The sequence below is a fragment of the Nymphaea colorata genome, chromosome 1 (genome assembly GCF_008831285.2).
Source record: "Nymphaea colorata isolate Beijing-Zhang1983 chromosome 1, ASM883128v2, whole genome shotgun sequence".
Classification (NCBI taxonomy): Eukaryota; Viridiplantae; Streptophyta; class Magnoliopsida; order Nymphaeales; family Nymphaeaceae; genus Nymphaea; species Nymphaea colorata.
Window position 1 is genome coordinate 26,767,752 of NC_045138.2, and position 59,903 is coordinate 26,827,654.

Sequence of the window (59,903 nt, forward strand, 5' to 3'; positions counted from 1 at the left end):
GCCTGCACCTCTGCTGCAAGAGATTCAGCTGTGAATGGTACCTAATGATCAACCACATCATTTGAACAGCCATAATCAGAATTTAAAGCAAGGCCTTTAGAGAGAATTACAAGCTTATACTCACAGGTTTACCACCAGCAAACACTTCAAAAAGCTTGTCAACATCCTCCAAAGTAGTAGTTTCGTCAAACGATACGGTTATCTGAAACAACAAATTTACATCCCTCGTAAATCCAGACCACCAGTTTTGGAGTGAGGACATCGCTTTCTTATGGCTTGGAAAATAAAGGCAAGGTCTAGAACTGCTTACAGTGTTCTTGTCAACCACCCTTAAATTCATCTCATGCTTGATGGCAGCTTCTGAGATTGCATGCGAATCAGCACATTTGACCTTGACAGTGTCAAAGAATGGGAGCTCAGGAGGAGTCACAGTTCCAAGTTTCTTTAGACCAAACGCAAAAGTCCCAGCAAGGCCATGGACACGCTCAGCAATGGCTTTTAGCCCTTCAGGTCCATGATAAACTGCATACATTGCAGCCATATTTGCAAGTAATGCCTGGGGAAAAAGAGGAAAATTAAGAAGGATTCTCCAATATATAAAACACTCCAGATAGCATTGTTTAGGCTCACAGACTGATAGGATATACCAACTTACGTTGGAACCAGGGTAACTTTTTAAATTAGATTATGGATCGCAAGCTAATACTACAGGATCTCAAGCTTTGGATATTTAATGTCTCCAAATAACTAAACCTGACTCCAACTTCAAATTTAATATGGAAAAAGATCTATCAAGTAAACAGACTCAGAACAAAAACGTTCTGTAAGAATGGTCATTTTGTGGCCTGATGCGAGATGCGGTTAATCGCTTACTACACTATTTTTGAGTATCAAGCAACAATAATTGGTGATCATAAGCCTAGGAGAAAAGATCCATAAACCAAAGCAGCAGCAGCAGCAGCAGATTGAGAACATCACCCTTCACATAAGTCGTTTGAGAATTACAAAAGCCTATGGAATAATTTATCCATCAAAGATCTAAACTAGATTACGTCCATACCCGAATCCAAGTTATGAGAAATCCAAAGAATTCGGGAATAAACTCATTGATCGAAGATCTAAACTATAGCCAAATTTTAGGCAGACCGGAACCCCTGTGATGAGAAACACACAGATTTCTGGAGTATACATACCCGTCGAAGATCTAAACTGCAACCAAGTTCCATGCACGCATGAATCCGAGTTATGAAAGATCAAAAATTTCTAGACAAAAGCTAAAGATCTAAGCTATAATAACCAAATTAGGAAGAAACCTGAGCGGTGCAAATATTGCTTGTGGCCTTGTCGCGCCTAATATGTTGCTCCCTTGTCTGCATTGCCATCCGCAGGGCCTGCTTCCCCGTCGAATCAACACTCACTCCGATGATCCTCCCAGGCATCATCCGCTTGTACTCTTGTGACGTTGCCAAGAACGCAGCATGAGGACCACCATAGCCCATGGGAACACCAAATCTTTGAGCCGATCCGACGACGATGTCGGCCCCCAGCTCGCCTGGAGGCGTAAGCATTGTCAAGGCCAGCAGATCCGACGCCATGACCACCTTCACGCCACTGGCGTGCGCCTTCTCGATGAAAGCTGAGTAATCGATGATCTCTCCCTCTGTTCCAGGGTACTGAACCAGCACCCCGCAGACATCCCCAGATGCATAACTGATATCCTTGAGATCGGAAACGACCACCTCGAGATCGAAGCCGCCGGCTCGGGTCTTGCAGATGTCGATGGTCTGCGGGTGGCAATTCGAAGCGATGACGAACGTCTTTTTCTTCCCCTTCTGGATGCTGTTGCACATGGACATGGCTTCCGCCGCGGCGGTGCCCTCGTCGAGGAGGGAGGCGTTCGACATGGGGAGCCCGGTGAGATCGGTAATCATGGTCTGGAAATTCAGCAAGGACTCAAGCCTCCCTTGCGCGATTTCGGCCTGGTAAGGAGTGTACTGCGTGTACCACCCTGGATTTTCCATGATATTCCTCAGAATCACGGCCGGCACAAAGGTGTTGTAGTATCCCATCCCGATGAACGACTTGAAGATCTTGTTCTTGGAGGCGAGCTCCTGCATGTGGGCGATCATCTGGCTCTCCGTGAGCCCCTCGTCGAACTTGGAGAACTTCATAGGCTCGATCCGAATCGATTTCGGGACGGTGGCGTCGATGAGGGCGTCGACGGAGTCGAAGCCGACGGAAGAGGCCATCTTCGACTGCTCGTCCAGCGTGGCGGAGTTGTGACGGCGGGGGAAGGTGTCGGACGGCTTCAGAGCCTCGACGGAGACGGAGCGGCGACCAGAGAAGGAAGAGCACGGGGAGTTTGTGGTGTAGTTGGGATTGAAGAGGCGGGTAGAGGGTGAGGTGAAGGAGGAGAGGTACCTAGCTTGGTGGTGTTGGGTTGCATGATGTTGGCGGTTGGCCAGGAGGCGCCGGAGGATTGCCCGGTGGGCGAGCTTCCTGGCACGTTCCATGGTGGCCGGTGGTGGGTGTCGGGGAGGGGAGGAGGAGGGAGGGGAGCTCCTCCAAGATGGGAGAGCTGATGGTGGTGGTGATCTGGGAGTTTGGAAATGGTGGGGAGGGAACGGAGAGTTTTAAAATAACCCCATCGAAAACTTGTGCCCATCGTTAGCTCGCAGATTTGGTGGTGATGGAGAGAGGGAGAGAGGGAGATTGAGATTTGATGGTCTGTATTCCATCGCGGAAGAGAATCACCGTTTTGGCCTCCGCCATTGTCTCGTCTTTCTTTTCTGCACTTCCCCTTTCCATTTTTCTCATTATTAATTTCTATAATGGAATCTTGCGTCGGACCGTGATCGGATGCTCGCGTTCCATGGACAGGACGACAAGAACGTCTTGTTCTCTGCGCCTCTAAACAATTGTGCCAAGTGTCCATCGTTTGATGAAGCTAAGCACAGACAACGTGTTTGTTAACGACCAGACATGTTAGATAAAGGAATAGAATAGCTAAAATCTATATCATTTTTTTTCTCATTATATATATATATATATATATATGTCACGTGCATATGGACATTTATTTTTGTGCAATTGGGTTGAATTATTAAATAAAAGTTTTTTTTCAATAAAAAAAAACAGAGCCCACGTGGATCTTTTTGTCCGAATGTGACGCAAATGCGTCAAGCAAAAACACAATAAATAACTATTTTTTTTCGGGTCGAAAAATTTGTTGTGGCCGGTGAGCTTCGTATCTCCTGTTCAACCGGACTATTTTTCTTTCTTTTTTTTTTAATATCTTTGTCCGAATCTAAACCGATTTTGAATCCAAATATTTAATAGAAAAAAAAAACAATTTGAAATGGATTTGTGGTAGAATTTGGTCTGACTGAGGACTTGATTTTTTCAAGAGGCGGAGTCAAGGGGGGCTTGCATGGATCCGGCCTTACCTCAAATTTTTTTAAATAAAAAAATTTACATGAAAATCTTAGATTTTATTTATTTTATATAAAATTTTTTAAAAATGATATTTTAGCCTTTATCAAAATTTAAAATTTTTTTTACTCTATCCTTAAATCAAACCCCTTTGAATGTACATAAACTTTTACATATTAACTATTGAATGAACTGCGAATATGAAAAGGACGTCGGCTGCCTACATTCTGCCATGGTTTGTCGCATTCCGGTTGGTAGGTTGGGGAAAATTTTATTGATCCACGGCATATTCTTATCCAGGTTTTTTACATAAAAATAAGATAAAATAAGATAAAAGTGAAAAATTATTGAAGAAAAGTAAAAAATATTCTCCCTCGAAGGACGCCAAAATTAAGCACAACAACTATGAAAATCAAACCGACAACTAAGCTTTATTGTCCGACCACCCACCAACTGTTCTGCGCCCTTTAAATTATTAGCTAGTGTTGGCGAAATTGGTCCAAAGTTGCCCCATTTTTTTAGTCACTCATGCATACGGTAGCTATTTTGTAATTATAATTAATTTATTTTTTATAATGTTTAATACATTTTCTAACTTTATTCCCATTTTTTTAAAAAAAATCAAGCTTTGAAACTTTTGAGATTCACAAACGGGTCAGATTCTCCCGGCTTTCTTTGTAGATGTGATGTTTCTGGACACATTTAAATCGATATTTTTCAATGGTTTATAATAAAGTCGAGTTGGCACAAGTCCTTGGAGTGAGGCACATTTTTAAAAGCGACCTCACATTGGGGCATTAAATATGAGTAAATAGCAAGAAAACAATTTTATTAGGTGCAAAAGGGTAAATAAGCGAGTCTTTGAAGGGCACTAGCCAAAACAAGACAAGGGGGGAAGAGGGAAGTGCAGAATTATAAGGTTGGGTCAGAGTCCCAACAATGAGATGACTAAGCAAAAGAGAAAATTATGTGAAGCCATAAATATTGGGCAAATTTCTTTGAACCCCAGCTGGCCAATAAAGAAAGAGCATGTGGATGTGGGGGAGGGAAGATAAGACTCTTGGGTGGTCACAAGCATCTTCTTCTTCTCTTTCTATCTCTAGATAGAATTTTCTCATGGCACAAATTTTTTTAGAAGGATTTTTTTTTTTTTGGGGACATCTTCTTCTTCTCTTTCTATCTCTAGATAGAATTTTCTCATGGCACAAATTTTTTCAGAAAGAATATAGTTTTTTTTTGAGGGAATGCTGGTGGATGAGGAAAATGCTTTGGTTAGCTCCCAAGAAGGAAGGGGTTGGCTGCATTCCCATTCACACCCAGCTTATCCCCAATTTCACCCCTTCTTCTTGCCTCACAACCTTACATACCAAATCTAGAGAGAGAAAGCAACCAAGTCACTTGTTTTGTCAGGATCTCCCACTGTTGGTGCCTTATCATTTTTTTCTTACAAATGCAATGGATCCTTTCATGTACCTACTTGTCACTTCAGATCTTAACAGTTCACAAACTCAACAAGTGATCTCTCTCTCTCTAAGTGATGGGTAGCGAAAATGGTTTGGTTGGGTGACATGTTGTAGCCATGTTCTCAATTCGACTCGAAAAAGTGCTATTCTGCTATTCTGACAATATTAAAGATTACTATTGATCTTGAGATTATATGTCATATTATGAGGCCAAGTGAACCGGTTCATGTCTATATTATTTCTCTTTTTCTCTCTCTCTTTATATATATATATATATATATATATATATATATATATATATATATATATAGTTTATGAGTAAACTCATTTAAGTCACTCAAACCTGGTTTGGCTAAACAAAATTTGATGATTAAACGTTCTTTTGACGTTAATGCTTTCTTTTTTGTTATATTCTGATTTTTTATTGACATGTCGATACAGAATGTTCAAGTGTGCAATTTTTTAAAGTTTTCCTGTCATGAGCACACATATAACTATATGTACAGTTGCAATTATATTATAAGATTTCCAAAACTCATATAATATTTTGGGACATTCATTAGGTAACCCTGATGACCAAATAAGCCTCTTTTCTTTGGATGGCATGCTGCTGTGACTTGGAACTTTTCTAACTTTGAAAATCTGTATGTCAAATTCTGCTTAGTTCAATAAAAACCAATAGAGCAAAAACCAGTTTTTAGCAAAATCCAGTTTTGATGTAATCTAGAAATGCTTGAAATTGTGTTTTGCCGAAAAAATCTCCATCCAAGTCACTCCCGATTTTTTTTTTTCACATTCGCAAATTATTCTCTTATATATGCAGGTTGCAAAGTGTAAGATAAAAATGACAAAATATCTCGAGATTTTCGCTCGCAAAAATCTCTTTTCCCGATAAAGAGATTTGTGACTATAGTTCGAACAGACTAACCATTCTCCAGTCACTAACTTTCAAGGGCTACGAAAAATCTAGCATTCTAGTGTTTTCTGCGGAAAGATATATCCAACGTTTGCTTGCTTCCTGTAGTTACATATGTTAAGAACATGTCCAGAATAAAAGAAAAAAAGTTTATATCATGACATATATTCGAATGAGACCCGTCTAAAATTTTGATAATAATAATAATAACAATACAAGTTTCACTCTTTTTATGGATCCAGATCCACACTTTATATATATATATACAAATGAAACATTAGATCTCCAACATTGGTTTGTGAGATATACATATTACATATTCTTCAAGAACAAGCGAATAATAGCATTGAAATGGTATTCTAACAATATAGAATATACTTGAGATTTGAATAATTTTATAGGAAGCTTTGACACAATCTTGGAAAACATATATTATTTTTGCTTTTATTTAATCAATAATTAGATATCTGCCGATACGAGGCTGTATCGGCCGATATCTAAAAGGCATCCCGATACGATCTTGACAACCATAGTCCTAACCCCCCTCATGAGTCATGACTTGTCCTTGACCCATGTTTTTATTTTTCCAATTGACTGAAGTGACATTTTTGTTTTTTCTTTTCACCCCCTCTGATGAATCAGAGGCAAATAATAAAAAAAAAGGCACATGGTTTCATGTAATAATTTAAACTTTTTTTTTTTGGCACCTTTCGAATTCCTACCAACCCCAATCCCCAAAAGGTGTTTGCGGGCGCATGAGTGAAGTGACTCCAAAGGCAAAAAAGGCCACACTTTTCAAAGTGTTCCAAGGAATCTATGCGCTCTCTTTTTTTCAAAAAAGTTGTCGACCAAACTATCCGAAGTTTTTTTTTTATTTAAATAAATAATTTAAGTACTTTAAATTAATTTTAAAAATCAATTATTTTACATTTAGTAATTTAACTAGTTGAATGAGTGGAAAGAAACTGTCTAGAGTTACATTAGGATTTGAATGAACTTATATTTATTTTTTTTAACTTGAAAATAACGGTTATATCTTTATTTTACAGTTCAAAAAAAATAACAACAATCAAAGTGAATGACCAAACAAAAACAAATATAGTTGTTTTGTTTGGTTTTCTTTTGGTTTTAGGTCCAGCGTTAGGCCACTTGTTTGTACTGAAGCGGCGGCTACTCTAAATCAGGCGGTTCTGTTCTGGCTTTTCTGCGGCCGCCGGCGTTCTGATTTAACTTTTTACTTTACTGTGGGTGTCAAGTTTCAACAGATGGGTGAAGCATTATTGGGGACCGTCGCATGTGGTCTCTTTCATCCATCATCCCTACGCGTTGGGGAAATCTGATCGTTCCCCAAATCAGGATGTAACATCAATCACCGTAGGTTAATCTCGTCTTCTCATTTTCAATTCGAGCAGGAAAGGCGTACACGACGATCAATGCTGATGTTGGTCATCATCCATCACAAACCAGGCACTGGAGATTTCAGTTTTATCTAAGATTTATGAGTTTTAACGAAGCATATGATGTGCCTATGTTTACTGAAAAGACAGTGAAAGCCTGCTTCCCTTGATTTAATTGTCCATGTTCATAGCGGCATCCCCAACAGTGTTTACCCTGAAGAGATCGCCCTTTTAAGTATATTGATCGATCCTTGGGGTTGAGGATGCACTTTCTGATTGTTGCAGTCTCTTCATTCTACAGTTTCTTTCTGGGCAGACCCTTTTCTTTTGGTCTTATGGAGTGGAGTATTCTGCAACTGCCCAAATTGATGCATTATCTGCAGAGACGAATATGCTTTGCATCAGATTTACAAGGCTTGTTGGGTAGCAGAATTTGATACTTGTGCCCCCACTTTTTTTATACATATGTTGATATTCTCCGCTTCATGGAAACCCAATTGCAGAGCAGGACATGGTTAATTATTTGTCTGACTGTTGATTACAATGAACCATTAAAGAGAAAAACTTCGGTCAACATCATGTGAAAACTCAGATTGCAGAAAATCAAGGCCATTTTATCGTATAAAGATTTTTTTTTTTTGAGTAGGGCGGTACCATTTTCTTTTATGCTACCAAAGTTTTTCCCGAATGTTGTTTATGCTCATATAGTAAATGCTTGTTTCAATATGTTTTATTTTGGGTCCTCATTCATGACAAACTCTGTTGGTTTGTAAGATATAAGGAAGTGAATAGATCATATCTGTATGGGATGTATACCGCAACTAAGTTTGATCCATTGTTACATATATTGTGTATGAGTATTATACGGTAAGGAATTTCTCGAGTATGATATGACAAAATTGTATATCTCGAGAATATCTCGGGAAAATCTCGACAAATTTTTAAAAATTTTAAAATATTTAATAAATCTTAAAAATTATAAAAAAACAAAAATTAATAAAAATATGAAAAAACGCAAAAAATGTGTATTATACATGTTTTTTTCACGTTTTTTTTTTATTTTGTGGATTTTTTTTAAAAAAAACGCATCTAATTACTGTTTTATACGACTGACTAAATTTTCGTGTATTTAACGCATTGTTTTTAAATAAAATGTGTTTTTTGTGACAATGATTAACTTTGATCAATCAAACAATTGCATATTTAGCTTCAAATTTGAATGAAGAAAAGCAAGAGCATATGTAAATCCAATTCTTAAAAGTCCAACAGAGTCCAAAAGTCATTGATGATAGATCCGATGCTTCCAAATCCCATCCCACATTTAATGATGAAGTTATAATCTGATCTACAATGATGAATTAGATATGGATAATCAAAAATTTAACTGGGCATATTACATTAGTTATGATATCCATGTCCAGGTCTGGCTATAATTCTTACAATAGCGGCCTTAGTTTTCAATATATATATATATATTGATATATAAACCTAAGTTTCAAAAGAAATTTATATAACAGTAATAAGTCCCTAAACTTCCAAGACATTAGCTGTAATTAGAAAAATGATATTTGCAGATTGGCATTCAATAAGTTAATTGGGTCATTTGATATCACTTGCATGCTTTTGCTTAGGCATACAAGTTGGCAAGTCAAACTCTATATGGATCTGAATTTTCAAAATGCCTATGTTAGGACTGAACATGTCCAACTCAAAAGACTAAGTTTTCCAAATATTCATTTCCTTCATGGGCACTTAATCATCTCTGGCGGATTTTCTTCACCGGCGGCAATCTTCCCCGCCTGAACCTACTTGACTGATTGATTATGACTGTACTGGAACTTCACTTACTGATCTGATAACAGGAAATGCATACAGAATCACAGATTGGACATAGTAGAGCTAAAAGAGGCAGAACATCAACCTTGGTCCAACGTATATTGCATCACTATGCTGTTCATGAAAGCTTTTGTTCATTATCCGGATCAACTAATTGTTCATTTTCTCGGATCTCTAGCTCTAATCTGGTAGCTCGTTATTTGTCTGTATATATAAGCTCAACCTTCTTCACTGAGGCTATGTTGGATGCCTAGCCTGGGATTTGAAATCTGCATTAGGTGAGATCCACTACTGAAGTAAACAGTGGATTTCACAGCTGTGGATTTAATTAAGAGCCACATTACCTTATAAAAAACATGGATCTGTACGGGTTTAAGATATCTGTGGATCTGGGTACCCTTGGATCCTCAGATCTAAGGTCCACTAGTCATTAAGTGAACAAAGGTACTGTGGTTAGCAATATTAGTTTAACCTTAGTTGATACCACAAAAAGAAGGTTGCCCTCTTCTCAAAATGCAAAAATTTAGTTCATGTTCTATAAAGCACAATTAAGTTGAAGCTCGGATCACCTGCATGTCTAAGGGGTTAGACTTAAGAACTAGATCAAAAGCTCAAATCCCAAGAACGTGAACTACTGGGAATTTCTGCCAACTTTGCTAAACATGTTTGGTTTCTACTTTTAGCTAATTGTGTGAAAGGAATCGCAACAAATATCTGTTTTTTCCTTTTTTCTCAGCTTCATGAAAGTCCTGATTCCAATATATTTAATGCTTCATTTGTACAATAATTTGATCAGCACGGCTGTCAGTGTAAAGAATCCTAATCAATAACTCGATTCTATATACATATTCTCAAGAAGCACTATATGTCTGACAGTCCAAGCCTGCCTTACCACACTAACCCGATTGAGTGTAGTTTTAGTTTTAAACTAATTGCTGGATAGAAATGTTGAAGCGCTTCTTAATTCAGAGAGAGGGAGAGAGAGAGAATAAGGCACATAACATGTCCGGCAGATACCTACCTGGCTGAAGAAGGTGAAGAGTAAAACAGTAATATGAAGAAATGTCTGTCAGGAACTAACTTTCACAGAAGAAGAAGAAGAAGAAGAAGGAAGAAGCAGGGAGGGGGGTGGAACTTGCTTGGAAGGAGAGGATTTAGGCAGAAAGTACATCTACGGTTGGGAATTCATTTTTCAACGTCGACATCCAAAATAAATGTGCTTGGCATAATGTGGTATGACCACAACTTTCTGTGGTCAATATTATAGATTTGGCAATAAAGAACCTTAAAGCCTAGGGTGGGGTTATAAAGAGCTAGGGCTCTAGTTGGAACAGAAAATGAGGTCCTAGCTAGCTAGTGACCTAAACCAACTTGGATCTGAATCTGCCTGCAACCAATTCAATCCCATTCACGAGAGCTAAGCTACACATATGAACCAATCAATGGCGAGGCTGATGCAAGTTTTTAAGTGGGCATTGTCAAGTTTCACACATGAATGATCCTATCAAAAGGATTGCAATACGAAAACAGCGTATTTTTGGTTTAGATCCACAGAAAATTTTTCTCCTACTTGATGGGATCTTATCGATTTAAGGAGCCAAATCTTGAACAGTTAAAAGGCCACTAATGATTTCTTGAACAATCAGGCTGGACTACCCTAGAGTTGCTAACTCATAGACACACAAGGACTAAACCAAAGCGGTTTAATTTTTACTGCAACTAAGAGAAGATCTAGTGCCACAAAACCACATATTTCTGGTTACTGTAGCATGAATATTTGGCATGCAAGCTTGTCAAGAATGTATATACGATTACTGATAAACGTTGCTTCAAATACTGAGAAAACACCGGAACTATTTTCATGTCGTTCATACTTCACACTGTAAAAGTATCACAAATCTACATTGCTTCAAATACTGAGAAAACACCGGAACTATTTTCATGTCGTTCGTACTTCACACTGTAAAAGTATCACAAGCCTACATTGCTTCAAATATTGAGAAAACACCGGAACTATTTTCATGTCGTTTCATACTTCACACTGTAAAAGTATACACTTTTCTGCATGTATATATATATATATATATATATATATATATATATATATATATTGATGCATTTTCATAATTTACTGTAAGAAATGTGCTCTTGAAAGGGGAAAAAAAGAGATTTTCCTGCAAAATTTGGAGATATTTGTCCTCCCCGACAAGTTGCCTCTTGAATGAAGCGGATTTGATATGGGTATGATCAATAATAGATAAACCGATGAAGGGAAGGAGAAGTTGTGGGGGACAAGGCGGTAGTGGTGTACCAGAAGAAGCAAAGAGCCCGTTTTACGTCACCCTCCAGCATTCCCTAAACTGATACGCACTCCTCTGCTACACGTCGCCAGTGCCATGCACCAAACAAGGCAACCTCCTCCATTTCTCCTTCCCCAAATGGAATGGTACAGCGTTCCTCCAACTGGGAACCTCATCAACACACCCTCCACCTCCATTCAGATGTCTCCCCACATCCTCATTCTCATTTAAACAATCCAATTCCTGCTCTTCTTTTCAAGAAAAAGCTTCAGTAGGCTTCTTTTTGACAAATGAGAGAGCGAGAGAGAGAGAGCACATTGCTGGGGTCTAATTGAATTCTTTTTGAGAGTGGTAGGTTTGAACCAGAGATATGGACGATCTGTCTGTTGCCGAAAGGGTCATTGCAGCCCAGTGGTTCCTTGCAGGGCTCTCCATTCTCCCCCACCCAAAAATGGCACCAGAGGGCAGTTACCCATCCACACCACCTTTTCCTTTTTCCTTTCTTGGGGCAATACCACATGGCAGACCTCATTCATGACTGAGAGCACCTCCCCTCCCCTCATCTCTCTCTCTCTCTCTCTCTCTCTCTCCCTTCTGTTCATCACCGCGTTTCTTCTCCTTATCAGAATTTCCATTTCTGATGACAGTTCTTTATGCTAGGTAATCTTGATATAAGGCAAACCCAATTATGTTTCGCACACACTAAAACATCTTTCATGTTATTGCACACACTGGCCCTCTTTCTCTTTCCCTTTCTGCCTGCGAGTCTCCTTTTAACTCAAAGAAGGAGGAGGCACTCTTAAGATCTTTTGAGAGACAAACCCACTAAACCAGTTTTGGCTCCACCTTTCTTCTACAAGAAAGAAAGCAAGAGGGGGAAGAAAGCTATTATTGTTAACAGCCTGAGAGTGTGGAGATCATATTTAAGCGAGCATGGGACGTGGGAAAATCGAGATCAAGCGGATTGAGAACGCCACCAACCGGCAAGTGACGTTCTCCAAGCGGCGGGGCGGGTTGCTGAAGAAGGCGCATGAGCTCGCCGTCCTCTGCGATGCCCAGATCGGACTCATCATCTTCTCCAGCAGTGGGAAGATGTTCGAGTACTGCAGTCCCCACTCCAGGTTCCTCCATATCTGTCGCAGCAATGCTGTTTTATAATTGTTTTCTCTTGCCTAGGATTTTGGTCTAGAAAATTTGATCAAGTGAAGCCATTCTTCAGATTATATATATTTTGGTAAGATGTGACAAGTTTTCTTCGTTAAGTGCGTGATTTTCTGCTTACTTTCATGAAAGATTTAGCAGTGCAGTTCTATATTAACTTGACTATGAAGCGATTCCAGGTTTCATAATTATAAGATCCTGAAATCTTTGACCGGATTGACAATAAAGACTTTGCTTTAATTATTGCTAGATATTTAGGTTCTTTCCTTTTCCTTCAGATGGTTTTATAGACGCTGGGGTAAATCTTGACATGAAAATGACATTGCTTTCTTTCTATTTAATTTGAACATATTGTCACAGCTTCTGAGTCCTTGTTCTTCTCCAATGAAACATTTTGACTAAAAAATCGAAGGCGTCTATCAAATAATTTGGTTCTGATATGCTTGTTATGAAGCAGCTGAAGTAAAGACACATGCGATACGATGATCATGAACCATAATTATTTGACAGACAGCTGTTAATCAAAAGGATTATATAATCGAATCACGATAGTCGAACTAAATCAACTAAGTCTTGTGATTAATGAGCAGCAGCACAAGACATTAAAAGAGATAAAGTTCTTCATATGAAATTTTCTGAATCTTTATATTCTTTCGTTATTATAAGGAATTCAGCTTTCACAAATGACACAACAAGGGAAGAAATTAAGAAACACAGAAAGATGTGAGGAAAAACGAAAATAAAAAAGCTGATGCGTTTCTAGACATACACTTATTTTTGGTTCAGATTAACAAAACTTAATTATAGGTTCCAATTACTTTCTCTACAATCCGGTCGTTATGAGGTGAAGGAACTGCTATGTAAGACGCTGGATTGCATTACATGGAACAGTCTTTATCTGCTGTTCTTTGGTTTTATAACGTAAAACATATTCAGACATGCAAAAACAGCCTGCCATTAGTAGAAAAACTCAAATTCGGAAGAGTGGTACTGCAGGATATAATGATTAACTTCACTCTATGCCATCAAGCATATAAATCGCCTCTCAGTCACCTCGTAGTCAATAAATACTATGCTTAACGATAGTACAGAACTTCTTTTCATGTATCATCTCGACTACAGATTCTCAAGCAGTCAAACTGGCCTTTACCAGATTCTCGTCATAGATTGATGAAACGTCATTTGAAGAACACTATTGTTTAACTATAATAAGATTCTGCCTTTCATGCTATACACACGCGCGCATGCACATATCTGTTTCCAAGCGTATTAATTCCTAAAGCACGTATCATTCGCCTGCTAAGGAACTGATCCGATAGTTCATCGACTAAGAGAGAAAATATCCCGGTGGTGTTCTCGATACTTGTTTCTACATTCACTCCGTTCAGATCACGTCCATTGATCTTCAGATGAAAAGAATGTTGACGAATGCATCTTTTGTCTTCACAGTGCATAGGCAATATCCTCACAGGCAGACCATTTTCTGTAGCACGTTGGTGAGCATGTTTTGGGAAAAAGGGAACAGTTTTTGGCAGTCAGAAACTTGGCTTATTCAAACCAAATTGGCAATATCCTTCACTTTAAGCAACAGATTTGCAAGATGAAATCAGTATCATCAAGTAGAGGATATGGCGGTGCTGGGTTTGCCATGTGGGTCTGCAGGTCATCTGAACAGGCATAAGTCTGTAGTAGGACCACCCTGCACACTGTGAAATGGTGCAGAGTCTCAATGAAAGCTCATCATTTCCGGGCTTGTTTAGCCTTTACTAGACATTAGTTCACGAGTGTATAATCACAAGCATCGGGATATGTTTCTACTGTGTCACCAACTTATAGGATATTTCGTGATATTTGCAACTTATTTTTACATGTTTGCGTTTCAAGATTTCTTCTCGACTTTTTAATTTTTCTTGAGTAATTTTGTGGTTTAAATTTTCCAAGATTCATCTTGAGAAAAAACGATGAAGTTAAGGAAAGGAAGTAGATGACTCTATTCATGAAATGTGCAGGAGGAGCTGGTAATTTGTATGGTACAAGAACGACGTGCATAAGAACTTTTGCTGCTATGTGTAGCTTAGATGAGTCGAGATGCTAAGATTTCAATCCAACTGCTACTAGTGACCCTGTAGGACATGTAAACGGGAATTCCAGATCTAGGAACTTTAAAGATTATGAAGGGAGCGCTACCCAATTAAATACCACATTTTGTTGGTCGATAATATGCCAGATCTTTAGAATTTTACACTTTTTCTCTTCTAAAATATAATTTTCGACATCAATGTCATATACTTTGTTTTTGTGTTTACACGTTCTTAGTCATGTTATAGAATATTTTTTTCATCCTTGTGAGCGCATAGTAGCTATTACCATGTATCAAATGATGAAATAGAAAGTGGTCACTCTTGCAGCATGCGCCAGATTATTGATAGATTCAAGAAAGCATCAGGCACTCGAATTCAGGAATACGATGATAAACAGGTTGGTCAGCACCAACAGATCTTCGCATTTTTTTTCCTTTTATGTAAATTATTGCAATATACAATATCGTACAGATGATTGACTATCGCAATTGAGTTCGATAAGATTACCTGACCATTGCCAGCAGATATACTGTGAGATGACAAAAATGAAGAATGAGAATGACAAGCTGCAAGCAACCATGCGACACTTAACTGGGGAGGATCTCACCACTCTCACCATGAACGATTTGCATCACCTTGAACAGCAACTTGAAGTTTCTGTAGATCGAGTTCGCGCAAGGAAGGTACAATTACAACGACAACTCCTCATGCTCTTCTCTCTCATTCTCGCTCTCCCTATCTGTATATGGGGTGCACTAACACATGGATGCTTACCCAGAACCAGTTGATCAACCAACAGCTTGACAACTTGCGTCGGAAGGTACCATTTGTACTTAAATGCATTGTTTCTTCATTTAGTTCAAGCCATAAAGTTACAAGAATCAAGATCACGTTGAGAGCTGAACTTTCTTCTCTTGTGAATAGGAGCGCCTTTTGGAAGAACACAACAATGAATTATCGAGAGCGGTAATCTGTACTTTCCAAGTTTCAACTTAGTTCTTTTTCTTGTTTCCCATTTTTGCAGCTCTATAATTGTTCTTTTTGTGTTGGATAGACTTTGGCTTCGTCCTTAGGTTCATATTTATGATAGTGGTTGAAATTTCAGCCTGAAAATCTGGAACTTATAGAAGTTAAGTCTAGCTTGGTGTATCTGCTTCTGAGTCAAATACGTCTTCTTTCTTATTCATTTTACAACGGCATACAGGAAAGGCGCTACTAGGAGAAATTTAAGTAGAAGCTAAGAATATCCCACAATGATTCGGTTAATGTGAATCTTAGAAGAAACCACACCTTCCATACCTACCAAAATTGAATTGGTGATTCATTCTTGTTTTTTTCGTTCTGATTCCATCTTCCTCTTCGGCCATGTAACGAGTTCTCTTCCATGTTCTAGAGAGGGAAAGAAACAGAGAAAAGGGAAGAATATATTATTATATTACGCTTTCAATTTTACCTTGCTTGTTTCTTTCGCAGCTAATTGAACGCCAAGTGGCAATGGAGCCCAAGGTGATCGATGCCCCAGCGCTGCTCGACCACTTTGGCACCTTCTATCAAGATGAGCAATCCAGAGACCTGCTTCAGCTTTCTCCTCCTTTCTCCTACCGGCTTCAGCCCACTCAGCCCAACCTGCAGGATCCAAACCTCCATCACCATGGCCTGCAGCTCTGGTAATCTGAAAAACCTGAAAGAAATAAAGGAACACCTTCACGCCGTCCATTCTGTATCGTACTTCTGTCAGCTGAATCATATATATTTCACTACTTTGATCACTATCTGATTATCTGCAGACTGTCCTGCTGATGATGAAAAGACTGGAACGATGCTGTGAACGTATTAACTAGTGAAGAAAGAACTTTAAAGTCGGGGCAGAGAAATGAAACCAAACAACGAAGACATCTATTTAGTTATGTTTTAATTTCTTTTTCCATGCTAACTAGAAGAGCAGACTGTGAGCTGACTACTCTATTTGGGTTCATATATGGATGCCATGAACATATTTATGTGACAGAAGACTAAGTGATTATGCCTCAATATTTGATTAGTACAGTTAGCGTAATTAAGCTCATAAAATCGTCAACATAGTAGAACCATGCATTATTTCATAAGAGAACGTATCATAGACAATTTAAAATATCTTAAGCATTATATATAAAAATGCGAATGAGCGACTGGAAAACACTGGATCTATTTGTTTTCGAGTCAGTGCTGATTGGTTGATCACTGGATCTATTTGTTTTCGAGGCATTTTTATATATAATGCTTAGTTTGAGATTCTGTATTTCTTAACTAATTATGGGTTCATTTGTTAAGCTGTCCTCCAAACATGACGAGAAGTTTACTTATCAAACTTGAATCTTTTGAAATTCTATGATGTCCTCTTGAGTGGTCTCTAAATATATTACGTGAATGTTTATGTATCCATGCCATTAATCTATCTATGCATCTGGGCGAGCGGTTTGGGCAATGTACAAGGCATGCATCAAACAATATTGAACGGTTCATCAACTCTGACTCATTCTACTTCTTATGGCAGTTCTTGGAAGAGATGATCTACAATAATTGGAAGGATCTAAATAGTCATGGTCCCCTTTAAGTTCCATCTACTGAAGCCAAAACCTTTCATCACCTAAGATGAAAATTGCAAAAGAACTGAGCTTGTCACTCAAAGTTAAAGAATCAGCAGTTTCGTTTGCGTATAATTTCCTGTCTTTTCCGGTCTATGAGATGATCTTTGACTTTGAGGGTTTAAGGGGAAGCTAGCCATGTCCACCGTCGTAGATAATTAATATACTATTTTCAAGTGAATAGGAGGTTCACAATCTACTGCCCATAAGAGGCTCAACCCCATTCCCCCTTCTTATAGTGTCCATGGCTGCATTGAAGCCTAGATAAGCAGCGGACCACCTTCAAATCAACTCGATTTGGAATTCTATTTTTATGGTTCTAGCACCCATAAGAATACACGATCTACATGTACCATGTACCAACCAGCCATCCTACGGCCTTTGAAGCTAAAGAATGTATTATTTGAGATAAATTTTCAGTACTTATGTGTTTTTTTAACTGGTAAATTAATTCGAGGACTACTCTTAAGGCTGTCATTTTGACTGATTCTAAGAGAGTGGCATTAGAAAAATTGTGAAAACAAGTTCACATCAAAATGTCAGCTCATATTAGATCAAAAAGAAAAAAATCATGAAGATCGATCCATATCAAACCGCCGACATTGTCATGATGATGAGTAAGACGTAAGCCAGTATTCTCATGACAAACAGCAAGGTTATTCATTAGGATATGAATGAGCAGCACGACAGAAAGTTGACTAGAAAGTAAGTCTTTCGTTCACGATCTCTTTCAAGTGCAGTTTCAATTCCATATAAAATTCACTCCACGCATGTGCATGAGCTGGATCCTTTATTTGTGCCATCAGTTTTACTCCAGCTACATTATCAGTGTAAAACACATATTGAAATTAAAGATATGCCTTTCCATTTTAGTAACATAACATAGAATAGAAGATTATATGTAAATAAGTAGTATATACGAGTCTGTGGAGACAATTGACCACATAAGTCTACATGTGTCTTCACCACCACCGTTGTATGCATGTATAAAGGCAGCTGCCCCCCAGACAGGCAAGCCCGTATTCAACAGTGGGGCCAGGTCCTGGTACATGGGAGCGTTGAACCTGGCCTAAAACTCTTTGAATGCTAGCTCTTTTATGATTTGGAGTCATGGTCAAAGATATTTAGTGTCACTTAGCTAAAAAATAATTTCTGGTTTGGATGTTGTACTTTGGACATGTCAACCTAATTAGGAAGAAAAATAGACATTATTTCCTGGAAACTGGATTTTGCAAACAAATGTTTAGATAGAAAACTAAACGAGAGAGAGAGAGAGAGAGAGAGAAGAAGAACGTTAACACAAGTCCAACAAAACGTTGAACCTCAGAAAAAGGTTACATCTAAGACTAACTTTTAATTCTTGTAAGAAGTTGAAGATACTAACATTCCTATATAAATTATGAAAAATTAGCTAGGCATCATACAAAGTGGAGGATGTCATGCGCTGAACTGTGACAACCTCATTCTTACAAATAATATCATTTTTAAAGTTCCAAATGACCTACCAAAACATAAACAACCAAATCTCTAAATGGTACACCATTTATTTTTGTCTCTCATTCTAATTGGTCCATGATTAGGTCCCGAATTGGAGATATATTAGTGACTTCAATAAGGGGTATAAACTACGTAAATACATAAAGATCTTAATACACTCGACAAAACCAAAACAAGTGGAGTGATAGTTTTTTTAGCACAACAACATAATAGACATTGCTCACAAGGTAAAAATCAGACCTTCTGAGGTTACTTTGAATCTGAATGTAGTCCAACATAACAAGTTAGGCAGAAGTTTTGGATCTCCGAGTAGGACCCCTAGTCCAAAGGAAATGATGAGGGAAGCTGTAAGCACTATGTACAAAGAAGTGCCTTTTTTCTCGTGCCCATGAAGAGAGAGAGAGAGAGAGAGAGAGAGAGAGAGAGAGAGAAATTTGGAATCAGTCTCAAAACAAAAGGACCAAGAGATGAGGTGATTCGGTTGTCGAAAAATTAGAAAAAGGTCGTCGGAGTTTGCTTCTTCTTACTTGACATGCTACTTGCTGGGCAGCGTCGGTGGCTTCCTCTGCCGGTATCCATATTGTCGTTGACTTGCTGCAGGCTGCCGGAAAAGGTGTTGGAGTCATCTGCTTTCCTGACCGTCACGAGGGAGAAGCCGAGGGTGGCCCCTACATTCCGCGGAGGAGATCTGCTTGGCAAATAATTGGAAGGATGTGAGGTCTGAGCTACAAGTGTCAATCTGAACACAAGTGGACCTCTGTTTGAAGTTGCTTCATCCCCTCTACGTTGAGACTCTTAGTGGAGAGAGAGATGAGATGCAGATTTGTATCTGAATTTAATTACATCCAAACAAAAGAAAAATGTTGATGCAACTTCAAGCTTATTAAATTTCAAATACGACTATAAGGATATACAATATATCCTTATAATATATATAGTAGTTAGAACAAGGGGCATGGATCTATGGAGAAAAGAAATAATCATGCCAAACGGAGTTAAGACCCAGACTGGCTATAAATTGAGCTATGATGGTGTTTGTGGAAGTCAAGATAATCTGATTCCATAGAAACGTGAACTGAGCCAGACCGAGCTAAAACGCGGTGTTAATTAATTAACCTTCGGCCTGGTTAGGGCACATGACCCACCTGTATAGCTCAGTTCGCTGACTGATTTAATGATTCTAAAAGAACTTTACCTAAAAGAGGTTGATCGGATCCTTTCCGAGTACTGCGTGCAGGATGAAGTTAGAAATTTTTCATAAGGGAGGCCGAACCATATTTCCAAAATTTTGACATGATCTGAAATATAGCTTCCCAAAATTTTACATAGTTTAAACGATTTTTTTTTTCAAAATTACATATAGAATTTTCAAGAAAAGTTATATTAAGGGGGCCATGGCCCCTGTCAGCAGCCCCTGTTTCCGCGTGCACCTTGAATCTAACTAATCCGAACACCAATGGACTGAAACTCGACCACACATGGATAAGTTTGTCTCCGATTATTTTGAAAGTCTCAAAATATGGAGGCATGCATGTTTGTAGAGTGAATTGGAATCGTACAGGCATGTTTATGGTGAGACAAGTTATCTGGCCTCAAGAGTTATGAACAGTACTGGGTTGCCTTTGAGGGAAAAAAATTTTCCAACACCCATGTGCACCCGACAATCCAAAGACAAGCGAGGCAGCTAAAATTGCTCTTTATTTGAAAATAAAACACCATACTTAATAATTTTGTAGTTTTATTTGAGCTCAAAAAAGTACATTTTTTCAAGTAGTCTCATGCAACCAGGGAGGCAAAGTGGCTCACAAAGTTTGAATCCCGTGGTCAGCTTGCTACTCTTTTAGGCTGCAAACAATGACAAGTGGGACACCAAAGTTGAAGAATGTATCGTAAGCCTACCCAGACTCCAAAGCAAGCAAGAACTTTAAAGACATAAGGGTTTGACCTTTGAGTTCTACACGGAAGATGGTTTCCCTTAAGTAAACACAAAAAATTACATTCTTCAAATTGAAAACACAAATTTTAACCATTCACTCGTCTCTGCATGAACGTATTATGTCACATTTGAATTTATGTAAAATCATAAAGGCAAACACATGATCGATGGAGACTAGTTTTGGGAAGTATGAATTAAAAAAATTTATTGCTGAAGATGGAGGCTAGCTTTGGGAAGAGGCCTAATTAAGAAGAGTGGAGAAAAGCAGTTTTTTTCTGGTGGGCTGGAAGCCTTACATCCACGAGAGACCATGGACAGTTGTCCGAACGAATGCGCCCATGCCGATGGTCCCGTTCTATTTATGAAAAGAGGAGGAAAAGAAAGAACACTTGGACGCAAAAGGTGGTAGACTATGAAGTGAGACTGTGATGAAAAGGTTGGGACCTCTGTTATTAACTTCGCCAACTAAGTAGAAACTCAACTTCATAATTGTCTTCCTATCTTATAAATATCTCATATACACGAAGAATGTGTGTGTGCGTTTAAGTTTAAGAGAGAGAGGCTGACTGAGTGAGAGTCCATAGGACTAATCCTCGTTATATTTTGGTATCTTTCATTAAATTAATTTTTATTCAAAACCGAAAAGTATGTCTATACATTATAAACTTATATTTTATATATTTTTGTACACTTTTTATTTTAAATATAATATTTTTTTATAGTAAATAACTTTATTTATTTTTCTTTAAAATCAGGTGGGACCGGGTTGGGCCGAGCCTAGGTCTTGCTAATAGAAAGATGCATCAATTTCTCGCCTGCGACTCGCTGAAGTAAGAGTAATCAGTGAGCTACATTTAGGGAATGGAAGATTCTTTTTCTTAATCAAACGCATCTATGATTTCTTAACTCTATATTACCGAAGGTCATGAGGCAATTATATCTTTCACCAAGGCTACATAAGGTCAGACCAGTTTATGCCATTATCAAGGCTTTAAAAGCTCTTCTTGACTCTTGCATGTGAGATTCAAAAAATTAAAGGCCGTGTACTTCTGGTAGTTGTGTAAGTTGGGGTCTTCTGTGGTTGTGACTAAGGAGAAGTTGGTGCATGCGCCGCTTGGCACACGCAACACATATACACCATAAGAAAAATGAGATATTTTTTAAATTATCAAAAAATAAATGTTCTTTTGAGTCTTTTCACGGTTTTCAATTTTTTTTTACAAAAAGTTTTCTTTTTCTATTCACCACAAGCATTTTTGTCACAAACCACACGAAGTTTTCATGCACAGTAAAACGTATATAACCGGCTTCGGTGACCAAGAACTGCTGAATTGAACGCAGACTGTGTTCAGTTACTCTCAACAAGGTAATATTTACAAGATAGTCAGTGTTCCACGGTAGTTTGTGTTTAATTTCTTTTGATTGCACCATTAGTTTACTTTTCTTTGAATTGGGTGCCCCTGCTTCCCTCTCACCCTCAGAGTCCAAGGCTGTTTTGGAACCTAAGTGAATAGCACGATAGTACATCCAGAGTTTGTTGTCAACAGGAGTAGTACCTACGAAAATTAAACTGGTGACCTAGCTTTTACCAATATATATAAATTAAACTAGCAACAATTAAACATGAGAAAATTTGATAAAGCAAAAGATGATAATAATCAAACAATAAATTCACATAATTATAGGTGTTTTATTAGTTTAAACCCCATGTTTATATTGTTTTAAGTGTTGTTAGAAGTTTCGTCAAACCGATTTGGAGTACACACACACACATATATATATATATATATATATATAATGTGTAAAGTGATTCCTAACTGTATTGTTTTGTTACTGTGGGGGCAAAACGTTATTTTCCACATAAGTGCTCGTAATGTAACCGGCATTGCTTGCGATGGCGACTCTCGACAACCAGAGCGGAGGGCCAAGATATTGAAGTATTTTAGGGATCTGATTTGGCAGATGATATGATGTTATCCTGTGCTTCTCATAGTTGGCTACCTTTCACGTGAAGAGTTAGTTCACAATTTCCTTAGAAACACTTTTGTAGCTTCAGTATATATTAAACTCCACCATCCAGTACCGTCCACAATCAATGTTCTTGCACTGTGAAATGTACCATAACGCTATCAATCTTAGCTCAGCACCATTATTATCATTACTACCCCAAGATCATCAACTTCACAGACACATATATATAAATTCATCTCCTATATTGAGGCAGAATTCCCATCCTTTTTTCTCTTCTCCTCCTCCTCCTCCCTGCGATGGCAATGGCTAACCATTCCTCTTCCTCTTCGTCGTCTTCGTCCAGGGTCGAAAGTCTTCGCAGCGAGCGCATCTATTCATCCAAACTATACTTTGATGTCCCACCCACCAAGGTATAAGATCGTTCAGCTGTCCTCATTTGTTAGTTTGTTGTTTTGGAAGTGAAGAGTCTCATAGTAAAAGTATTAGTCTTGCTAGTCTATATTTCCTAAAGGGTGCACTGTGGACAGCCCTCGGTGCATGACATGTGTTCCCTTTGGCCACATGAGCATGTGTATGATACACAGGTGAAAAAGCCTGTGTACATAGTGCAACTTTGCTCAATTTGGCCAATTTGGCATTTCAGTAAGATCTTGGATGTAGTTCATCTGTCTAAAACTAGTTTACCTCTCTTGCAATCTTTTTGCTCGTAAGTTTTATATATCTTGCATGATACACAGCAAAGTAGTTGACTATATTGACCATGTGTTGTGCACATTATTTTTTCAGCATGATATGTTTAATCACGTGTTCTCCTTGAGCTTTGAAGTTGTGAAGTAAATCTTCTCAAGAAATGTATTATTTTCCCACGAACTTATGCTCCATATGCGCCTCACTCATAGATTGTTATGTGCGATCCCATTAGAGGACACATTTTCCTTAGAATCCCTTCAATAATTGTTTCATAACAGCAGTTGTGCGTTGCATGTTGCTCTTTTGGGCTGGATGGTTCTAGAAAAGTTGCACCATCAAAATGCCTCTTCTCTAGAACTTCATCATTCTTCTCTTTTCGACAAGGCAATTAGCTAGAAATTGCGTAGATTATGTTAAAAAAGATAACATAATTAAACCATCTTATAATGGTCATTATGTCCCCCATTATTGTTCTAAATCCTTTTTAACATTCATCTCCTTTTCTATCTATATATCTAGCAATCTTGATGTGTATTAATGTTTGACATAATATGTTGTGAGCGCAGGTTCCCATCATCTACTCCAAATCCTACCGTATCTCGCTCTTGGGTTTCGAAAGAATGTAAGTGGACGGCTGCTCCACTTACCCCACCGCGTTTGATTCTCAAGTTTGTTAATCCTTCATTAATTAACGCATTTAATCTAGGGAAGTGAATTAAGTTTTGCTTAAGTTATATTTGACAAGTTTCTAGGATTGTATTTGAAAGGTCACTCTTGAATCTAAACAAATGAAAAAAAAGGGATAAATTTGTTCTTTTACCTGCTTTGGCATTTTAACCCGTTATAAACGCTTTTAATTAGGCGGTTTTGCATTCTGTGAGAAGGAAAAGTCACATCTTTCAATTTCAATGTCATTTTTAAAGAGTTTTATGTTTGTAAATAAATTGAAACTGAATGAGACTGTTGAATGGGTACGTTGCGCCATGAAAATGAGCGGTTGGTCCTGCCTTTACATCACACGGGATTCATCTCCTTTTCGACAAAGTAAAAAAAATTTGTTTCATCTTTTTCTTCTTTCATAATAAATGACATGCAATACGTTTTCATAGTAGTCCCCATCTTCCTTGCCACTTTCCAAAGTTTACGTTTCTCCTTTTAACCTTTTATTTTATGTAATTTTTTTATGTTTACTATACACAAAATGTAAACATGTTTGTGAATATATTTTTACAAGTACCAAACTTGCTTCGACTTTCATTTCATGAAAATAATAAAACATTGGAATCTTTATTATCAAAATCTAGTGGTAATAAGAGCAATTAGCTTCTTAATGATTGATAAAGGGCCGGGAACCTATCTATAATTATTCGAAATTTAATTTTCTATAAATTTATTCTAAAAATCACTTTCATAATTTATTGAAAGAAATTTGGTTTTTGTTCCGAGATGTGATCTGATTGCTTTCTGATTTTGGTCAACAGCTCTGGGATCAAGATCCAATTTTGTTGTGGTCCAGATTCAGAATTAAATGCCAACAGATTTAGATCTGAAGAACCTTGATCCATATCTTGTTCAAGAAAAAAAATGCCAGAAAGTGAATAGTTAACTGGACTAATTTTTTTTTGCTTAATTAATCTTAATCACCTACGGGCAGTGAAACTATACCAATCACCTTATAAGAGTAATATGTGGGTTAAGTTAATAACTTCACAGATGTTACTACTTTCATTAATTAAGTTCATTTTTTAAAAAATTTTTCTTGAAGATTTTCATCTTATTGTTTCTTTTATTCCACATTAAGTCGCTCTCCTGAGCCCTTTTTTCTTCATCTTAATTCCGCCATTCTTCTTCAATTGATCAAGGCACCTGTTCGATTGTTGCAAAGGAGCCCGTATATGCCGATTCCTCATTGAAGAAGGGATTCTGAGCAAAACCCAAATCGTAAAGCCGGTTTCGGCTTCCAAAGATGATCTTCTTGTGGTAAAGTTCATTTGCCCATGATTCATGAATCAATGTCAGTCTTTTTTTTTGTTTTTCTCTCTTGATCGTTCTTTGAAATAGTCATAAGAAGATCTCTGCTTTTTTACTATCCCTTCATTCAATTATTGATCGGTTATGAATTTGGTTATCTGATCAAGGTGCATTCGAATGCATATCTCAAGAGCCTGAAGAAGAGTGCGAATGTGTCTGAAATAATTAAGGTAAGGTTTGAGTCACATTGCTGCTTGAATATGTTCTGATGTTGGTCATAATCTGAATTAGGATGCTTAATTTGATGGCTTATGAATGTTAGCATGGATCTAATTTCACCACATTGGTAAAAAAATTGTCATATCATACTTAGATTTAATGACAATTGATTGGTAACCTACTGTTTGCACATCAGATTTCAGCAGTTTCTCTTCTTCCAAACTACATTGTTCAACAGCGGATCCTACGCCCACTGCGCAAGCAGGTACAATATTTTCAAAAGCCACATCATGCGATCATAGTTACTTCTGGAGAAAAAAATAATTCACCACATAATACAATGTTATGTGAATCTGCTGCCAGCAATCTTTAGGGCAGATGCATAAAACAGTATGTTACTGTTTCCATTGCCAGTACTTATATATATATATATATATATATATATATAAGTGACCAAAAATTTGAAAGAACATTAATATGTAAAAGCAAACCTTTTGTAGGGCTGTGTGGGCAACTGCCCCCACGAGCCTGCATGTGGTTCGGCCACTGCCTTAGTGTTGGAAGATGCCGTGAGCTAGAATTGGTCGTAGATTGTTGAACATGAGTTATCACAGGTGGGTGGTACGGTTCTGGCAGGGAAGCTGGCGAAGGAGCGAGGTTGGGCCATCAACGTTGGCGGTGGTTTTCACCACGGCTGCGCAGAGAAAGGCGGTGGATTCTGTGCATACGCAGACATCACACTTTGCATCCGTTATGCATTTCAATGCCTAAATATTACCAGGTAGAACCCCCTTCAATATTTCACAATTTCATGTATTTAATTACTCAAACAAAATTTTTGATCCAATGTTTTAAAAAAAGAATACAAAAAAAGTATACCTGATGAAATTATTTATTCACTTAATTGGATTTATGGAACTGGATTTGGACTTGAATTCATTGAGGCCTATAAGATCTGACATTTCCATGCAATTGAGTCAAATCTTTGTGGAATCCCAGTTGGGTATTGGACCTGGATTCATGATTGGTTGTGAAACTGCATGCTCGATCCAAATCTCAGTTGCCAATCGGATCTGGATTTTTTTTTACCAAATCCAACAAAACATATTTGAAATCGAATCAGTAATAAGATGCATTTAAATCCCTCGTTGAAAGACAGGAAAAAATGTTATTCAATATCGACCCCAATATTTATAACTCATTTTTAAACGTTTTATTTGTCTTTGATATTTTGAAGGGCGATGATTATAGATCTTGATGCCCATCAAGGGAATGGTCATGCAACAGATTTTGCAGATGACGGTATTCCCTGACCCTCTTAAATTAAGTTACTAAATATATAATGTCTCTTATCTTTGTTTCTAACATAAATTGATCTTTCTGCTTTGTACAGGAAGAGTTTACATACTTGACGTGTATAATAAAAACATATATCCACGAGTAAGCTCTCGAGTTCAATGCCGTAATTCCGTTCTTTTCCTTTTGAAGTTTGGGTTTTTTCTTCTTTTCCTGTTTGTAATTTACAGAATATAACTTTTTTTGTGATCTAATTTGTTTTAGGATTATGAAGCAAGAAAGCTTATTAATCAAAAGGTTGAGCTGGTGGTAAGCCTTCTCTCTCATGGCCAAGTCTTTAGAACAAATGCGTTGAAAATAATTCTTTAGTTCAATTCGATGGATTATGCATGTCATTTTAAACAGTCTCTGAGATATTATTATCCGTAATCAGAATATGTTACGCTTCTTCTTTTTATTCCATGAAAATGTTTGGCAAATTTTATATTCTTTGAATTAGCACTTGAAGGACCAATATTTACGATACTGAAAGTATTCCCCTGCTTTGATCTTGGAACTTTCAACATCTTATCACAAGCTCTGTGGCAAATAAAAAAAACATTCATAAAGAAAAAAGATTTAAAATTCAGCATGTTGTGCATTTTTAGCATTATTATTGCCATGTAATTGCATGTTATGAGCGTTTCATTGTATACGTTAAATATACATGGATTTTATTGAAAATTGCAGAGCGGAACAACAACCGAGAAATATCTTGAATGTCTTGAAAATGCACTTCAGGTATGCTTGTTTTTATCTTTTGTTTCTTTCAATCAACAATATTGTCTTTCTTCTTCTACAATATTATTATTATTATACACAAGCATACACGCAGAAGCATTTTTTGTGTGGATTATAAAATATGATTTCCTTTAGGCCGCAGAAAGGGCATTTCATCCGGAGCTAGTGGTCTACAATGCTGGAACGGATATCTTGGATGGCGATCCCTTGGGAAGACTAAAGGTGAGCATTTTTCTGTATGTTATTTGAATTTAATATGATTTATAACTAAGAAAAATTTCTTTCTTTGGGATTTCAGCCATAAACTTATATCTATTTTAACATTCACCAAATTTAAGATAATTTTTTTTTTTTAACCGTTGTTTTATTGTAGAAAGTGGAGAACAGAGATTCAATTTGTAGAAATTCTGACATCAAGGTGTGTTTGGATGACACCCTCATAAAAACTTGTTTTCAAAAATTGGTTTTGTGAAAAAATAAAAACAATTTTTTAGCCATTTTTTAAAGATTAGTTTGTGCTGTTTAGGCCTTTCATTTATTTAACTGTAGTTTATTTAATGAGTTTACCTTGTAATTACCTTTATAGAGATTCATTGTAATTGCAAGTACATAACGATACGAACAAGATTTACATTTGTAGATAACATCACGAGACATTTTTGGCTTGTATCATTTTGCAAGTAATCTGCCCTTAATATTTTGGATTTTAGATCCAGATTTCTAAGCGCAAGCTCAAATTTGATCCTTTTAAACCTGTTCGTGCAGGTCACCCCGAACGGGATCATTGCTAGAGATGAGAAGGTGTTTAAATTTGCAAGACGAAGAAACATACCACTTGTGATGCTTACCTCAGGTTACCCTTTTTTTTCTTTGGTTCCTTTACATTTTATTTGATGAAATAAAAAAACGCATTAAAGTTGTTCCTTTTTTTTTATGGTGCAGGTGGTTACTTGAAGTCAAGTGCTCGAGTTATAGCAAATTCTATAAAAAATCTAAAAGCAAAAAATTTGATTGATCTGGAGATGTCTGAAAGCAAAGTGTCTGGTCAGTTTGTGTAACTTACAATCTCAGGCACTACTTGCATTTTGTGTAATTCTTGTTTTAGATTTAAGAGGAAGGAGTTCCTTAAAAGTTCGAGGACTTCTTCTGGAATATTATCTCGTAAGAGAGCATTGTGGAGCACCTTCTTTGGGTGATCTTTATAAACCAATTCAATGTTCAAATAAATCCTCATATTCTACACTTCATCTTGTATTCTCTTGTTTATGTATCTTGGACATAATCTGTCCATGAGTTAATGGCATGGTTCCATCAATGACATGTTGTGTTTCTTTTCTCAAATAGCTTTTCCCAAGAGAAGAAAGAGTGGCTGACCCATGAAATAATTTTCCAGATTGGTCTACAACCTGATTGTATTGACTAGAAAGCGAGTTCAAGCAGAAGGGCTATGTCAATATGAGATTGGTATCAGTGAGGATTTTTCATGATGAACTGTTCAGTCTAATCTCTTATTCTTCCTCATTTGTTTAAATTTGGCTGCTGTGTCAAGCTGGATCACTTGCAATTGCAGATAAGAAGAATGAAATTGAACAGAGAAGTGTTGTCTAGAAGCAGGAAATAATAGAACTGTTATGCTCAAAATTTCTGTTGGATCCAAACAGATGACAGCAGTAGCCATTCATAATGTTCATCACAGAGGAACCTAACTAGGGGTGCATCACGTCAGGGAAAGAAATAACAATAACTAGCTTCCAAAAGATATCAAATCAACAAGGTTGAGCAATGCCAATTAAACAACTTTACCTGTGGATTTCAAACTTCAGATTTGCCAAACTGCTGATAGTGATTCTTCCTTGAAATCCAGGTGCCCACCTAGACGGCTATTCTATAGCCTAACTTCAGACCATCACACACATTTGTCATGTGCATGACTAAACTCGTCCTCTAACATGCAGGACTCCATATTTAGTACATTTCCAATATACTTCTTTCTCAAATTATTAGGAAAAGTTTTTCATTCAGAAACCCAGCACTTGATCATAATCCCAAAAATGGACCTCATATTCTGAATTCGGCCTCTGTTTTTGCTTTTATCTCATGCCTTTAGTGCAGTTATCAGCAAAAGTTGAGCCCGTATTAGAAGAGCACTGAAATGAGATGCCTGTCTTCAGGTTTACAACCAAAAGTTGGGACCTGCAAACCGGGAAGTTCCAATTTTTAATTGTAAGCTCTTCCCAGCAGTCACCCAGTACAGATCCTTATGCCATGTCCTCCTGTACCAATACATCTGTGAATGGTCTTATCATTCCCCCTCAAGTTGATTTTGGTGTCAAAAGGAACAAGCTTAATCTTGTTGACACCAAGAAATGGTAGTTGTCAGGAAGAAGATACCGTAGCCTACCTAAATCCTCAAACAGAAATGACCCAAGCACCCGTATATTAAGGTATTCTAGCCACCAAAATTCGTCGGAATCGTGGGGTACTTCAGTCATGTTCAAGATCAAGAACTTGCTGGGTGCCTGACCACTAGCCAAATGCAGAGGGATCCGATCATTTCGATATAGATAAGAAAGCTCCAACGCTCTCAGATTGCTTGTCCAGTTGATGCCTGTTATAAGATTTCTAGCTCTGTATATCAAGATCAATTAGTCCTCATCTCTTTTGAGTATTATGTGAATTTTGCAGTTGGAGAATAATGACAAACTATGGTGCCATTCCAACATCTTCTGGTGAGAGCAGTGGGCTTGATTTCATCTCAGGTCAAAAAGAGCAACAAATCAATCTTACCTACACGTCGGCCATGGAGAGAAATGGTACATCTGCACGCTTTTAGCAGTCCATCAGGCTTCAGGGATTCGCTGGCCAGGTTCGTGACAAATCTGGGCTACTTTCGCGTTAATTATGCAATCATCGTCTTGATCATAGTCTTCCTGAGCTTGCTATGGCATCCGATTTCCTTGATTGTGTTCGTGGTCATGATTGTGGCTTGGTTTTGCATCTACTTCTTACGTGGTGAGCCTCTTGTGATCTTCGGACGCATGATTGATGATCGAAGCATCTTTATCACGCTGTCTATCACAACAATCATCGTTCTGCTTCTTACCGACGTCACTCGGAATCTTGTGGTTTCTCATGCCATTGGCCGTGCAACTATTGTTCTTCATGCTCTTCTCCGGAAGACGGACGACCTGTTTGTGGATGAAGAAGAAACTGCTTCTCTAAGACCTCAGCCTGTCGATTAGGCTGTTCCTTGCATCTCTGCATCGTGGATTTGATCTTGCGTTTACTATTTGCTTTCTCTGTATGGTGTTTGTGTTTTCTTCGTCTCTTCTTTCCTCTTGCTTCACTATTTCATGAGTTGGCTGCCTCCTCTAAGATAGCAGGCTGCTCTATAGAAATTTTCCTGCATGCATCGCCATTTTTTGAATTTTGACGTCTTGGGTTCCTCTCTTTTCTTCCTACGAAAGCATTTTTCCTTCTGGGGAGAATGTAGCTGAGCGGAAATAGTTCCTCACAAGAACCAAACAGGGAGAAAGTGTAAACGATTGTTTACATAACTCAAAAAGCTAGTGTGTGGAAGATGAAAGAAGAAAAAGGTAAGGAGCTGGAGAAAAGTCTTCCAAAAATACAGCCAGCCCAAGATGGCGTCGGTTCAAGCTATTCAAAAGAAAATGAGAGATTTAAGAGAACAAATCTCAATGTTTGTAAACTGTGATGGAATATGACAAAGATATGGAAAAGGAGCCTGATTTGATTTTGAATTTGAATTTTCTTGACCAATGTATATAAAATTAACTAAGGAAACCAGTCATCGTGGAGTTGATGATTGAGATCGTGTGGTAGGAAGAAATTTATGAACCCCTGTTTATGTTTTATCTTCCCTTTTTATGGTAGTAGAGCCTGAAAGCTCTCACCGGCAGATCTATTGATCCTAGTTGTTGCACCTTTTCTTATCAGGGCGACATCATGACATTGTCAGCAGCTAAGTATCCATATCCCTTTACTGTGAACGTGGCCAACTTTATTTCTATTAAACTGTCCCACAAGAACTACTTCTTGTGGAAGACAAATTCTTGGAGTCATAGAGAGTCAAAGAGCTCCAATACCTTTTGCCTGCTACAACGACTCTGATTCTCAGTCACCAAGGCACATGATGCAGGTCTGACCTATGGAGTTCTAATGTAATTTGTTGTAATTATACTCAGTGACCAATTCGAGGGGGCCACGTGTCATATTTCAATTATTGGGTTTTCTTTGCATTAAATTTTTGAGACATTAAAGCCTCATTTGGATTTGGATAATATCTAGAATTCGTATCAAAGTTTATCCAGGTCTAGTATTTTTCCTATAATTGGTATCAGAGTAAGTTTAGTGTAAGAGTGATCTAGAACCAGCTGCAAGTTCATCCGACTTATACACTGAACTTGTTAAGTGTAATAGTACGTGTTATTCCATAAAGATGCTTTGATATCATATTCAGGCAAAGTGGGTTTATTAGCAGTTACAATGAAATGTTTAACCTTAGTAATTATGGATATTGGAAAGTCTGCACTAAGTCATATTTTTAGAACGAGAGCTGCGGGACGTTCGATTGGGATTAAATATAAAAATCCCTACTGATGAAGATGCCAACAAAAAATGGCTGCTAAAAGCAAAAAGAGTCTTATTTATTACTATGAAGGCATCAATTGAACATGAACTACTAGAGCATATCCTGAGCGAGCATCAGGTTGACAACCCAAAAGAGGTCTCCCTTAGTCCCCCTGCCTTTGGGATCCTATCTTGCATCGGCATCAATGATGGTTTTAGCTTGAATGTCATACATTACCACTTAAGACGCAGAGAACTAGAGACCTGTCTTTTCAGGTGCTAGATCATGTTACAAAAGATATATACTCAGAACATCTTATGATCATCATTATTACCTCCATTCTTGTTCTTTTCTATCTATATATCTAGCGATCTTGATGTGTATTGATCTTGACGTATGTTGTGGAAGCAGATTCCCATCATCTACTCCAAATCCTACCGCATCTCGCTATTGGCTTTCGAAAGAATGCAAGTGAACGGCTTCTCCTCCCTCCCCACATCTTCATTTGATTCTCAAGTTTCTTAATCTTTCATTAATGCATTTAATCTAGGAAGTGAATTAACTTTTGCTTAAATCATATTTAACAAGTTTTTAAGATTGTTTGGAAGATTACTCGTGTTTAAAAAATAAAAAAAGACAAATTTGTTCTTTTACCTGCTTTGACATTTTAACCCGTTATAAATGATTTTTGTGAAAAAATATTTTTTTTATCTTTTTTTTAAAATTAATTCGTGACCTAAAACTCATCTTCTTGTGAATAACCTAGGGACCAGGTTATTCGATCTCTTTTGGAAACCAGGTTTTGTCGAAGAAATTTTTGAAAAAACCTGGTTTTAGTGTTCTACAAACACTACAAAAAAACTGTTTTGGCTTTAAAATTCTGTTTCATGTTGTCATCCAAACACTAACCAAATAGCCGACCCTTATCAGGAAATGGCTAATCACACTGCCCGAGTGAAGGCTGAAAAAATTGATTGATCTGGACATGTCTTAATTGAAGCAAAGTGTCTGATCAATTTGTATAACTTAGAAAAATGAAATAAACTGAGAAATGTTATCTTGCAGCAGGAAATAATACTACATATCTGTAACATGAATACTGAACTGTCCCAAGTGCATCAGTTAAGGGATCTCATTTTGATTTCCTAGAAGTGATATGCTCAAAATTTCTGTTGGATCCAAACAGGTGATAGCAGTATTCATTCATGATCTTCATCGCAGAGGATTCTAACTAAAGGTGCATCACAACAAAGAAAGAAATAACAACAATTAGCTTCCAAAAAGTATCAAATCAACAAGGTTGAGCAATGCCAATCAAACTTCTTTACCTGTGGACTTCAAACTGCAGATTTGCTTGACTGCTGATGCTGATGCTGATGCTTCCTTGAGGTCCAGATGACCCCATGCTTTGCATGTGGGATGGTGCCCACCATTCTATAGGCTCCCCACCATTTGGAATATTAAAAAACTGAGGCCTGACCAGAAAGGAGCAGTGCCTAAGCTGGACATATCCACTAAAAGAACTCAAAGAGCCAGAGACGGACCATCACACACCTTTATCATATGCATGATTGAGCCCACATGACCAGGGTTTCTCTTACATGTAGTCCCCCATTGAGTACATTTTCACTAAACTTTTCTCAAATTATTAGGAAAAGATTTTCATTCAGAAACCCAACTCTTGATCATAAGCCCAAAAAGGGACCCCCTATTCTGAATACGGCCTCTGTTTTTGCTTAATCTCGGGTCTTTGTTGCAGTTTTCAGCAAAAGTTGGGCCTGTATTAGAAGAACTCTGGAATGTGAGGTCTGTCTTCAGGTTTACAGCCAAAAGTTGGACCTGCAGAATGGGAATTTCCAATTTTTAATGGAGAGCCCTTCCCAGCAATCACCCAGCACACAGCCTTATGCCATGTGCTCCTGGACCAATGTATCTGTGACTATGAATGGTAGTTGTGAGGTTTGCCTACCTAAATCATTAAACAGAAATTACCCAAGTGCCCATATGTTAAGCTATTGTAGCTACCAAACTTCATGAAATCAAGGGGTACTTCAGTCATGTTCAAGGTCAAGATCAAGATCTTGGTGGGTGCTTAACCACTAGCCAAATGCAGAGAGAACCCAATTGGATATATATAAGAGATTTTATGCACCCAGATTCTTTGTCCAGTTGATGCCTATGATAAGATCTCTAGCTCTCTATATCAAGATCAAGTAGTCCTCATCCCTTTTGGGTATTATCTGAATTTTGCAGTTGGAGAGTCATGTCAAACTATGGTGCCATTCCTACATCTTCTAGTGAGAGCAGCGGGCTTGGTTTCCTCTCTCGGGCCAAGGAACGAGGCAGATCAATCTTGGCTACACGTCGGCCATGGCGAGAAATGGTACATCTGCACGCTTTAGGCATTCCATCGGGCTTCAGGGATGCTCTGGCCAGATTCAGGAGAAATCTGGGCTACTTTCGCGTTAATTATGCAATCATCGTCTTGATCATAGTCTTCCTGAGCTTGCTATGGCATCCAATTTCCTTGATAGTGTTCTTGGTCATGTTTGTGCTTTGGTTTTTCCTCTACTTCTTTCGTGATGAGCCTCTTGTGATCTTCGGACGCACGATTGATGATCGAATCATTTTGATCACGCTTTCTATCATAACGATCATCGTTCTGCTTCTTACCCATGTCACGCTGAATGTTGTGGTTTCTCTCGCCATTGGCCTTGCAATTATTGTACTTCATGGTGTTTTCCGCAAGACGGATGACCTGTTTGTGCATGAAGAGGAAACTGCTTCTCTAAGCCCCCAGCCTGTCGTTTAGGCTTTTCCTTGTATCTCTGCATCTTGGATCTGATCTTGCGTTTTCTGTTTGTTTTCTCTGTTTGGTGTTTGTATTTTCTTCGTCCCTTCGTTCCTCTGGTTTCACTATTCATGAGTTGGCTGCTTCTTCTAAGATTGCAGGCTGTTCTATAGAATTTTCCTGCCTTCACTCCCAACTTTTGAGTTTTGATGTTTTGGGTTCTTCTCTTTTCTTTCTACGGGATCATTTTTCCTTCTGGGGAGGATGTAGCTGAGCGGAAATAGATCCCACAAGAACCAGACGGAGAAAAAGTGTAAATGATTGTTCTCATAACTCCAAAGGCTAGTATGTGGAAGATGAAAGAAGAGAGATATTGCAAAAATGAAAAAAAGCTAGAGAAAAGTTTTCGATTTCGGACACGCAACCGGCTCAACCAGTTCCGAAAATATGCAATTGGGTGCTGCTGATGCCTCTGTTAGTTGTCTAAGTTTGTACATCAATGGATCTGAATCCTGGCTTTCTTTTGAGATCGAACGCTGGCGCTGCCTCCATTACCACTTAACAAGGTACGACTGAGTATCTACAGGATGCTGTTCGTGGAAATAAACTAGAGCGTTACTGTTGTGCTTTTACTCTGTTCCTGTGAAAGTGTTGTCGATTCAGTTCTCCAGATCGGAACGGTGATGAACAGCATTACAGTTTCACCCTTCATTGTAGTTAAATTTGATGTGTAAGATTTAGAATTTCTCTGAAATGGACAGAATGCTGCTTCATCTTTCCCAAGTAATCGTGTGTAAGAGAGCTTATCAGATTTGCTGTTCATGGGGCATCGGCCAATGTTCTTCAATTCTTGTGATTTTTCTTTATTCTTCCTTTGTAAGATGATCTCAGCTTCACTGTTCCGGGGTAACTAGACGAAGTTTCATCTAATATTTCCCTGAAGCGGAATGTTGTTTCATTTCTTTCTTTTCATATCAACAGCATCTTTAAGGGCACATCAGCTTTCTTGTTCATGGTTGTCTGATGTACTTGGTTTTTGTATATTTCTATCTGTTGAAAAAAATGGAAGATGGTTCTTGTCCACTTCTGCTGGCTTTGCATGCTTTTTAAGCAAATTTTGACAGTGCTATGATCCTCAAGACATGTGCCTACTTATCAGTAAGTATGTGATGTCAATTTTCTCTATCGAACTCGGCATTCCATGATTTACTCTGTTGGATAGTGGCCACCACTTCAATTGCTCTAACATACTCATCATAGGACTCGATATTTGTCCCTGTTGTCAAACATCAACATACACATATATACATTGATTGAACTCAGTGATATCTGAATTACATTGGTAGGGTAGATCCCAGTCTCAAAGCCCTACCTCTCGAATGTCAAACCCATTTCAGGTACGAAGTCAAGTTGTAAGCCTTGGTTTTCAGAATAATTTCACCTTTGGCACCCAAATGAGTAAGAAATATGGATTTGATTTTCGCGGAGCAAGCAATAGAGAATTCCCTAGTTTTTGGTGCATAAATTCAGATCTTCAGTTATTGAAAAATCCTAACACTGGACGGCAAGAAGTTGGGAGGAAAATTTGACACTTGATTTTTGCCAAAGGAACTTGTTCATTGTGTGGATAGGTGAGGAACGTTGAATGGTAGTTGGAGAAAGCTAACATCGTAGTAGCTTTGTCATCAGAATCAGACTACCTCGTTTTTTAACAGATGACCTCCTTTTCCTTCTCAAACCAAGATAACCTTGTTTGATTCAGCTACGCCCAAAATCCCAAGATTTTCAATCATTTTTGCCTGCTACAACGACCCTGATTCTTAGCTACCAAGGCACATGATGCAGGCCTCACTCATCCAGTTGCCAATTCCAGGGTGCCACGTGTTACGTTTCAGCTACTTTTTATTATTATTCTTTTTTTTTTTGTTTTAGTTATCTTTATATATTTTTTCCAATTATGTCTTCATAAGGTATTTTTGTTAGTACTTTTAAACGTGAGCCGATTGTCGGTTGCACTGCTTTAGGACTCGGAGTCACTTCACAAAAAGCAAAAAATAAAAAATACAAAGGTTATATTGTAGAAGGTGGTTGAGACTTGAGACTTCCACCACGAGCTTTTTCTCTCTACAAAAAGAGGTAAAGGCTACTGTCATGTGTATCAATTGTATGTTGCTAAGGGCTGCGGATGTGAAGGGGCAAGCAGCTCAAGCTCACTACGCGAGCTGATGTGGTTTGTAAGTTTCTAAGGGAATCTCTTGTTATTAGTATTAATAGTTTTTATATAGTGATCACCTTTGTGACCTTGTTTTGTTTGGTTATCGAGATTTCGTATTTGATCTAAGGGGCATAGGGCATAGTATAGCTGGTTAAACTCACACACGATCGTGTAAAAGGTGCATTGTTAGCTTCCATTCATATGAGTGCTATTCTCCTGAAATGTAAATGATCGGATCACCAAGAGACATAGTATAGCTGGTCAAACACACGTTTGTGTAAAAGGTGCATTGTTAGTTTTCATTCGTATGAGTGCTACTCTCCTAAACTATAAATGGTCAGATTGCCGACAAGTATACCATAGCCCACACAAGTATTGGGTACTACTCAAAAACCCGAAGTAGGGGGAATGAGGAGTTTTCAAGCCTCTTTTTCTTTGCAGTGTACATAAGAGCATTTTATATTTGTTTTAGTGCTCAAAAAATTGGGCAAATTCATAAAAAAGACTAAGGTAGATTTAGTGTTCTTGTTGCCAAACAACATCTTATAGTCACTTAACCAGTTGTACTATATGGTCTATTATACTTAAAAATATTGCACTGCGTGCCATCAGTAGCGGAGCTACCATGTGACTGGAGCGGACAACTGCCTACCCCATCTTGTGTAAACCTTTATAAAAGTTTTATTATTATGTGTTGGACTCAGATTTAACCATACCCAATCATGAATTGGTGCCCCTCAACGAAAACTTTCTACCTCTGCCACTGCATGCCATGTAAATAAATCAAGCTTGGGGGCATTTCATGCACCTTGATGTAAAAGACTCTCTAACTTGATCTCCACCTGTATAATATTAATCCTAAGATGCTTCTTGTCGAGCGGTCATCCAAATGGATGACCTTATGAGTTCTTCAAATTTATGCTATCTTTGTTTACTCCTTTTTTGCTTCCCAAGAACTTCAAAAGGTAATTTTTTTTTTAATTCTAAGTGCCACGTTTGAATATATCGTAGTGAATAATATTGCAGTATACTTCGTAAATACTACGAGGACATCATAACCACCACGCGAAAACTAAGAATAGCCCTATATCGATGCGCGGCCGCACCAGCACTCTGGGGAAACTTGAAGTTAAATGTTTGGGAGCATATATCTGCTTTAAGTGTTTTACTGCAATTTCTCTCTTGAAAATTTCAATAAAAGATGTTATACAAAAGTGTGATATTTTCAAAATATCGCCTATAATTGATGGAGGATGCCAGTAAATGTGTTGTTGCTTTCTATATCTGAGACCTTGGTCAGGTTTAATAAAGGGGATATCGTCTAAAGCCCACTGCAGAAGTAGCATTGCTTTCTTTCCTTTCATATAACAACCAAATCATGATTTTTGCATAAGGCAATTTGTTACCATCAAGTCGAAAGATATCGCATACATCGAACCAAATGAAATATCTCGAATGAAGGCATTCAATTGGGCAATCTGAAGTCTGTATTGTGTGTGTGTGTCTCTCTCTCTCTAGCTCAAGTTAAAGAAAATAACCAGAGGCGCAAACAAGGAAGGTAATTAAAGGTGAGCATTGCTTGCTTTCTCCTTTTGCCGCTTGGTTTCACTACATAACAGCGCGCTCTGTTTTGTTGCTTCAGCTCATGAAGAAAATGTGTTGCAGGGAGTCTTCTTGTATTCTTGGCTCCGCCATGAACACCCGCCATGCTCCTCAGCGACTGCCCTATTCAGAATCTTCACTCCTTCAGGCGGATCTTCGTAATTATAAGCGCAGGAGAAGAAACCATGGTTCTACTGCTTTGTGGTTGTCAGGAACGAAGCTTGGTGCTATCCCAATTGAGCTCTCTCTCTCTCTCTCTCTCTCTCTCTCTCTCTCTCTCTGTGTGTGTGTGTGTGTGTGTGTGTGTGTGAAGGATCATGTAGCAGGTGGGGATCGTGGTGGAACTGACATACTGTAGCGCATGATGTGTTCCCCCCATCTCAGGGATGGACATGGTTTCCCTTGCAGAGGCCTTCCTTACTGCAGGTGGAAGTTCCTATCCGCTTTTCTTCGCCTCCTCCATTTCCTTTTCTCCTTTTCTCTTGTCTGCTATTCCTCCTGAGCTTCTATTTGTCGTCAGAACTGTGAACTGTTCTAAGCCAAATTATCAATGAAAGCTTGAATCCTTTTTTTCTCCTTGTTTAGCGACTTTTGAACAATTAATCTTTGTTTCTCTGGGCAATTTATTTGTGTTCATATGATGACAGTCTCTTCGAAGGGATAGAATAGATTAATCAATTGATGGTGGTAGGGCCTCATCCGACTTGAGATCATCCGTTTATTGTTTCGAATGGAAAAGAGAAAGTTGTGCTAAATTAAACGCTAGCTGTTGCTTTCTCATCTGTGCAATGAAACTGACATTTTGGTCGCTCAATCTTTTCTTCTCTGGAAAAAAAAATGACAACGTATAGGAAGGAAATTTGTATATGAATGGTGAGCAAGGAATCACCTGATGAAAGAATGAACAAGAAAAAAATTGAACAAAAAACAGAACCCAAGAAACTGTTCTAATTATTTGTAGAAGTCAATGGATCCTGTTTGCTGCCGGCCAATATATGTAAGCACATGAATCGCTAGCTAGAAGCCAAGGCTAGGCAGATAGAGATCAGCCAACCAAACCTTCTTCAACCTGAACGTCATTATTCCAACTGTCTTATTGGCCTAGCGATCCTTGAAGTGGAAAACGTTTTCCTGCAAAATGAATCAAACAGTGATGTAGCCTATTCAGGAATACGCATCAAGGCTACCTCTGAGCAGTTGTTCGATTTCTTCTGTTTCAAGTATAATTGTAAGCTTCTCATATAATTCAGTGAAGCTATAATCATAAAGTGGCAGATGTCAAATCTAGATTCGAATTCAGACTTTGATTTCTGAAACCAAATTCAAGTCTGACTAGCATCAATCTGATATTTATGGGTGATCAGGTCAAATCATTATCAGATTTTAGTGGGATATCTGATTTGGATACGGAATCCAAATCTGCAGATTGCTAATCAAATCGAGATTCCTCTATCAAATTCAATTAAATAGATTCAAAATCGGATTCACAAATACGATATATTCAATCTACTTGCATACCTAGGTTTACCACTTTCTGAAAGTGATTTGTCAGATTATATAATCTGCTATTAGGGGTGGGGCTTCTCTTCTACGCCTTTTCGTCATATTCCTTTTCGTACCTTGTAAAAGTCCCCAGTTCGTTAGGAAGAGTGAAATCACGTCAGAAAACAAATCTTCAATTCTTAAATATTAAGGTGTACAATCTTCATTTCCTAGTCCTTTGAACTGCAAATGGTGGATGTGCAACATTCTAGTTGATCGAAAGTAATTTGAGATTTTAGTTGATGGAAAGTGATTTGAGATCATGAGATCAAAGGTCATAAGACTTTAAATCATAATTTCTTAGCCGCGACTTTGAATTTCTTCTTAAAAAAAAGTACTATTGGGAATCGTACGTCAGTCACCGGAAGATGATGAAGCTGTTAATGGGGACAGCAAAAACTTCAAGTTAACTATCACGAGAATCTCAACCCCAACTTAAATCTTCTTTTTTCATCTTTCAACTTTCAAGGAGGATCTCACAATTTTAAAGCAGAAAACAACATTGACTGAGTAGCTGTGCCACTAGAAACACCTCCAATTTTGGGGACAAGGAAAACTTCAAGAAAACATACTCATTTTTTTAAATGAAGGCAAAGATATGGTCAAGTTGTTACATTTAAACACTAAAGCGCATATAAAAAAGGGGTAATTAAAAGAAAATCAAATTTAGGCATGTTTTTGCTACGACAAGGCTGTTGAGGCAAAATTTTCATTTACAAGGAAAATGGGCTGGACTTGGAACTCTTGGCATGGCAGCTCACCTTTAGATAAAAAATGTAAGAATAAATAAATTTGATACCACTAAATGCATTAGAAATAGGACCAAAGTCAGATCGTAGCAGCCAATAGTGACGAAAATTTGCTAGTAACGGACTCCTTTCTACCCATGTACATCAATTTTTTTCTGTGGACTCAAGGTTCTGTCAAGGCAGAAAAAGGACGAGGCATCAAAGTTAAACTTCATCAACTGCTTCCAACTTATTTTCCACGTCCTGTCCCTTATATGTTGAATATTTTAACCGGACCAGCACTAAAATAGTGCGTCCGACTATTGCTTTATTGTATTCTTGTAGTAGGATTGAGACAAGTAACAAATCACAATCACCATAATCTTTTTTTCCGTTTTTTTATTATGAGAAGGTAGGATTAAGCATATAAGAGACGCACCCAAGTATCAAAATCTGTTTGATGACTTTCAATTTAACGATCTTTTAAGTCCAATCACAAAGCAATGTAGGAAATGACAGAGATCATGAAAGTCTTCGACCAACTGGGGTTAAGGAAGGCATTAGGCATGGCGAGAGGCTGAACATGACGTCGGTCGTTGGCCTCGTGGCTCATGGCCCCTCGATGTGGGGCAGTGGTAGCCACCGCTTAAACTCTTGCTACGTGTCCGGCTGAACGCGAGATGATGATTTTTATCTATCCCTATCGACAAACGTGGGAAAACCCATTGCCCTCTCTCTCTCTCTCTCTCTCTCTCTCTCCCTCTCGGTGGATCGTGAGAAAGATGTGGCTCCGGATGGATGGTAGTTTCCTTTGACGGCTGAACGACCAACCTTGGCTTCTCTCTCTGTCTTCAATCTATGGCGGATGTTGTTCACCGATCAGTCTTCTGCCTTCACTATTCCCCTCTTGTGTTGCCTTTCCCCTCCGCTAGCTCCAGCAAGCTGTCGTTGCCCTCCAAGATACTGAGCAGGAATTTGCGTTTGGAGCACGAAGAATCGAGCCAGAGATTTCTGTGGGTGACCGAGTTTTCGAGTTTCTTAAGGAGTAGGAGTGCCTCTCACGTCAAGGTGAGTCGTTTTCTGGTGAAATATTATTTGCTGCCTTTCAATTATCTTTCATTCGAAGGTGGCTTTCGTGGGGCTTCGTCGAATTTTGCAAGTTCGAGAAGTTTAAATGGCTTCGTTCGTTACTGCTTCATAAATTGCGTACACGCTGTGTGTTTATTTCCGTTTTCTAGTTTGTTCAGTTTTCTTGATTAAGGGATGTAGTATATTTCTTGGTTTCATATCTAGAGGAGAATATTATCTCTTAATATTATATGATATTGAAACTGTCAAGAGTTTAAATTGAGTGGATGTTTTCTGCTACGGAAGAATTTCCTCTCTAGTTGTAATCGGTTTCATATTGAGCTTGGATTGCAACTACGTGGAATTGTTTTGAAAGAATCGTGTTTGTAACCAAACTTTCTCTTTCTAAGAATTGTAATGGATTTGTTTGTTTCAAGTGCAATCTGTTGCTTATTGGAAGTGCCATTGTCCAACTTAATACTTCTATATTGCATTAGTGGTCTAGCCATTTCTGGGGGTCTTCGCCTGCTTTACTTTTAACGAGAGTACTGTAATTTCTCTGTTCTTTGGTACTTCTACATCATTATTGTTCTGAGAGATGGCTGCATATGGCGTGCTTCTTTTTTCTTTATTACATTTGGCTCTTGGAAACTTTTATTCTTCAGGCTCGTGACTCTGTTGCCGAGGGTGATGAGCAGAAGTGGTGGGAGAAGAATGCTGGTCCAAACATGGTCGACATTCACTCTGCTCAAGAGTTCCTTGATGCATTGCGAGATGCCGGTGATAGGCTTGTAATTGTGGAATTTTATGGCACTTGGTGTGGCTCTTGCAGAGCACTTTTTCCCAAGGTGATTCTGATTTAATTAGCCTTCTTGTGATATTATTCTTTTGTAATTTTCATATGGTGATCCTGCAGAGATATGTGATAGGATGTCAACTGCAGTCTTCTCAGGATAGATGTATGTGAAAGAACATTTTAATCAATTACACCTGAGAATAAGTTCTACAGAATAAAAGGAACTTGGTGTGCAGATGGGACATATCAGTTGCATCTTTAAATTAGAAGGATTCATTTAGTACAGGAGATAATACTGCTGCTATTTTCTCAGTTCAGTAGTTAAAGAACTCTGAGATGCAACTGTTTCACTCTGTTAATGGTCTACATCATTTAAAAAACACCTTTCCAGCAACATGTATGCTATTTTTTGTCAAGGATTTTCTTCTTGTCATGGATGTCAGTTGCCTTAAGATAACTCCAAGAGAGATTTCTTTTCAGTTGTTTGGATAAATATAACTCATATTTGAAAAGACGAAAAGCTCATCATTTACTGGGAAATGGACCATATATTCTACCCAATGGCGTAGCCAGAAATTTCTGACTGGGGGCACTAATACATTAAATTTTAACTTTTAAGGGGTAACCAATATGCAAATAACTAAATGGCCATGATATGGTGAGGGAAATTGCCCACACCAGCTCACATGTGTCTCTGCCATTACTGATCAAGTTCTTCCTGTATTCCTCCATTTGAGGAGTTCACAGTCCTAACAATTGGTAACTCTTCCCAACCAATACAATTGATTTAATGTGTTCATAATTATCATCAAACTCCCATAGGAGCCAATTCAATTTCCCCTTTGTGATAATGCTTTAGTTTCTCCCACAAGTTTCAGAATCCTGTAGTATTTTATGCTGCCTTCTTCCGTCTTCTACTCTTTTAAGTTTTCATTATGTTGCATTTCCTGTCCAATAGGTGTCAAATCGTACATATCACCTGTGTCTTCTGTTAGTGAAGTTAGCTCTTTCTTTTAACAAATCATTCTCTATGACTTTGGTTGCGACATTTGTCCGTTTAAATCATGTGTTTCACATTGTTTCCAGACATCTTTCGGGCCTTTAGCCTTCACTTCTGTAAATGTTTCTCCAACCGATAGCTCCATATGTTAGATGAGTAATGCCACTGCTGGCATCCTCAGGTCCCAGCCTGGGGGTTACAGTCTGATAGAAGAAGAAGAGGCGTTTTGATCAAAGATATGCTGTGACACTTGCTTCTGACGACATATACAAGTGCTCGTTCGAAGTGGAGTCACTCCTGATTCCATATTCCAATTTCATAAACAAGAAATGTGACATTCCCAGCCAAACAATTGGATCCTCTTCATTTGGTCGATGTACACCATATTTATGCATCCGATCTTTCTTCTTGCTTTTATTGTTGTAGAAGTAGCCTTAATCTTTTCCATTTGCATTGATTGGAAACTAAAGGCATCAATTTGGATGGCCATGAATATGGAGGTCTTAGTCCAGTCACGGTTCTTGCTTTAGAATGTTGGGTACTTCGTCAGGTAGCCATAACCATTCAGCTAGGCTACTACAGATTAGTTTCCAATTGTCATACCAATTCAATAGCTCCAGCAAGTGGTTGTATCACATCCCTGTAGGGCTTTGCTCCACATGATCACAAGCCTAATGTCATTCACTCCTGCTAGATGTTGAAAAAGGTCATTACATGCTATTGCCAGCATCGGTGTGCTCCAAATTCAGTTACTCTTGTACCACTTCTGATTATTTTACACTCTCGGTCTTATTGTGATGGACTCCACTTCTATGGGAAGCAAATGGGTCAGATCTAGGACCATATACTTCAGGTGAGTTTGTATTCCATTCCAGAATCATGAAAATTTCTAGACCCCCGAACAAGGTCCAACCTGTTTGCAAATCCTACAGCCATCTAATCCAAGACTCAGACACGTTTGAACAAAAAAATAAGAATATTGAAAAGTAACTGAAGAGCTGTTTTAAGTAGAATTTGCAGACACTATTTACATAAACATGCTGAAAAGTCAGTGTCCCTGATGAATACGAGGAAAAACGGATACAAGAAAAAGAAAAGTAGAGGAAGGATGAAGGAATAGTTGAAAAAAGAATGGCCCAGATTGAGCCCAACCTCTTTAGTTTCAGATAACACATTCTTTGATAAAAAACTTATAATGCTTATATTGTACAGCATTCTGCCATCATTGACAGAGAATGACCTCCTTACCAAATAGGCACTGGGGTTTTTATGGGACTTTATTCTATAGTAGCATGAGTCTTATTTCCTCTCCGCTGCTTTCAACAGATATACTGTTTATTATTAGTTTCATTCTTTCTGAATGCATTCAAATCCTCAGTATTTTTTATAGGTACTTCTTTGTTTTTTGTGGGTCTGTGGTCCTTCATGGAAATGCTTTTATTTATTGATAAACTTGCATTTGGATTCTGATGAGACAAAGACTTGATTTGCTTAGATACTTCCTTTTCTATTGCTTTTATTATAACCTACTTTGGAAGCTACTAACAGCCCATGGCCGCTGCAGCTATGCAAGACTGCTGAAGAGCATCCTGAAATCCTTTTCTTGAAAGTGAACTTTGATGCGAATAAACCCATGTGCAAGCGGCTGAATGTTAGAGTGCTCCCATATTTTCATTTCTATCGGGGTACTGATGGACAATTGGAGTCCTTTTCTTGTTCACTAGTAAAGGTTAGTGGTCTGACATATTAAATTCTGGTTTTTATTGTAAAAGTTTAGGTTAATCAACCTTAACACCGAAAGGATCTGTTGACCTTCTTAGGATCTATAAAATTTGTTGATGTCATACACTTTTTTCTGTTTGATTGCCTCCTTTTTTTGTGTGCTGAAGATGGTTATGGCATCTATAAATAAATGACTAGAGGATCATTGGAACAAAAATTTCTCACCGACTGCACAAGCAAACAGTCGTTCATCCAAGTTTCTGTGTGACATGGTCACTTTTAATAGCATAACTGTCCCATTTGATACAACATGATTTTCTGATACATGATCACATTTCCAGGACACTACCTGGCCAATCAACTTTTGTGTTTAACTAGTCTGTTTTTTTTCTAATGACCTTGATCTCATTTTGTTATCATCCATTCTTTTTTATTTAGAATTTTTGTCGAGCCCATTATAGTTTAATCTTGGTTTTATTGTTGCTTTTATTCATAATGGGTTGGAACTGTTTGGTTTTTCAAGTGTTTGCTCTTAAGGTAATGGCCATTATGTATTGCTTAGAGACTTAAAAGTTGAAGATAAATCTGATCATGTACAGGCAAGGGCATACTACCTGCATGACAGCCTTCTTAACTGGTCTTGCAAAGGCAAAACTAAATCATTCAATGCTTTCATCCAGTGGCTCAGGTCTCCATTTCCTTTTAAAAGAGGAAAATGATAGTGGGTGATTATCATCTATAGTGACTGCATTTTTTCTAAAAAAAAAGTGGAGATTTGAACCATTTGATCGTAGATGACTTCATCCTGTTGTCTAGATTGACACTTGTAGGATCAGTTAAAAAGTTTGACTGTGTATGTATGAAAAGAGAGAGAGGGAGAGAGAGAGAGAGATTGATTGGTATGCCTCAAGTGTTATGCGCCCGATGTTCCCTGCCTTAAAGCCATCTGGCTAAATGGATAGACAATCAAAATAATTTGAAGATGTGAACTACGTAGTTCATTTAACAAATGAAGACTTTTAAATGACATAATTTTTATGTAAGAACAAAAATCAAGGGCATCAAAAATGAAATGGGTAACAGTGCATCAAAATTTGGCAGGTTAGAGAATGATCATCTTATTTCCTTTGAATATAAACCAGAGTATGGTTTTAAACCTCTGCCGATATGATTATATTATGTCAAATTAAGGGCACTTCTGGTGTGTGTACATATATATGTGCATCCGAAGTACTCATGGATGACATACCTTGCACAAGCCGATGCTATGGGTGAACAACCCTAGTCCAGAAGGCACACAGAAGGGATTTGACTGCAGGTTCGGGCCTGGGTTTACCTTCAATGCACGCCTTGTCGTAGTCGTGTATTTCCTTTCTAAATTTCTGCACATTGTTCTGTTGAACCAAGCGTACCTCCGTTGTGTCCCATACCTTTGTTTCTTCATGGCAACTAGACTCGATAACATCTGACATTGCTTGCAAAAGAATACTCATTACGTGCACGCAGACATGTAAACCCTTCTTTTCCAAAATGAGTCTTTTCCATGTGTGAAGACTTACGGTGTAGCTTTCCTTTTTCGATCATTGAGTATGGCTTTCCTCTGAAACTGCATTCACACTCTCAGGTCCTAGCCTTTGTTTCTTTAAACAAGTAGGGATGCCAATCTTTGCACCTTTGATTGTGTGAGATCAATAATGATCTTATGGTTCTGTACACACACGGCTGTAATACCACTCTCATATGAAAATATTTGTCTCTTATATCAGCAGAAACGCAGTATAGTTCTTCTGATAATTGTTGTTTCTCATTTGTATTATGTCACTTCTCCATAAACTATTTCTTGCTCGTCTGATCAATGCCAGTGCAAATCTTTTTCCCTGCAGTTCCAGAAGATAAAAGACTGCATTGCAATGCACAACACTGCTCGATGTAGCATCGGTCAGCCTACAGGCATCGGCAACATAGACCTTCTTGCATCTCCAGATGCAAAAGACAAGCCAGCAGAAGCCAACTCTCGGTAGCTGTTGTAGAGGTTACGCGGTTTGGTATATATTTGATCTGTAATGTTTCCGTATTTGGAAAGGTTTATTTCTTCCAATGTAACATCCTCGTTAAATATGTTCTATTTAATGCAAAATTGAATGAAAATCCTCTCCATTGTTTCTGTTTCGTTTGTTTTATCCTCTTTCTTGTTCGCTTTCGCTCCAGTTATGGTGCGCTTGTGTTGTTGCTTCGAAAGCTTCAGAATCCCTTTCCATCAGTAACGCTGCTAACAGCCACAAAGGACAAGTTCAGGAATTTTTAGTATGTGTGGGTGGCGCTGTTTTCTCAACGTCAGGAAGCAACACTTTCATATATATATATATATATATATAGATATATATACATATAAAGAGAGAGAGAAAAAAATTGAATGGTTATATATATATATATAAAGAGAGAGAGAGAGGGAAAAATTGAATGGTCATTTAATCTGCACTGTTCAATCTAAAATCTAATATAATCAATGGTTAAAAAATAAGAAAAAAATAAAAATAAGTGATAGGCATTTTTGTTATTTAATATTAATTTACATTTTTTTGTTTTTATTTTTTTCTCAATCAAATATATGAACCGTCTCGTTAAATGGTTGGATGACTTTAAATTGAGTTATCATTTATATATATATATATATATATGAGAAAGCAATAAAATTCACATTCTTTAATTTTTATTAAAAAAAATTTAAATAAAATATAAACATCTTAATATATTTATAAAAACTATTATATATATATATATATATATAATAGTTTTTATAAATATATTAAGATGTTTATATTTTATTTAAATTTTTTTTTAATAAAAATTAAAGAATGTGAATTTTATTGCTTTCTCATATATATATATATATATATAAATGATAACTCAATTTAAAGTCATCCAACCATTTAACGAGACGGTTCATATATTTGATTGAGAAAAAAATAAAAACAAAAAAATGTAAATTAATATTAAATAACAAAAATGCCTATCACTTATTTTTATTTTTAGAGAGCAATAAAATCCAAACTCTTTAATGTTTATTAAAAAAATATTTTAAATAAAACATAAACATCTTAATATATTTATAAAAAACTATTTTGATATAAACATGCTTTGATTTAAGTTGTTTTTATGAAAAATATAGATTTTTTATTAATAAAAAATGTTGATGTTATGGGAGCTATTATTTTTTATTATAAAAACAATATTAAAATCTACCAAATGATCAACTTCCTATATGTTTTGCATCAACAGTAATGAATTGCAAAACATCGAAATTATTATGAACAACTATATTTCGTTTGTTTTATCCTCTCTCACGACGCTGCCGATTCCCCTGCCCCTCCCACCTTTCTTTCCTCTGCTGCCGGCCGCAAATAAGTGATTTAACTAATTCAGTAGACATGTGATGACCTTGAAGATTCAGCCAAAAGAAAAAAAAAACATTAAAAACACAAAAATAAGTCAGCTGAAAAAAAAAGGAAAAATTGCGGTTTTATCGTTGTCGGGTTTAAACAGTAACATTTTTCTTAGATATAATATGACGAGTTTGAAAAAATAAGAAAAATATGATAATACGAGAACATCAAAAAATAACTAGATATTTAAAAAAGTAAAAATTAAAAAATAAAAACAAGCAGTTTGACATTAAAAATTATAAAAAAAACACCTAAAATGAAAAAAAAAACACGTTTTTTCCAGTTTTTTGAACCTCAAAGAGTCTTGACATCAATGCAGTTCAAATCGAGTGGTTCAGGCTTTTTATTTATTTTATTTTATTTATTTTTTTGAAAGAGATTTGAAATTTTTATTTATTTTTTTGAAAGAGATTTGAAAACCCCCACTATTCCACCTACCTCCAAGGTTGTGGGCGGCATTGGAATGACAGAAAATGCATTCTTCAACTTAAATACTGTGTCCCACCATTTAAAACACAGAAATATAATGCCCACGGTTAAAGACCTATCTTTCCATGTCGACGCTATGCCTTTTAAGGCAGTTTAGGGTGACTTTGACAACATAAATTTATATTCCATAGAACATAAACTTAAGAAAAACTCACTCTGGATAGAACAACAATGGAGTATCTGAATCAGTGAGTTGAAAACTCTTTCTTGTCCGGTTGAATACCATGCAACGCAATTTTATGATTTTTCCGAGAGCTCGTCGCTTTCGAGAAGGCGTGTGAACAAGAGACGAGTTGGATCTTCCCTAAAAGGTTGGAGAAAGGGTCAGAGGGAGCGTGTACATTGAAAAGTATGAAAGTTTCCAACCCATTACATTACTTCTAGAATGTGAAGAAGTCGAGGCGAGGCTCCGATGACTGCCCGTCCTTTTCCCTTCAAATATAAGAGAAAAAATCATTTGCTAGGTTGCCCTAAGAGTAAGATTTTCACTCGTAATTGTTGCTAATCTAAGTTAGTGGGTAATTCTAACAATACATATGGAGAGCATTATTGTTATTATTATTATTATTATGTCATTTACCTTTCTTTCTTTCTTTCTGGATAGAGATTATTAATATGTTTGATTTGAATTGGATACTCAACCGAACCGTTTTGAAAATCGAATGTGGAAAGAAATTTAAAATCGGATTATATTTGGATTTAAGAAATAACATTAAATATCTCACTCAATTTATATTTGAATTCAGACCAGATTTAGCTTTAAATAAATATCATACATCCAATGCTTGTACTATTTGAAGATAGACCACCCAATTCAAAATTCAGATTAGAATTGTGAAATTTGATTTCAAATTCAAAATTTGCATTCAAATCTGAATTCAAATATATATAAATATATATCTAAAAAACCAAATATAATTAAGGATATATCCGATTCAAATTGAATTCATTGACATCGATTAGCTTCTCTCTCTCGTTGTCACCCTCCTATCCATTATTCCATTGCTTGTCTTCTACTTCCTCCTGTTCCTTTTGTTAAATTTTATGAAATTGGTTGTCGCACCAATTTTTTTATTCAATGCATCTTCAATTTGATCAGCGAAAGCTTCGTTTAAAAAAAAAAATAAAAACAATAAGGCCAGCTATACTTTCGCTCGGCTAGCTTTCTTTGAATTTATGTGGTTGGAAAAGGGCATCCCGTCCTTACATGTTGGTACCGTTGACCAACGTGTGGTCGGAGTGCAGCCAGACCTGGTTCTCATTGACCAGGACGTTGACGGGACCAGTTTAGTTAAGCACGGTCCATCAGCCTGTCCTGTCAAGCCTAGCTCGAGCTGTCGTCAGCCAGGTTTGAATAGGCCAGGCCGAGAGCGCTATCAGAGCTAGAAATTTTTAGCTGAGGAACACACGAGTCGCATTGACATATAATCGTAATGTCATTTTTGAATTCTTTTAGCAGACATCCTTTATCTCCGCCACCAAATGGGAAACAAATTAACCAAATGGGAAACAAATTAAAGGGACTCGAAACAGTTCAACTCCAGAGAGATTCGAACTTAGAATTTCAACCCATTAAATTTGACTATTTGGTGTGTATGCATGTATATTTAGCATGAAACATTCTTGTCACGCTTTGTTGAATTCAAGGCAACGATTTTTACTTACTCAAAGGCAATAAATGTCATCACTGCCATCATCACGTTCATCTATCTCAGATCTTGGTCAACATATATGATCTTGAGGATCTTTTGGTAATGAAATATTTTCTTCCTTCTTTTGCTCAGTTACATCTCTTCATGTAAAACTGAGTATATAATTCAAACTCTACATAATTTATATTTTGGTGACCCCGAGGCTATCCTACCATTCAAACAAAGAGTAGAGTTACATATGTGTGGGCCCCTGTGGACAATAGGCTCGAAGTAGAGCCACATGCCCCTCAAAGTTTTTTTTTTTTTTTTTCAAAGAAATATTTTTATATATTTGTTATGTTATGTATATGAGCGTCCCTTTAACATTAAAATCCATAAATAATGTCTCTTGTAGAAAGTTTTTCTCTCTTTGCTAGTTTTGAGCAAAGAGTGGGTCCAACAAATTATTTGGCTCGGGCTCGACCCGTTGCGCAGCCCTAGCTTTCTACTAACATGTGTAATACCATTTAGCAATAGGGGTGAACGAGTTCGAGCCGAATCATTCGCTTAACGAGTCGAGCTTAAGTTCATGAGTCGACTCGTTCAAATAATCGAGTTGAGTTCCAGCTCAACACATAATTGTCGTCAAGTTCGAGCTTTAATCGAGTTTGTCGAGCTTTAATCAAGTTTGTCGAGCCTTAATTAAGTTGATATATTCAAACAAGTTTACGAGCCTTAATCGAGTCAAGCTCGAGCTCAACACGTAACGATGAATATCAATTCTATTGAAACGAGTTTGTCGAGCCTTAATCAAGTCTATCTCGAGCTCAACACGTAACTGTGGAATCAAGCTTGAGCTGCTTCCGTCGAGTATTTTTGAGCTCAAGCCGAGTCAAGCTCAAGGTTTCATTAGTCGAGCCGAGGTCAAGCTGAAGGTGGACTCGGCTCCTGTTCATCCCTATTCAGTGGACCCACTTTCAAGGCCTACTATGTTGCGTTCCAGCAAAGGGAGCGGGTTTTTAAGCATGCCCCTCTTATGTTATGGCCATCATTCAACGTGGCCTTGGTAGGTATGTGATTTAGAATTGAGGCAATTTAGGAAACGATTACTGTGGCTTTACTTAAAAAAAATTACAAAAGGTGCTATCAAACAATTATAAGTAACAAGCAGGCCCTAATATGAAATTTTTCCAATTATTGGAAAAGCGTCGCTTTACCAGGCAGCTTCTATCACTTTTGGAGTAATAGTTGAATCCGTAAAGAAATAAACAAAGCAAAAAATAAAAATTTTAAAAGCGGAATGAAGGGGAACGGGAACTGAATGTTTGGAAAAATATTATATCACAATAAACAACAGGCAACCAATTATTGAAATTTTTTTTTTAAAAAAAAAAAAAAAAAAAAAAGAGAAGCTGCTCCCTCACCTTCCCTGGTAACCATGGTTAACCCAATCCAAACCCAATTATTAGGAACTTATTTGGATCCAAACCCAGTCCAAATGACAAGAAATTTGCTGGGTACCATGGGAACTTTTGATTTGGATCCGGATTTTGTCTGTGGGGATATAAAGAATGCGGGCGAAGAGAAGAGACCAGTAGACGACAAACCAGATTCTCTGCTCTCAATCTCAGCCAACGACTTTGACCCTTACTTTTCCACGCCGTCTCCCTCCTCCGATAAAAGTTGAAAGGGAAAGGGATGAATCAAAAGGTTTCCTCCCGCCATTTCAGGCTTTCTATTCTCCTTCTTCTTCAGTACCCAACCGGACGCCTCCCCAAGTTCCTCTCTCTCTCTCTCTGACGGTGTGTGAGGAAGGAGGTGAAGGCAAATGGACATGGTTTTCTTGCTAGATGAGGAAACACGGTCTGCTTTCATCCGATCGGTGGTTCGCATCCTTCACTGCAGATATATTTGTTTATGGTCGTATCAACCATCTCTACCAGGGTGAGACAACTTGCACCCATCACCTTCACTTCACTGTTAGTTTTCATCAGATCCTCTGATCGTGTATTAACTTTAGGTTTCGAACTCTTTGATTTTGTGAAGATGTTTGCGTTTCACGGATGGATACTATGAAGACGAATCCGCCGCAGAAGCAAGCTCGTCAGGCGGAAGTTTTGGTCGGAGACTGTTCGACGCATACAGCGGTACTGTTTGTGCTATCGATGGCGGGTAAAAAAAGGGCATCGCGGTCTCAATGAATTTGCAAAGGAAATGAAGGTATGAAGAATTTATCTGAGTGTTATGCCGAATGTTTTGGGCAGGGTTCCTGGATTAGCGTTCAAGGAAGGAAGGCCCCACCTAATGCTGGCAGCAGAGAGTCTCCAATTCTTGGCAACAACAGAAGCTCAAAGGCAATTCTATCAAGTCAGTTCCGAAATACAAACCCATTATGCTATTTCAGAAAAACTAAAAAATGAGCATCACTTTTCTTAATTGTTATCTTGATGGAATTCTTTCAGGGAGCTCGAATTAAGGTAAGCAGTTTCGAGATGGTCTTAAAGATTCAGAAGTCCAACTCTGATGCCAGCAATGTTAATGATCTCCAGTGTGATTTTGCAAACAGTATGCAGCTTTCTTGGCCTGCACAAGTGGGGAGATCGAGCTGGGCACCTCAGCTAACCAGGTGAGCGCCAAGTTTCCTTCTCCCTTTAGTTTTTGTTCATTAAAATGATCGGTTTTAGCATTTGAACAGAAACTGGTCATGAAATGACTAAGGCACCTCATGAGAAGGTGCTGTGGCTCTTGCCCAGTAGCCAGGTCGTGAGATGCATCGCATTATTTTTATTATGCATAGAATGATAATAATATTATGATATTACGTATCCTGGTACGAAAGCATGACAACATGTTGCTTCTCAGAAAGTTGGTACTTTAATCTTCTTTTGTTCTATCAAAATATGGACTTCATTGTTTAAGAAAATCAAAGAAGGTGGCGTTCAGTAGGGTCCCAGGCCTACCGAACATGAAGAATGAATCTTCATATATGGTGTTTGATGTCCATATGATACGAGATCTATATAACGTTCTAAGCTGCCTATGATATTCTTCACATTTGCCTTGATATCTTTTGGTAGTATAGTTCTGTTGTTGAGTCCAGAAGCCAGGAGAAATTAAGTTCTTCGATATTGGCATACACCAAGATGCTTTTTTCTTCTGATCTTAACATGAAGAAAATCATATGGGGCATTGAGCAGGTGAATTTGGAGATGGATGACATACGAAATCTCTTCACAGAAGACATGGTAAAGCAATTCGGTTTGGCAGGCCTTCATCAGATTCAAGAAAGGAGCATATCATCTTCCTCGTCGTCTTTTCGTTCAGTCTCGCTCGGAAGCCCTGAGTACTCATCCGGCCTGCTGCCGATGATATCATCCTTTCATATCCCACTCATCCGAAATCCGACCGCAATTCAACCCCGTCCAAGCGCTTATATGGTTGATGCCGCAATGACTAAAGCAATGCTTGCAGTCCTCTCATCAACAGCACCTTCTTCTTCTTCATCATCTTCTTCTTCACCATCGTCCCTTTTATCACAGTTGAGCACTCAAGGGACGGCATTCCAGAGATATTCATCAGAAAGCTCCAGATCGATCCTTTTTCATCGGACTAGTTTGCAAAGCCAATACCTTCTGAAACTCTCAGTTGCCATTCTGAGAGCAATCAACAACCAAAGAAAAATTCAATCTGTAATGACAGAAAACCAACCAACAGCTAGTCAATTGAGCCATGTAATTTCAGAGAGGAGGAGAAGGGAGAAACTCAATGAAAGTTTTCAAGCTCTTCGAGCTCTTCTGCCTCCTGGATCAAAGGTAAGCATACTAAACCATCTTATGAACGAATATTGCTCTCTATTAAGGATACTTATGAATTCAAAAATATAAATAAATTCAAATCGATCTTAGATTGTGATCCTAGTAAGTTAAGCCACAGCTTCTATTCTATGTGTAGCTCCTCTTTGATTTCAGGTGAAGCTCAAGGAAACCGATGCACCAATCTCCTTTGTAGTAGAACCTCTCTTAAATTTCCCTGGTAGCAAGCGAAGGATGGAGAACCTACACGGATTAAACTAACCACGTTAAGGGTTTGCCTTCTTGTGAGTTCATGCCCTTGACAGACTACATACGTAAACACATACACACACACACACACACACACACACATATATATATATATATATATATATATATATATATATATATATATATATATATATATATATATAGAGAGAGAGAGAGAGAGAGAGAGAGAGATCATAGGTTTGCAGTTGAGGTAGTTTAAAGTTCAAACTTTAAAGTACTCTATATATATCGTCGGAGTTTTTGTTCGTTTCTAATGAGCTTATTTTTACAAATCAAATCGTATAAATTGATATGACAAATAGCTATAAAACTCAAAAGATATATAAACTTTAGATGTTCAGACAAACTTTTATGAGAGTCGAAGATTACCAATCTCAGCTTTTTAGGTTTATAAATTTTGATCGACATGATTTTCTTAATTTGTTCCCTTTATGATATCACTCTTCTGTATGTGTGTGTGTGTGTGTGTGTGTGTGTGTGTGAGAGAGAGAGAGAGAGAGAATATAAGCATTAGTCTGTCAAAAATGGACAAAATTCTTAACGTGGTTTGTTTAATCCGTGTACCCTCTCCATCCTTCGTTTGCTACCAAAGAAAGATGTTCTACTAGTTTCCTTGAGGTTATATAGTTTTCTGAAGTTATGACATCAACTTGCCCTGCATTTACTTGCTCAATTTTCCGGGGACATGCAGAAGGACAAGGCCTCCATACTAGCCGGCGCTAGAGAGACGCTGGCAGCGCTCAAATCAGAAGTATCAGAGCTCGAACGCAGGAACCAAGTTCTCCAATCGCAAAGTACATCTCGTCCCACGACCGAAGCAAGAAGAGGAGAGCAAGAATCGACCTCCGGCGATGAGGGAAGAGATGTAACCGTAACCGAGATCTGGGCGTCGCCGGAGGAAAGGGAAATCGAGCTGAGAATCCGGAAGGGAGGACAGTTCGAACTCATGGACTTAGTCCTGAGACTGCTGGGATGCATCAGAAGCATGGACAATGTGGATCAGTTGATGGCAGTATCAGCGGAGCTTCAGCAGGAGCAGCAACAGAGAACTGTTGTCCTCAGACTCAAAATCAAGGTTTGTCCCATCTTGATCTCGATCTTTCAATCTGTCAAATACTATATGTGTAATTAATTTATTATTGATTTTAGGGTGAGTGGTTATTTTTCCACCGCCTTGAAAGGCTATAGCTCCCCTTATGTCTCGAACTCCGGCTTAAAATAGCCTGTCATGCAATAGCGATGTTAGAAAAAGTTTTTTGAGACAGTACTGATTCATAGATTTTCGTATATGAAGGAATATATATATACATATATATATATATATATATATATATATATATATATATATATATATATATATAACAAAGTAATACTAATGTAAAAAAAAAAAAACATTGAAAGGCTAGTGTGGGCAATTGTAGCTCCGCCACTGCTGTCATGCTGCTCACTGCGCTACACCCCTCCCCTCGACGTATTTGCTCACTTAAAATTGCAACCAACTGGGATGCAATTTATAATATAAGGCGCTTTCCTTTCCTTATGGGTTCCACCATGAAAATGGTTGCATGGGACCATGAGATGACAGAGATGAGTTGAAATTTTCAACCACCAAAAGGATCTGCAATCAGGCGGCGGGCGAGTCAAACGTTGCAGCTTATTTGGGTGAATCTTTTGTGGCTTATATCCAGCATATACATTTTTTAAATTTAAAAACGTTTAAAGTTCTTCTACTTCAGTTTTTTTAAGAGGTACTTTTTTGCTATAATTGAAGAAAAAGGTGGCATTATTTTAATAAGCGACGCACTTTGTCGTAAGCACTTAAAAATAATTTTTTAAGGTGGCACTTTTTATGGTTAGATAACTGATTTTTGTTATTATTATAATCAAATATCTTAGTTCAAATTGTATGCGTTAGTGACTTTAATTAGGAAATCATCCTATCAGGACTCACATCGTGTTAAGCCTGTGCATCGGGCTGACTCAGCCGGGCCGGACCCGATAAGGGTTGGTTGGGTTGGGGCTGGCCCCTAGCTTGGTCTCGGACCCGATAAGGGTTGGGTTCGAGCTGGCCCGTAGCTTGGTCTCGGACCCGATAAGGGTCGGGTTCGGGCTGGCCCGTAGCTTGGTCTCGGCTTGACAACCTGAAACTCGAGTTCGGGCTTAGCTCGATTAAAATAAAAATATAAAATAAAATTTTTAATATAAAATATATTTTTAATAGTAAAATATATAGTATTATTAAAATAAAAAAATATTGAAAACATATTTAGCTCCATGGGCTGGTTTTTTTGGGTCCGAACTCGAGCCTGGGTCCAGTGTTCACACTTAGAACTCATTAATTGATATAGCTTTCTCCTCACAATTGGTGGATGCGATAGAAAGCCTTTCTTTGTCAAAATATTTTACTTGTACAAGAAACGATCGATGAATTGGACAAGACCATGAATCTATCCAACAACCCTACATGGGTGATTTTCCTACTTACCTTATAGAAGAGAAAAATGTCCATATTGGCAACTCGATTCTTAGAAAGCCGATGGTCAACTTCAGAGACTTGTTCGTTAATTTGATGCGCACCATTAAAAGTTCCATGTGGTTGGTTATCATTTTCGCCGCTGGTTCAATCTTGAGTTCATGTTGGTCTAGTCCGAAGCCAGCCAGAAGACCCTGACCATGCATGAACTTGATAAACTAATTAACTCCCCCTTAAGTCAATCAAATGATTCATGCGTCCACATCTTCCCTGTTCAATTAATAGCCTTAGAAAACTTGGTCAAGTCGCCTTATTAGATCACTATTACATTTTGCTACTTGGTAGCCGTGGGACCAATATATAATCCTTGAATGATAACTTTAGCTTTATTTAGACTTCTAGAGACATCAAATCCGAACCATGTTCCCTCTCTCCCTATTTCTCTTTTGTCATAAACTCTTCTCTCTCTCTCTCTCTCTCTCTCTCTCTCTCTCTCTCTCTCTCGAGATATATATATATATATATATATTCAACGTAAATAAACTATGTAACTGACCAAGTTGTAACTTTTATGTTTCTGTGGACAAAGCAGGGCAAGGAATGGTCCAGGTCCATGTTCGAAGAGACGGTGGCACGAGAATTTGGTGATTGAGAGGGCACTATCTGCAGTACGACGGCTTCTTTTCCTAGCTTTTGAAACTTCTTTCTGTGCTTTCCCACATCGTTTCCTTCCTCGTGAGCCGCCAACTCTCTTCTCGCACATAGAGGGACCTACGTTGCCTCCGTTTGCGTGAAAATCTCTTGGCTCCTTCCTTCTCCTTTCTCCAGATTCTTTTTTCTTTTTCCTCCATTCAATAAGGAAAGTACCTAGGCTACGTAGGTCCTTTTTTAGGCGACGAGATTGACTGGCATTTTGCATGAATTAGAACTTATACTTTCGTCAGAGGCATTCATTAAGAAGCATGATTTTGTTGAGAGATGTATCATGTATGCACACCAACTACCCGATTCTTCCTTTGGTTTGAGTTCCAACTCCAAGTTTGCTGCTAAATCATTGCCATGGACGGTTGATTCAGATCTGTTAGTTACAAAAAGAGGTTTATATGGTGCATTAATATGGTTTCACATCTGAGGATCCTTTATTTATAGCAGTGGTAGCTGGTCCTTGCATGTCAGAGTCTGGAAACACTACCATTCTATGAATCAGATGCATTTGTGGTTCTTTTATATGGTAAAAATTGATGTACTTTGTACTTATTAGTTGTGAATGTCAATAGTTGTGAATGTCAAGGAAGGAGATACAGATGAGTGAGTACGTGCAATTTTTTCTTTTTCTTTCTCATATTTGTTGGTAACATACATAAAACTCGGTAGTGGTGCTTGAGAAGGTCAGTATATAGCAATGTACATTAAGTTATTAACCGATATCTACGGTACCAACTTTTTTTGGCAATATTAGATCATGACGCCTACCACATGTCATGCACAATGATTTAAGGTGACGTTGGCTTTTGTCGTTTAGACAATTCAGCTCAAACAATTGGTTGCTGGGATCCAAGAAACAGAGACCCATGTAAAGGGACCTCACTCCCAACTATATTTTCATAATGTCCTGATGATCTTCCAAGTCAATCTTGGTTGCCAGAAGTTGAACAACAATTTCATACAAAATGGACCAAAAGTCCCGCCTATTCAAACTCTTGGTGACGGTAGATTTTCAAAATATTGGATCACATGCCCTAGGGGAGCTATAGGGCATAGCTCAAACAATTAGACTGAGATGTATTATTTGGCGTGTCTGTAACAATTTGACCAACTTCTACGCTCAAGCTTTTGGTTCGGTGGATCCTAACCCGCCCCCTAGCAATTTCGGTTTCAACTCCAAAAAGATTAGGAAACATGACAACCATCTATTTAATAACCTCCTTTAAGTCCTTAAAGATCATTCATAATATTGGGACTAAATTTTTTGGGTGTTACGTATCTCCACTTCAACTCGTGGATGTTATATTCCTGCACAATGAAAGGGGATGGGTCTCTACGTGTTATAAAACATGAAGATCTCACCGCCTGGCATCGACGCAACTATACATCTTAAAGACAAATGAAAGGACTCTCGCTCGAGTGATGAAATTAATCCTCCTCCTCACCCAAAATAGT

The 59,903-nt window shown here is 37.9% G+C and overlaps 6 protein-coding genes and 1 pseudogene across 8 annotated transcripts in view; 6 read left to right on the plus strand and 1 right to left on the minus strand.

Moving 5' to 3' along the window:
• Positions 1-2,623, minus strand: part of LOC116258789 (glycine dehydrogenase (decarboxylating), mitochondrial-like) — an 8,136-nt gene extending 5,513 nt beyond the window's left edge. The window contains exons 1-4 of the mRNA XM_031636186.2: positions 1,314-2,623; positions 311-556; positions 125-202; positions 1-41 (exon numbers count right to left, since the gene is read on the minus strand). The exon at positions 1-41 is cut by the window's left edge and continues 60 nt beyond it. Coding sequence (XP_031492046.1) covers positions 1-41; positions 125-202; positions 311-556; positions 1,314-2,513 — 1,565 coding nt within the window. The 5' untranslated portion in view covers positions 2,514-2,623. The remainder of the gene's footprint in view (positions 42-124; positions 203-310; positions 557-1,313) is intronic.
• A 9,274-nt stretch (positions 2,624-11,897) lies between these two features.
• LOC116250769 (MADS-box protein AeAP3-2-like) lies at positions 11,898-16,638 on the plus strand. Of its 3 annotated transcripts, none has more exons than XM_031624713.2 (7): positions 11,898-12,465; positions 14,914-14,983; positions 15,089-15,269; positions 15,365-15,406; positions 15,511-15,552; positions 16,060-16,253; positions 16,374-16,638. In XM_031624713.2, coding segments are annotated over exons 1-7 (621 nt in total). In that variant the 5' UTR covers positions 11,898-12,374; the 3' UTR covers positions 16,375-16,638. The 3 variants fall into 3 exon arrangements, with proteins under 3 accessions (XP_031480573.1, XP_031480557.1, XP_031480567.1); XM_031624697.2 differs by having other exon boundaries at positions 11,901-12,465; positions 15,108-15,269; positions 16,374-16,637; XM_031624707.2 differs by having other exon boundaries at positions 11,906-12,465; positions 15,111-15,269; positions 16,374-16,636.
• A 6,223-nt stretch (positions 16,639-22,861) lies between these two features.
• On the plus strand, positions 22,862-28,815 carry LOC116252041 (histone deacetylase 2-like). The gene is made up of 13 exons (XM_031626098.2): positions 22,862-23,024; positions 23,871-23,926; positions 25,167-25,284; positions 25,443-25,505; positions 25,691-25,759; positions 26,109-26,275; positions 26,732-26,796; positions 26,888-26,934; positions 27,055-27,099; positions 27,520-27,570; positions 27,706-27,792; positions 28,336-28,423; positions 28,513-28,815. Exons 1-13 carry the CDS (start codon positions 22,911-22,913, stop codon positions 28,626-28,628), a joined length of 1,086 nt encoding a protein of 361 aa, XP_031481958.1. The 5' UTR covers positions 22,862-22,910; the 3' UTR covers positions 28,629-28,815.
• A 1,236-nt stretch (positions 28,816-30,051) lies between these two features.
• Positions 30,052-30,998, plus strand: LOC116245951 (PRA1 family protein F2-like; annotated as a pseudogene).
• Positions 30,999-34,268: 3,270 nt separating this feature from the next.
• LOC116246126 (PRA1 family protein F3-like) lies at positions 34,269-36,035 on the plus strand. Its single transcript, XM_031617833.2, has one exon. It carries the CDS (start codon positions 34,425-34,427, stop codon positions 34,971-34,973), a length of 549 nt encoding a protein of 182 aa, XP_031473693.1. The 5' UTR covers positions 34,269-34,424; the 3' UTR covers positions 34,974-36,035.
• A 5,707-nt stretch (positions 36,036-41,742) lies between these two features.
• Positions 41,743-47,794, plus strand: LOC116245932 (thioredoxin-like 2, chloroplastic). Its single transcript, XM_031617556.2, has 4 exons — positions 41,743-42,107; positions 42,773-42,955; positions 45,468-45,632; positions 47,509-47,794. The coding sequence occupies exons 1-4, from the start codon at positions 41,898-41,900 to the stop codon at positions 47,644-47,646; spliced, it is 696 nt and encodes a 231-aa protein (XP_031473416.1). The 5' UTR covers positions 41,743-41,897; the 3' UTR covers positions 47,647-47,794.
• A 5,222-nt stretch (positions 47,795-53,016) lies between these two features.
• LOC116245694 (putative transcription factor bHLH041) lies at positions 53,017-58,395 on the plus strand. The gene is made up of 8 exons (XM_031617206.1): positions 53,017-53,132; positions 53,235-53,360; positions 53,453-53,555; positions 53,651-53,665; positions 53,755-53,814; positions 54,266-55,000; positions 55,962-56,345; positions 58,336-58,395. Exons 1-8 carry the CDS (start codon positions 53,017-53,019, stop codon positions 58,393-58,395), a joined length of 1,599 nt encoding a protein of 532 aa, XP_031473066.1.
• Positions 58,396-59,903: the final 1,508 nt, after the last annotated feature.

Bases quoted from the DNA above. Each gene is read 5' to 3' on its own strand.
- LOC116246126 (XM_031617833.2), top strand. From the start codon at position 34,425: ATGTCAAACTATGGTGCCATTCCTACATCTTCTAGTGAGAGCAGCGGG.
- LOC116252041 (XM_031626098.2), top strand. From the start codon at position 22,911: ATGGCAATGGCTAACCATTCCTCTTCCTCTTCGTCGTCTTCGTCCAGG. The intron at 23,025-23,870 runs GTATAAGATCGT...TTGTGAGCGCAG, and splicing joins TTGATGTCCCACCCACCAAG to GTTCCCATCATCTACTCCAA. The intron at 25,760-26,108 runs GTACAATATTTT...GAGTTATCACAG, and splicing joins TACGCCCACTGCGCAAGCAG to GTGGGTGGTACGGTTCTGGC.
- LOC116245694 (XM_031617206.1), top strand. From the start codon at position 53,017: ATGGACATGGTTTTCTTGCTAGATGAGGAAACACGGTCTGCTTTCATC. The intron at 53,815-54,265 runs GTGAGCGCCAAG...ATCTTTTGGTAG, and splicing joins TGGGCACCTCAGCTAACCAG to TATAGTTCTGTTGTTGAGTC. The intron at 55,001-55,961 runs GTAAGCATACTA...GGGGACATGCAG, and splicing joins TTCTGCCTCCTGGATCAAAG to AAGGACAAGGCCTCCATACT.
- LOC116250769 (XM_031624697.2), top strand. From the start codon at position 12,278: ATGGGACGTGGGAAAATCGAGATCAAGCGGATTGAGAACGCCACCAAC. The intron at 12,466-14,913 runs GTTCCTCCATAT...TCACTCTTGCAG, and splicing joins TACTGCAGTCCCCACTCCAG to CATGCGCCAGATTATTGATA. The intron at 15,553-16,059 runs GTAATCTGTACT...TTTCTTTCGCAG, and splicing joins ACAATGAATTATCGAGAGCG to CTAATTGAACGCCAAGTGGC.
- LOC116245932 (XM_031617556.2), top strand. From the start codon at position 41,898: ATGGCGGATGTTGTTCACCGATCAGTCTTCTGCCTTCACTATTCCCCT. The intron at 42,108-42,772 runs GTGAGTCGTTTT...TTTATTCTTCAG, and splicing joins GGAGTGCCTCTCACGTCAAG to GCTCGTGACTCTGTTGCCGA. The intron at 42,956-45,467 runs GTGATTCTGATT...TGGCCGCTGCAG, and splicing joins GCAGAGCACTTTTTCCCAAG to CTATGCAAGACTGCTGAAGA.